Source organism: Hibiscus syriacus, unplaced genomic scaffold (assembly GCF_006381635.1).
Source record: "Hibiscus syriacus cultivar Baekdansim isolate YM2019G1 unplaced genomic scaffold, ASM638163v2 tig00009098_pilon, whole genome shotgun sequence".
NCBI lineage: Eukaryota > Viridiplantae > Streptophyta > Magnoliopsida > Malvales > Malvaceae > Hibiscus > Hibiscus syriacus.
Window position 1 is genome coordinate 1 of NW_024062188.1, and position 65,640 is coordinate 65,640.

Consider the following 65,640-nt stretch of genomic DNA (forward strand, 5'->3'; position numbering starts at 1 on the left):
ATCATGTCATCCACATACACTTCAATTTCTTTGTGCATCATGTCATGGAAAAGAGTCACCATAGCTCTTTGGTAAGTTGCCCCAGCATTTTTCAAACCAAATGGCATCACTTTATAGCAAAATATGCCCCACATAGTCACAAATGTGGTTTTTTCCATGTCTTCAATGTTCATTTTTATTTGGTTATACCCCGAGAAGCCATCCATAAAAGAAAACCACGAATGACCAGCAGTTATCCACTAAAGTATATATGAGCAATGGAAAATTGTCCTTCGGGCTTGCTTATTAAGATCTCTGTAATCCACACACATGCGAACTTTACCATTTTTCTTTGGCACAGGGACTATGTTGGCAACCCATTCTGGTACTTTGCCGCTTGAAGAAAACCCTGCATCAATCTGTTCATCACTTCCTCTTTAATTTTCAATAACATTTCTGGCTTCATTCTTCTGAGCTTTTGCTGAACTGGCTTACACTCAGGCTTTATCAAAGCTTGTGCACCACTATGTCTGTACTCAGTCCTGGCATATCTTGATAAGACCATGCAAAGATATCCTTGAATTCTCGGAGCAGATCTATCAATTCTTGCCTTATCTCGACAGAAAGTGTGCTGCCAATTTTAACTTCTCTCTTGTCATCATCAGTTCCCAAGTTTATACCTCAGTTTCTTCCTGGTGAGGTAAGATCTGTTTGTCCTCCTTTTCTACCAGTCTTAATAGTTCGTTAGGAACATCACATTCTACCTCATCTGACATTCATTGATTTCTTCCAAACATATGGGCTGCTCAAAGTTTATCTCAGTATTAAATTCAGAAACATTCATGCTATTGATATTGTGACACCTGCAAATGGAAAAATTGAATCGAATATATATTTGAAAGGAGACCAAAATTTATGAAATGATAAAGAATGAAAATGAAAATGTAAATAATGATAGTCATTTAAGAAACAAAAGACTGTCTTTTATTGAAAGCAAGTAGAGTTAATAGCTGCCCTTATGAAATTCCTTAATACTTGCGGGCACAAGTATAAGGATTAGTACTGGGTATTACTCTGAATTAATCTTAAAACTACAGGGAGATCCTCTGCAGTCCAATTTTTCAGTGTTTCCCCTGGGAAGCAACGGATTCCAGCCAAATATCTTCCCGCTTTATCATCCCCAGTTATCATGTTAATGACCAAACCCTCCATAGCTTCATTGAACAAGTCTCTGTCTTTCATCTGCTTTTCTTCATCATTGCTCTGGCTAACTGTTGCTCCATATCAAAACTCCCCCAAACTTGAAAGAGCTTTTCTAGGGGAGGGAAAAGCATACGCTCCCATGGAATATCCTCTCCTTTCAGTCTAGCTCTCTCACTTCACCTCTCTTTTTTATTTCTTTCTTTCTTTGCTGAAAATCAGGCTTAAATCCCAGCCCGAAGCGATCGTTCTTCATCATGACAATTTGGGATATAAACTCCCTTGCAGCATATACCGAGACCCTTTCCTGTCTTGGCTCCTTTTCCTAGAGTCTCTCGCATAGTCATCTTAGTACAATCAGATAAACGCGGGCGAGGAATCTTGTTTCCTTCAGCAATGAAAGTAGCGTTGACAAATTCTAAAGCTCTGAAGGAACACTCTAGGGCATTCTCATTCGTCTCAATATATGGGGCGTCAGTCGTCACAGAAGCAATAATCTCTTCCTCTGCCCCAATACTAATCAACTGGCCATTTGTCACGAATTTTAATTTTTGGTGCAAGGACGAAGGGACTTGCCCCTGCAGAATGAATCCATGGCCTCCCAAGCAAACAATTATGAGGGATTGATGTCCATTACCACAAAATCAATATTGTAGACAGTTGGTCCAATCAACAGTGGTATCTCTATCTTTCCAAGCACATCCCGCTGGGTTCCATCAAAAGCTCTAACAATGTTTTGGTAGGCCCTCATATGTGAGCTGTCCACCGTAACCTCCGTAATGCGGCCATAGGCATAACATTAAGTGCAGACCCATTATCAATCAAAATGCCTGACAAGACACCATGACAATGAGTTGTGATATTGAGGGCTTTTACTGATCCATTCCACATCAGGAATTTCATCATCAGTGAAAGTTATGTAGTTGTCAGCAGCTATGTGCCCTACAATTCGATCCAACTTGTTCACTGATATCCTCAGGCACAAATGTTTGATTGAGCACTTTTAACAAAGCATTCCGATGTACTTCTGAATTTATTAACAAATCCAGAATCGAAATCCGTGCTTGTTGCTTGTGTAGCTGTTCAACTACATTATACTCACTATGTTTTAAAACTTCAAGAATTCTTGAGCTTGCGTTTCTGTTACCGGCTCATTGATCATTGGTGGGAGTTCATCATCAATATCTTTTGCGGTACCACCACAGTTTTTTCCTTTTGCTTTCACTTTGTCCATTTCTTTTGACATCTCAGGAGAATAACACCTCCCACTTCTTGTGAAGTGCCCGACTTCATTCACTATTCCAGTCATCAAGTTGCCTACTGGTGCTTCACCTTCAACTACCTTTATTTTCTCTAGCGAACCAGATTCTCTTATTAATGAAACATTGGCAGTGTAATTCCAAGGCACCTTGCGGGTGTCTTTAAACGAAAATGGTGAAGGAGCTGTGATTACAACTTTTGGCGTTGACGACCCAGAATTCATTGCTGATGATTTCACAGTGATGACTACTGGCTTGTTTGTTTTGTGAACGGGCTCAGAATTTTCTGTCATGAAGACGTCTTTTTCTCTTTTTTCCTTATCTTCCTCAAAGAACTCTAACATCCTTATTATCCATCAATCTTTGTAGTAACCCCCTGAATTCAGGGCAAAGCTGAATTTCATGCCCTTCTTCTTGGTGATATTCACAATAGTGTTCACACTCATTGGTCTTTGGCTTAAGATCTTGTCGAATCATGCCAGCCTGATAGAGTTGTTGGAATACCCAACTGAAGGGAGATTTGATTTCATGAATGTTTGTCTTTGCCTTCCTCCTATTCTCCTCATGGATGGTATTTATCCCTTACCTCCATGATTCGGTAGTGGGTGTGTTGATGCATCTGGTGAATCAAATTGTAATCCTCCTGTGTTAATCAGATTCTGCACTATCTTTTTGAATGCATAACAATTCTCTATAGAATGGCCAGCAATTCCATCGTGGTAATCACAATGCGCATTTGCGTCATACCAATGAGGGTACGGTGGTTGAAGAGGGGTCAAACGGTAGGGGCGTACCACATCTGCCTTGAATAACGAGGCGTATATCTCTGAATAGGGTACGGGTAATGGTGTGAAGGACACCTTCTCTCTCTCCTTACGAGGTCCCAAATCATTTCTGGTGGTGTTCATGTCATTCCTCTCAGCCCTTGATTGGTTATTGTGACACTATTTGCAGTATTCTTGTGGTAGACATTTGCACTGTTAACTTCATTTCCTTTTTTCGGTATACAGGTTTTTTGGAGCTAGACCCTTCAACTACTTCAATCTTGCCACTTCTTATAGCATTTTCGATGAGCTCACCAGAGATGATCAAATCAGCAAAATTTTGGTGGCATTTCCAAGCAAATGCCCCAAATACGGAGCTCTCAAAGTATTGACAAAAATTACAGTAGCCTCTTTTCGAGTAAAGGGGGTTGGACCTGTGCAGCAACATCACGCCACCTTTGAGCATATTGTCGGAAAGTTTCATTGCTTCTTTTTTCCATATTTTGAAGAGTCCACCGATCAGGAATTATATCTGTAACATGGCGATACTGTTCTAGGAATGCTTTTGCCAAGTCCTTCCATGATTTGATATGAGCCCTAGTTAATTGGTTATACCACTTAGCGGCAGAACCTGTCAAACTGTCTTGAAAACAGTGAATCAACAGTTTTTCATCGTTCACATGGCCAGCCATCCTCCGGCAAAACATGGTTATATGAGATGAAGGACAAGTGGTTCCATTGTATTTTTCAAACTCGGGAACCTTGAACTTTATAGGGATAATCAGATCTGGGACCAAACTCAGCTCTCTGGCGTCAGACCCATAGAACGGTTCAATCATTTCTACTGATTTTACCATTTCTTCCAATTTCTTCAACTGTTGAGTTATTTGTTCATTGGCTTTTTCCTTTTCAACTAACTCATTTAGATCTGGAGTTAAGTGTTCAGTAACAGGCTGATAATTGTTTGGGAATGCAGATCCCATGTGGTGTTGCTGATTCTCATTGCTGACATATACATGAGGTCGTGCTTCTTGAGGTACCGAAGGGTGAGCAGAGATGTGTACAGGTGTGAAACTAGGAGGAGGACCAGATTCTGGTGTAAACCTTGGTAGGTGCTGGGGATCAGAAGTAAACCCGCAGGATGTGATGCCCCTGGTTCAAACCCTGGAGGATATGATAAATCTTGCTCGGATGACGTTATTTGGCCATCCGTGATCCTTCTACCTATAGCATGTTTCTTAAACATTTCTTCCATCCTTTGTAGTAGACCAGTTTGCGAATTTGTTATCTCTGCTTCCATCTTATTTAATCTCTCTCTCATTTCTTCTTGAGCTTGTTTTTGTTCTTGCTCAAGTTGAATCATTCTAGCTTCCATTTTCTTAGTTGTATTCCGAGTACCGTACGGGTGTGAGTTGAGTGCCAGAATAACTACAATGATTGAAAATTATATTTTACATTATTTTGGTGTTTTAATGAATGAATGCATGTATTAATGCAAAATATTTAAAATAAATGCAATGCAAATGAATGTATGTAAAAGGTATTGATCTCAAAAAGTTAATTATCATAGAACAACTTCCATTGGAACACAAAGTTTTTATTACACAATAGTTCACTTCTACAGATACGGCCTAGCCATCCGATTAAGTTCGACAACTTCTTTAATCAACCAAGACATCTTCTTCCCAAACTCAGAAACCGGATTGATGTGATGCTCGATGACCTTTGCTTCGACAGCTAATTCCCCAATGTATCTGGCAACTTCACTCATCTGTATATAGCCTCGACTACCATGTTGCTTCTATCTGCACTCTGTTCTTCATAAAAATCATTCGATGTTTGCCACTGTTCAATAGTTCCTTGGAGATTTCCTTCTAGCTCAGTGATTCGTACTTGACAACTTTGCAGTGTGCTTTCCAGGCTTCGAATTCGATTTCGCAGTAAGGCATTCTCTTCATAACTTTCCTGAAGGTTACTTGGTCCCATGATAATCCTTCCTCGGAACAAGGATTCTTCGAGTTGCAGGATATAATCACTGGATTTTGTGATTTTAGCCCGACATTGAGCCAGATCCTCTTCAAGTCTTGTTTTTGTTTCCTGCATCCTTCTATTAAGACTCTGTATTTGTACATTTTTATCTCCACACCTTTTATCCAGCTGTTGATTGTCTCTGTCTTGCTTCGAGCCTAGTATTGAAGTGTTTCTTTTGTAGTTCCCACCTATTTCTTTTAATATCAAATTCTTCGATTTTTTGTCCTCTAATATCAAGTTCGACAATCATATTATTTATTTCAGTTTCAAATCCCCTGATCGTGATGGTCTTCTCAGCTTCTAGCTCTTTGACTCGATCTTTCTCCTTTTTAGTTCTTCCATAGCTTTGCGACTCTCGGCCTTGTATCTTATGATCCGCTCCCTCTTATCAAGCTCAAGCTCTTCTATTTTTCTTTCCCTTTCTCCAAGCTCTTGAGTAGACGATCGTTTTTTTCCTTCAGATCTCTATTTCGATGTTTCTCTGCGTTTAACTTTTGGTTAACTGGGCTGATGCTCTACTTGACCCAATTGTTATCCTAGATTTTTGCAGCTTGTAGTAACCCTTCTTCAGATTTTTCAACTCTGAATCTACTTTTCTTTTCTCTTTCTTAGCATTGCAAATTGTGCGGCATGAAAGTCAACATCAATACTCAACATGAATTTGTCTTGTCGAATCTCTTCTAGTTCTTTCGACCACCTTCTTTCTCAGCTTCAATTCTGCTCTTAAGATCTCTATCTCCGATGGGACTATCTGAATTCGTTCCTCCATAGTTATATCCTTACTTTGGTCAGGTAGAGGAATATTTTCATTCTTTCTTATAGACCTCCATTCCTCATAATTTGGCGTCAACATTACCTTGGCTGCATCGGCTCTAGTACAGAAAGTCTTCTTCCATCCTCTAACTGCATTCGAGATGTTTTTCTTGTAATTGTTCCCGTAGAATACAAACTCAGATGAGTGCAATCCAGCAGTGACTGGGATAAATTGATGGCCACCATATTGCCTCATAACCAAAAGTGGTGCGTACCCAATTGCTCCCCATAAACCGAGCAACATCACCCAATTATAGTCACCGCACTTATATAGGAACTCACTTTGTATTTGCCAAGGGGCACGCCAAACGATATCCTTGTCTTGTATATTCTTAAGGGCATCTATCCACATGTCTTTAGTGACTCCTTTGGCCAATCTTTCTCTATAAATTCTCTCAAAGGCGAGTAACTTGTACTAAACCGATGATATGAAATTTTTTCAATTTTCCAGAAGTGGCTACGGATCCAGACATATAGTAATTGCGCGCATCCTGAAAATCGACCACCTCCAAGCCTTCGACAAGCATTCAAGGATCGAAAAGTCTCTGCTAAAATTACAGGAGCAGGGTTGACCTTTTTTTGTAATTGCTCGAATAAATCCACAACTGCAGCCTCAATAAATCCTAAGGCCTTCGGGAAAATGACTAAGCCATAAATACCCAGTGCAAAGAGGTCAAATCGCACCTTCTCGTCAGGATGACTTTGAATGATTCCTTTAATAGCAATCCAAGAAATGCCTTCACTTTCACCTTTTTGTTTGGTACGAGCAACCACCCATTCCTCACGCACTCCTGCGATTTTGGCTAATTTGATTCTGAAGGGTTGAGTTTTGATGGACTTGGAATAAATCCGATTCTCTTGAGCATCCTCTATGCGCAACAAGGCAATATATTCTTCGATGGTAGGAACCATGTCTTCTTTATTGAAAGTGAAACAGTTGTACCCTGGATTCCAAAATTGAATCAAGGCTCGGACCAACTCATCATCTATATCAATATATAACAGATAGGAAATATCCCCATAACACTGGTAAAACTGCCGCTTCTTACTCGACTCCCATTTTTCCCAAATGTCTCGTAAGTCCTGGATGTCATTTCTTTTAAGAGAAACGGAAGCATAACCCGCTAAATCTGACATGTGATCAGCTAGCAAACTGTCCCCTTCCAATCTTTGCAATGCTTCAGCCCACTGTCGTACCTCAGAGTTTGAACTACTTGATTTAAATACTTTTCGTCCATTATTGAAAGCTTTCCAATTTGACGATTAACTAAAGATCAACACCCTTAATCTTGAATGATGCAATGCAGATAACAAAAAAACACAAAAAAAATGAAAATGAATTAGTACAAGTAAGAAAATTGAATACAAATAAAAATGTCATTTAAAGATGAATATAACATCTACCCGTCATGATATATACCCAAACATGTTATATACCCACAATGATTTTTCAAGAAATTAATCCTAACCACATGGTATCTAGTTCGCATGCTGTTATTAAACAATATTTAAAGCAAAAAAGAAAAAGTTCAGAAACGCTCCTCCTTTGTGTACACCTATTTTGGGTACTTACTGACAGACATAGGTTCGATATCTATACCTCAGGTGATCGTTCTACGGTTCACTATATGCGTGGTTGCGTTTCTAACAGAAAAAGGTACTCGAATTGTCCTTGATGTTAGTGCCCCCTTGGGCTGCCAAACCCTCAATCCTCACCCATTATAGGCTTAAACGGATCGAGTTCAATTCGAGAGGATACATTCCCTTATGTCTATGCGGAGAATAAATTCTCACGAAAACATAAGGTATATGAATCCCGAAGGTTACTTGCTAGGCCTGCACGGAGAATAAATTCTCACGAAGGCGTCGCTTTTGCCCCCACTTAGAAAGGTTCGAAGATCGGGTATAGAGCTTATGTTATGCAAATGCTCGTGACGTGTGTGAGGAGGAACATTCAACCCTTTGACTCAAAGGAAAATGACACCATTCGACAAAACTTTGGACAAATCTGAAAACAAAGATAAAAATGTTAGTAAGACAATAATAAAATGAAGCAATTAAAAACTTCAATAAAAAGATCAAAAGTTAACTAAAGACTCGAACTCCTAATTTCTACCAAACGACAATGTGTAAGCGACTTACAGACTGACTCTCTAAAAAATTCTGGTCCCCAGCGGAGTCGCCAAGCTGTCGTAACCGTTTTCCGGGAGGAACAATCGTTTAATTGTTTTAAAAATAGTTACGACTTTTAATTTTGGAAAATGGGTGATTTTGGAGTAATTTGAAATAAATTAAAAGAATTAGAAAGAATCGCCATCAACCTTTGGGTTAGGTAGGTCGAATACCTAAACGTCTTTTAAAAACAATTTTAAGAAAAATCATTTTTTAAGACAAAAGCTGGCCTGCGTTTACCAAGATTCGTTTAAAACGAGTTCGGGAGTCGGTTACGCGTGGGGAAGGATTAGCACCCCCACAGCGCCCAAAATTGGTACTGTTTCGCTTACACGTTGTCGTAAATGGTGAAAATCATGAATTAAATATAAAATTAAATTATGATCCATTTATTGAATATTAATTAATTTGCTTTAATTAATAACTTAAAGAAAAAAATAAAATAAGTAGTTAAACTTATAAGAACTAAAATGCAACAAATCAAAACTTGAAGTCTAAATTGCAATTAAACGAAATTAAAACAATGACTAAAACATGTAATAATGTCGAGTTATGCACATAAAGATATCATACAAAAATTAATTAAATAAAACAAATGATTATTTAACTCATGAAAATTACCATGACATTCTAAAAATTATATACATTTATTTAGATATAAACTATATCTTATATATGATTACTATAAATAAGTTTTAAACGTTTGAACCATAACTAATACTCAATATTAAAATATAAAGATTTAATTCGATGTAGAATACACAAGTATATGTAAGTTACTATATAAATTTATATAACTATCTTACAAATATGTACGCATATTATGAATAAGTAATGGAACATTATACTTATTAAATAAATGATAACTATACTTATTAAATAAATGATATAAAGAATATAAAAGTAAATACAAGTATACATCTATAAAAATATATTAAAATTGATCATGCATGGGCTAATTAAATATATACTCTAATAATTTAAATATATATATATATATATATATATATCCAGCTAAGCTATACGTTAAACAAATAAAATATGCCTATTCTTCCTAAGACATGTTAAACAAATATATATATATATATGAACAAAAAAAATCAGTTTACAAGACACATTAAATAAATATATATATATATGAACAAAAAATCAGTTTCCAAGACACATTAAATAAAAATATATATACGTTTAACAAATAAACTAAGCTATATTAAACAAATAAATAATGGCTATTCTTCCTAAGACACATTAAAAAATATATGTATATGAACAAAGAATCAGTTTCCAAGACATGTTAAACAAATATATATATATATGAACAAAAAATCAGTTTCCAAGACATGTTAAACAAATATATATATATATATATGAACAAAAAATCAGTTTCCAAGACATGTTAAACAAATATATATATATATGAACAAAAAATCAGTTTCCAAGACACATTAAATAAATAAATATATATATATATATATATATATATATATATATATATATATATATATATATATACACGTTTAACAAATATCCAACTAAACTATATGTTAAACAAATAAATAATGGCTATTCTTCCTAAAACACATTAAACAAATATATATGTATATGAACAAAGAATCTAAACAAGCAAAACCAAACAAGCAAATACATCCAAAATGGAATGAATGCTTTCAAAATAATGGTGGACCTCGTATAGTGGTGAAATTAAATAATTGATTCTTGATATCAAGTATTTAAAAATGTGTGCCACTAAAACTAAAAAAATAGCCTAGGTGCTCATCTCAAGGTTTTAAAAATTAAATATGCACAACATAGATGAAATTTAAATATTGATGAAAAATATACCGATTATATTAAAAAAAATATGTATAATATAATATGGTCGAATTGAAACAAATAATATTTTAATAATAACATGACTAAAATAGGATATTTAAAAATTTAGTGTTAAATTGAACATAACCAAAAATATTATAACAATATAAATCAATGACTAAGATACAATAATTACGAACATTATAACTAAAGTCAAATAATATAACATATAATAGTGTGACTAAAATAAATATTAAAAATAAAATACTTAAAACAAAATAAACATAACTTTAATTTATGACTTGAAAATAAGGATACAAATGCATAAGGACTAAAAGAAACATGCAGAAAATTAAAAATCAAATGTATAAACAAACAGAAACTAATTACATTACCAGTTAGGACTGAAATTGAATTCAGATAAAGCATGGAGAAAAAATTAGAAATACAAAATATTGATCTAAGGACTATAATATATAAAACTGAAATGTTAAAACTCAAAATAATATAATAAGACTTCCTTTAATGACTATAAGGTATGGATACAAATCAACAGGGATTAAACGTGTGGTTATTCCATAAGCTAGATGTATGGAACCTTACTATCCAAAACAGTACAGTATCCTTGTGTATTTTCCCATTTGCTAAATCCCTAGGCCACATTCTTTTTCCTCTTTACTTCCCCTCTTGCGTTTTACACTCTAGCTCATCACTTTACCTTTCTTCTCTTTCTAGCAGACAAGGCACAAGATGGAATTCACCATGGCCTTTGTCATAGGATCCGTTGAGGAATTAAACGACACTCCCTACTCCCTACTCTTTCGGGGTTTTTCTTTTCTTTTCGATTTAAGGTAAGCTTTTCGAATGGATTTTTTTCAGTATTTTCTCACAGTTTTTTTCTTTTTTTTTTCCTTGTACTCTCCCCTCTCTAATTATTTTCATATTATTTTCTGTTATTTGTGGGCAACTAAGTTATATTCGAAAACAATAAAAATGTATATCTATGTTGGTTTTTTTAATATATATATATTTCCATACCCTAAGAGAATCGAAAAGAAATTTTACTCAACCTAATCGAACATGCAAGGATTTAAAGTTAACAAATCAAAGAAAAATGCATTAAAAATGATGAAAATAATAGGAAAAATAGTAAATAATTGATACCCTTGTTATTGCTTGAATATAGAGTTTACAGTGTGTCGTTTGCCAGGATTTTCCCCAATCCCTCTTTCAATTTTTTTTTTATTCGAATGCTCTCTGATATCTCCCCCTCTTCCTTCCTTTTTTTCTCTAATCCTCTGCCTATTTTATGGTTGATATCTCCACCTAATCTTAATGGATGCATCTGCATTTTCTTCGTTTATGGTAGGATATTGACAGGTTAGGTATGATTTAGATGATATGCTTTTGACTTTGCTGATATTATTTGTTTGTTTTTGCTGTTCAGTGGCCAACATGGTGATGATGATGTTTCAACTTGCTCAGAGGTGACTAGCCTTAGTGACTCGTCGGTGGAGAGGCTTGGTACTGTTATTGATCTGGGTCTGTTGGGTTGCTTATAATTGGACCACATTTGGCCTGCACAACAATATAAATACACTTAATAATACTAATAATAATAATAATAATAATAATTTAATAATATTTTTTAACTTTGATAAAAAAAAATGGGTGTCTACAATACTTCAAATGTTATCGGATAATCCATGCATCTTTTAAAAAATGTCGTGTCATTTCAACACCTTGATTGAAAAAATAATTTACGATAATTTTATTTACACGGCATAGAATTAATTTCTTTTCCAACACACTATTGGAGTAGATTTGCCAAAGATGATGTTGGTCTAATATTTAATAAATTAGTTAATCCCTATTCCCATATGTAATGGGGGTAGGGGGAGGTAGGATAGTAGGCTGCCCCCAACGTCAGGTTGAGAGCAATTTCCGTAGGAGACCTCCAAATTATGAAATATCCTCCGTGAGACTCGATCCCACGACCCCAAGGTTAAAAACATTGTGCTCTACCAACTGAGCTGGATGGTCATTTCTTGGTCTAATATTTAATAGTTTTAAGGAATTATGGGATTGGAGAATGGTGAGGCGATCATTGTCTTGTTTGTTACGTTACTGATTATGATGAAGAATTATAATGTTTGTAATCTACGAGTACCATTTGGTCCCTCACCAATGAGATCTCCAAAAGTGTGGAAATATTTAATAGTATTTATGTTCTCTTTTCAACCTTCGGTACCTGACTTGCGATCTTTGATTTGTCCTTTTCTTTTGGTAACTATTAGTTTCATTAATCCTTAATTCAATCTTTAAAAAGAATTACACGTATCTTTAGTGGTGATGATTCCTTATGATTTTAGTATGATATCTTAATTTAATAATTATGTCTAAAGTAAAAGAGGGCGATGAAATTATTATTAGCATGTTTTTATTATGATTTTCGACTTTTGAAATAGATTTAATACTTAAAATTACTTCTTTTTTTAAAATATTTTTAAAAAAATTATTTTTTTAAACTTCCATTTCATTTGTATTCTTATTTTTTTATATTTTCTCTTGAAAAAAAGAGAGTCTGACCTAACAAATTTTACCATGACTTTTTTTTAATATTATGGGATGATTACAATGTAGTATTTATTCAAACATTTTAATCTATAATAACGCGTGCACACCCTACAAATGCAACTACTAAAACTATTCTTTTTTTATCATAAATGTCAACCAATAAATTCTTCACCATGAAAATTTTAATTATTCTTAAGCATTATAAAAATCTTAAAATTATCTTAAAAACCTAAAAATTATAAAATGAACTTGAAAAGAAATTATTATTTTTTATATTTTTAAATGAACTCGACATTATTATATTTTAAAAAATAAAATTAAAAACATAAATTATACTTTTTTGGTAATTTATATGGTTTTTCTATTTTTATTTACATTTTAAAAATTAAAAAATTCAAATAAAAAAATCTTAAAAAAAATCCAACACTCGGTAAGAAAGACTCATAAAATTCTTTATGTGTTTAATTTTTTAGAAATAAAACGAGTGGATAATAACACACCAAAAAGAAAATAATTAATTACATTATATATCGTCAAATTGTGACTCTTTTTTAAATTAATCCCTAAACATTTAAATATTTTAATTTCATCCCTAAACTATGTATCATTTTAAATTAGTCCTCAAACTTTTGAACATTTAATTTCCATCCTCAAACTATGACCTTCATTCTAACTTGTTCCTCAAACATTTTGAACATTTCAATTTCATCCCAAACTATAATATATACTAATCACATCATTTGTTAGTAAGAATGTAAGATCGTCAGGTCAAGTTATATCATTATGTGCTTGAAAAAAATAAAACTCATGTTAAACTATTCTTGAAACTAATTATATATTTTGATGACTTTGGGGATGGAATTGAAAGATTCAAAAATTTTGGGACCAATTTAGAATGAGGGTCATAGTTTGGGGATGAAATTGGAATGTTAAAAAGTCTAAGGACTAATTTAAAATGAGTCATAGTTTGAAGATAAAATTAGAATATTTTAAAGCTTAAGAACCAATTTAAAATGATAATCATAGTTTAGGGACATATGATGCAATTAACTTAAAAGAAAATGCTGTCGGTGAGTTGGAGAAATCAATTCCAAAGGGAAAATGGAATCCGAAGATATTGGGAAGACATGGGCTAAAGCTGTAGAAATGTGCAATGCCATGAGTCCCCTTTCATTTCCCCCAAACGTACCTTTAACTTAAGGAGAGGGACCACGGTAAATTTAATGAATACTATTTTTGAAAATAAATATATAAATTAATTAAATTCAGAACTCATAAAATGTTTATTTTCAATCCTACAATAATATTCTCACATGTATAGAGTTGAAAAACTCCCGTAGAAGGATGGCAATCATTAGTATTTAGCATCCGCTATCCATTTTGCGTAGCCTAACATCACTATCCATTTATATCTCCCACTATTATCAAATCAAAGCATGGGAATGAGAGGTTCTAGGAGAAAGAAAGGGAGTGCTTCTAATATGTCTAGAACCTATGAACAAAGGGAATACGAGGGAACAAGGATGAACAGCTTGTCCAACCGATCAAATGTGCTTGTTCAGGAAAGGACTGGGTGCCTCTTGAAAATTTAAAATTACCATATATTATAGATTCTTTTATGTATTTTTCTATTAAATATCTATTTTTACCCCTGAAATTCTATAAAATTGACCACTTCTAAAATTTTAGAGATTTGTCCATCTTAGTATAAAATTATAAGTCCTTCCTTGTACTTATTCAGTTATAAATTTAAATTTAAAATTATTTAATATATCAAATCACATACAAATAAATATATTGATTTTCTACCAATGAAAAAATGACCCAAATTATGTTGTCAATCAATTCTTCAATATTTAGAAACAAAACTTATAATTACATTTTGTTTACATTTTTATTGCAATTTTAATATAAAAATTTAATATTCTAATCATAAACGTCTATAATATTGATCTACCCTCAAGTCAAAAGCAAAAGAAAACTTTCGAAGTCAACTTCAAAAAGAGAAAAAAGAAAAAGGAGACATGGGTGAATTTTGTCTACTAAGTTGATAATTTATCATTTTAATGGTTAAATGATATTAATATTTTTATTATTCGGAATTCAAATTATCTTTTCTCTCCAATTATCTATATACTATATATTGATATATATATGCCTAATAATAACAATTTAAATGATAAAAATAAAACAACAAGACTCTAATATAGCTATTGAAATTCAACAGAAAGAAAAAGTTGTGATGGATATATTAAAGTTTCACCAAAGTTGCCAACCCAACTTTTCTTTACAAATCACATGGGGAAAAGCAAAAATAAAATGAGAAAAATGAACCTCGGATGCCCTTTCTCTTTGCTCCACCACATTCTCTCAATTCTTTGGACTAAAAAGAATTAAATTAAATTTTCACATACTCAACTTTTATGATACATTTGATAGAGAAGTATTATTCCTTCCAAATTGTCATTAATAATAAATTAATTTTATATTATAATTTTTAACTATTAGTATGGCTTAATTTGAACAAAATAAAGAAAAAAATATTTTACTTATTTTAGAGATATAATATTTTTATTTTTATTTTTATTCATATTTTTAATTTCAGTTTGTACTAATTATTCTTTATGTTATGATAAAGTTGTTCAACATTTATGTAATAATTCAGTTTTTTTTTCTATTATTGATACTTTGTTTAAACTTAAATTTTATTTAAAAATTAATCTGATCAAAATAATAAATATAATGGCTACATTAATTTAAAATTAACGATTAGAGTTATAATCCAAAAGATTTTAAGACGAAAGTCCTCTACCCTTACTTGATGTCTCATGTCTCTTCCCCACCAATAAACAATTGTTCATCTAATGTTATGTAGAATATTAATGTTTTATTATCTAAAGAATAAGTGATAATTAAATTACACTTTATATTGGCATATTTTAACATTATTTGGGAATATAAAATTATTAGATAAGCAAAATATTTTTTTATTAGTCTAGGGTGATTACAAAGTAATATTTGTTCAAAATACTTAACCATTTGACAATGAATGCTCAAACACCCATATTGACGTTATGCTCGAATTTGAAATCTCTAAAAGTAACAATTATCCTTTTAATCATTTTAAGTCACTTGATTGATGCCGTATAAACAGAATATGTAACACAATCTTATTTCAAAATATAATGTTACTATAATGTAGGAATTAACCAACTAAGTATACTTGATAGATATCTGACTGAGGAGAAACAAAGGGTTTTCAAGGTAGGGGAAAGAACAAAATAAATGCTTGTACAAGTGGTAGAGATTCAAAAATTTAAGCTTGTAAGGTTAAGTTCGAATCTTACCAATGTTATTCTTGGCGGACAATCTATAAATTTCTATGTAAATCTCAATTACGTCTTAGGTATGCCTTGACTTTGGATTGAGAGAGTCATCCAAGACCTAAAACTTTGGATGTACCCAAAAAAGAAGGTAGAGGGAAATAAGCTTTTGGTTTCAGTTCGTTCTCTGTGTCGACGCTGTCTGTTTCTGTAAATGAGACCTAAGCAACTCGACTCATATGTAAATTTGTTGTTGTTTTTCCGGTGACATGTGCACCCAAAACTGTTTTCTTCCTCATTTCCCTCGTAGTCCCCACGTGATAACAACATGACACAAACGTGTGAAAAGTAGGGTTCACGTGTCCTTTTTAGACACATTTTTAGAATTTTGCTCATGAATTGTTTAAATTTCTTTATAGAGTGGAGGTGAGGGATGGACATTACCTATCTAATAAAATTATGAAATTTAATGGATAACGTTGAATAAAAAGATGAGACGATAAAATTTCAGAGTATGGAGATTTGAGTATAAGAAACCTTAAAAAAAAAAGTTGAGTATAAGAAAATTTAGGAGTTTATTTTTTTCCTCAAAGAAATTCAAGGAATTTTGACGGTTTTAAGCTTATTTGTGGATTATCTTAATATTTAAACTTAAAATTTATTTTTAATTTGATTATTATGATGATTTGATATTTCAAAAAGATACTAAGTGGAACGTTGGAGCAAGAAAGGTTATCATCGAGCTAGACAACATGGAAGTTTTCAAGCTCTTAACACAAAGACAACAAAGGCAGACAAACCCAATAATTCTGCAGCATATACAGGACTAGGTTAACAAAGAATGGGAGATTTCAAAGGATAATATTTTCTTTAACTATGAGACCATATGATGGATTTGTATGTTAAGAATTATTTTAAAAGGAATTATTGAGATTTTTTTCAAACATCTTAAATGTAACATATTTTTTTTGAACGGAAATGATGAATTTGTAGTCACTCATTTTCGTCAGGGGTTTTATTTAATATATATATACAATTTTTTTGAAATTATATATAATATATAGTTTTTGAAAACATTTTGAATATATATATATAATATATAATTTTTGAAGACATTTTGAAAAAATATATATAATATATAATTTTTGAAAACATTTTGAAAACATATATATAATATATAGTTTTGAAAACATTTTGAAAATTTATAAAATATATAATTTTAAAACGTTTTAGAAAATATATCATATGTATAGGTTTCGAAAACGTTTTTCGAAATATATTTTATATTATTTATTTATTTATTTATTTATTTATTTATATGTTTATTTTTATTTTTATTTATTTTTATTTAGGTCCAAGTCCAACAAGAGTGTGAGGAAGCCCAACCGGTAAGCTGGCCTTACCTGGCCCGAAAGAGATTAGGGTTTCCACATTTAGCTACAGCATTGCACGGACAGGAGCCGTACGATCAAAGCACGAATGAACAACCATGATTGAAGCAAATAAAAGGGTAATAAAACCCTAAAGAGATACATGTTTGTGCAGTCAGATCTGGACCATTGGATCTGACCCAATCCAACGGTCATGCAACCGAAGTCCCAATCAAAGAAAATCCAACTGACCGAGAAAACTGGGACTGCACCATCCCGGGATTCCCGACCACGTGAACGAAGGTAAGCCTGAAACGAGGGGAACAACCCCTTCAAGATCAACAACAGACCCCCAAAGGAGTTATATAAATACCTCCGATGAGGCACACCACACAACAACATCGATTGAGAGGCAACCAAGTAATCGAAAAACATCACTGAAAAATCAGAACACCAAACAAGCAAAAAGCACAATACACAACAAAGAAAACGAAGCATTCGAAACAGAAAAGCAACATAAACATCAAGCAAAACCGAGTGAAAAAGTTCGCGGGGTTCGTGGAAAATCACAAAGAACCCAAGAAAACAATTCCGATTGTGGTTCAGAAGAGGAGCGATCACCAGAAACCGAAGAGAGTCACCAGAAATATAGGAGTCAAATGTTATTTTTTTATATCTATGCTATTTGGGGTAAGTTTTGGGGATTTAGAGCTCGGGATAGGATTCAGGGCTTAGAGAGGAACACTTTGGGTATTTTTTAATTTTTCCGGCCATCGAAGGTGGTGGTCGGAGCTGTGGTCGACGACGGAGGGTTTCATCGGAGGTTGGTCAGTATTCGACCGGCTGAGGGAGTGTGTTGAGAGCTTTTTTGGGAGAGAAAAGATTTTTTTGGGGTTAAGGTTAAAATGATATTTTTTGGGTATTTATAACCGAGGGACTAAAGTGCAAATATCATATTTTTAAATTATTTTCGTAGTCCTTGTAAGTTTGAAGTGTAATTCGTTTTGGTCTCTTGTTGTAAATTTACCCTTGAATTTCAAATTTATTCAATCTAATCCTTGTTTACATTTCTTATATTTTGCAAATTGACCCCCTAACCTTTTATTTTTCTCTTGCAGTTCACTTTTAGCATCAATTTGACCATAGATTTCAATTTGTTCTAATTTGGTCCTTTTAATTTTTTTATCAGGTGTTATTATTATTATTAAACATTTTATTTTTTTTTATCTTTTTATTTTATCTTTTAACCTTTTTTTCTCATCATTTTATTTATCTATTTTTTAATTTTATTTCTCTTTTAAAACTTCATATTCTATTTTTATTTATATTTATTTATTGCTTTTAAAATTTAATTTTTATTTGGTTTTATTTTATTTTTTTCCTTTTAACATTTTTTTAATTTAACCTTTTTTCTTCCTTTTTTGACTTATTTAATATTTATTTTATTTTATAATCTAACACATTTGAACCCTTTTAGGGTTAATTTTAAATTCTTCAACGGTAAGTAATTCGGATCGAATTTTCTTAAATTTTAATTTGACTTTTTAATTTTCGTCATTAAGACAACCGAGAAATTAAATTGGTATCGAAAGGGCAGTTCAAGGGTGCTAATCCTTCATTGACTGTAACCGACTCCAGAATCCGACATATTTTTGGTAAAACGTAGATCATGTAAGATGATAAATTAAGGGGTTCTATCAACTCTTTTTAAAATTAAATGATCAGTGGCAGCTCTAACATTTTTATTCAAGTCGAAGCCCAATTTTAAGCTCACTCGAAAGACGGTTGTGACAGAATTAACCCTAAGGAGTATTATTCTGTATAATCTTGCATCCCAGCAGAGCTCGTCTCAGCCGAAATAACTTGGGCAATAGTTTTCTGGGGAGCAAAAAAGATACGTAAACTATCCGAGTATTGTCGGGTTATCTTTACCATAATATCAGCTGCATTATTACACTCGTGAGAGGTAAAAATAAATTGTACCGCAAACGAATTACTAAATCAATAATATGGGGAACCATTAATGAACTAAGATCCATTTATTGTTGACAAAAAGAAAATACGTGTTGATTTATGAACTGATTTTTTATTGCACTTTATCTCAAACCTTTACACCAGATTTAGTATTTGTTCTATTAAAAATGGTTTTTCTCAAAGAAAATGTTGCCTACAAAGATACAAAATGAAATTAAAAAACCGAGAAACAAGGGTGTAGATAGCATTTATGAACATGTAAGAATAAACTATAATATTGATATTAGGTTGAGTTCTCCTACTATTAAAGTTATCCAATTATTCATATGTATTAATCTTGTTTTCTTTTGTTAAAAGTTTGATGGTCGTCTGAACTATACGTTAAATTCTTGACTAAAATATAATAAAATCATATTGTTTTCAAACACTTGCTCAACGACATAATGTTTCAAACACTTACTCAACGATATAATATAAACATATAGCCAATAAAAAAATAACTCAGATATTTCTAGGATCATATTTTATCATATCTCAGTCAATAGAAAATGATGAGTTTGGAACTTATGAATAGTCAATTGATCATTTTGTAACTTTTAATAGTCGAAGAACTTAACAAAGTAGTGTCCTATAGTTAGATGACTATTTAATAACTTCTAATAATTGAAAATTTTAATAAAACAACATCTTATAGTGTGAGGATCATTTGTGTACTTTACCCAAAATACATTTGTAGACAGTAAACTAACGATAAAGTAAAATTGAAGCGTTTGTTCGTGAGAAAAAAAATTGTATTGTTAGTCTTTAACTGATATGAAGTACAAATATTAAAAAAGTAAAATAAAATTAAATATAGCAAGCCTTAACTTAAATTACACGTCTGAAAATGAAAGATATTCCGAAGACTGAAGTTCCAAAGAAAGAACGGTGAGGATGTGGAGACACATGGCGGCTGCATGCAGCCTTGGAGTATAATAACAGACGAGTTATTACAACATACTGAGCTGTAGTGAGAAGCGACGGTGGTCCAAAGCACAAACAGAACTTTCCAAATATCACATACAACTCAGCCGTTTGATCCTCCAAGTAAAAAACAGACAACAACAATAATATAATATATCTTTGGGTAAACTATGTATTTAGTATCTAAATTATCAATTTTATTTCGTTTTAATACATAAACTTTTAATTTTTCCAAATCCACTTAAAGTTTAATTTTTGTTTCATTTTAATATATTGTCGTTAAGTTTTGAAAAAAAATAAAAGTCTAGGTACCAAAACAAGTTTAGTACATAAATCATATTTAAGTTTTGAAAAAATTGAAAATTTAGGTACTAAAACATATCAAAACTGATAGTTTAAGTACTAAACGCGTTAAATTTTTAACAATATGTATTAAAATGAAACGAAAAGTAAAATTTAGGTATGATTTTAAAAAAAATTAAAAGTTTATGTATTAAAATAGAGAAATACTGATAGTTTATGTACTAAATACAAATTTACCCTATATATATTTTATTTCCTTTTAAGATAATCAAATATTCTCAAAAAAAAATTAGATAATTTTAAATTTTATTACCAATGTACAGAGTTTTTCTGCAGAAAAAATCTCAATAATGGGATAAAGGATACATGATTATCCCAATAATGGAATAAATGACTGCCTACTTACAACATAATTTGATGGTCAATACCCCAACGATTACAAAGATAAATATTAATATTATCTAATCTATTTATATCTCTTCCTCGTAATTAAATACATATAATCTCTTAATAGAGTTCAACATTTCTTTCACACTTCTTATGATTTCTTAATACAGTCTTTTATTTCTTTCCTTTCACAATAATTAAATGAGAACACACCAAACAAGGTTCTCAAACAAATTTTAAGATAATAATGAGGAGAGATTTCCCTTTCTAAGCACTACAAACTCAGTTCAACATGCTCGTCCATCGATTTGTTGTTGCCTTTATACTTTTTATTGTCTTTAAAAAGAATTGATAAAAAATTAATATAATTAAAAAAATTGTGAGCGATTTCGGAACTTTTGCATACACGTCTTGGCTTTTAAGCGAGGCCTTAAGTCCACAATATTTCCCACCACGACCACCACCACATCCGCAGCCCACCGTTTTCCTTCCCTCCTCCGCCGTTTCATCCACCGAATTGCCGCCATTTTTTTTCTCTTTCTCAGAACTTCAACATTAACAAAATAAGACAAATACTTCGAATTTAGATCTTAACATTAAAATCCGAAACGAGTCTTTCTTGATATTCAGACTCTCTGTAGAAGGCTACATTTCTGAAGGCAAGTTCACGTTTCTGTAATTGAAAAAATATATTATGTTTCTCCTTTTTCTGATAAATTTAGCTTTTGCTTAGCGGCAAATGTCGAGAGAGTACAGTCGAAAGTGATGAGTGAAATTGAAAACAGATACTGTTTTTGTTTTCATTTCCGAACTTAGCTTGTTTACGTTTTTTCTTTTCTGATTGCAAGACAGGTGTTCGGTTTTATGCTGAGTACAGTGTTCCCTTTCTCTCAAAGTTTTTTTTTTGAGATTGCTTTTTAATCACATTTTGTCGGTGAAGCTCACTGTTTTCGGATTTCTTCCACTTCCAGTCTTTTCTTATTCTGTTTCTCTACCGTTTTTTTAATTTGCTATAATTTAACCATAATCTCAGCTTTGCTTCATTGATTTTCATATCTCAGCTTTGCTTCATTGATTTTCATTGCTTAAGTAGAGTCCTTGTCGTTTTCTTCTTCTTTTCCGTTTGTTTTTACAGTTTCAAGGAAATCTATGTCACTTAATTCTGAGATCTTAGTTCTTTGATTCGATCTTTTTCCTTTGAAGTGAAACACCTGTTTGCTCGAAAATGTAAGCTCAACTGATTCAATTGCAACAGTATCGATCTTATTCACTTCAATCTTAAACTATTGGATTTATGATATTTGTATGTGTAAGGTAATGAATGTGACTTGATTCTTTTATTTTCCACTTTTCATTTCAATACTAAATTGACGGCTTGTCTTTATTTTATCATTTTTTTGGGTTCTGAATCACTGCCAATACTGACTCCTGCTTGTTCTTCGTTGTCCAAGCTTGCAAGTTTTTTTTTTAAAATCTTTTCTAGTTCACATTATGGTTCTGTTTGGTGGCTGAGAAAATATAAGATGAATGAGAAGAAATTTTCTGTTTCTGACAGCTTTGTTATTATTTGACTCGGTCGAAGTGAATTCTAGTTCATTGACAATCTAAACCAGAAAAAGGGAACAGGGAAAAAAAGGTGACTCTGTTCTTAGGATTCTCTGTGTCGATAACAGATAATTAATAGTTTGGTGTATGTGTGACAGTGTGAGTGTAACAAGACATTATTCCAACATGCAATGCTTTTTTTTAAATGTTACCAAATCCGATTATTAATCATCAATTTGCTGTTTCATAACTGTCTCTTATTGTTAATTAATGTTTCATTTCCCCCCCCCCCTTAATTCTTTCAGGATCCTTAAAACATTTAGTCATTGGAACTCTGTTTTCTGGACAGAATATGACGTAATTAGCTATTTTCGGACATTGTTTCTGTTTATGGTCTTATGATTTTTGCTTTTAAGAAATTCAATTTGGACTTGATCTTTAAAATATAGATTCAGTTTTCTTCTTTTCTTTGTATATCTTTCTTGACGAATTATATGGCTTTCCGGACCTAGGTGATAAACCGGATTTAAATGATGGATCGCCGTTGGTCTTGGAAGAAAAAGTCGTCTGATAAAGCTGCTGTTACTGCTGCTGCCGCAGCGGATGCTGCTGCTGCTACTTTGGCTTCAGTGGCATCTCAAGGTGATCAGGTAAACTTTTTGAACATGATTTTACTTAATTATAACGCATCAAACATGCTTGCTTGGAGAATTTCCGATTTGTTCAATATTCATCTCTGATTATCATCAGAATGATTGAACCATTTTATCTGATACTGATATTCTGGTAATTTTCTGTTATTACAGGATTCATACAAAAAAGCAAAGTATGTTCAAATTACTGTGGAATCATATTCACATCTCACTGGTTTGGAAACTCGAGTGAAAACATACGAGGAACAAGTTCAAACATTGGAGGATGAGATTAAGGACTTGAACAAAAAGCTGTCAGAGGCCAAATCGGAGATTTCTGCCAAGGAAGACCTGGTGAAACAGCACACTAAAGTTGCAGAAGAGGCTGTCTCGGGTTAGTCTATGCTCAAACATTCTAAATGTAATGTAAGAATAAATGTCCTCCCTATACTGTTAGCCTGAAAATTTTCTCAATCTTTGCTGTAGGTTGGGAAAAGGCTGAAGCTGAGGCCTTGGCATTGAAAAATAACCTGGAATCCATTATGCTTTCAAAGCTTGCTGCTGAAGACAAGGCATCACATTTGGACGATGCTCTTAAAGAGTGCATGCGACAAATCCGGAGTCTGAACGAAGAGCACAAACAGACATTGCAAGATGTTGTAATTAGCAAAGAAAAGAAGTGTGAAAAGATTAAGTTTGAGCTTGAAGCTAAGATAGCTAATTTAGACCAACAACTCCTCAAGTCTGAAGCCGAAAATGCTGCAATTTCAAGGTCTTCGCAAGAACATTCCAACATGCTGATCAAGATCGGTGAAGAAAAATCACAAGCTGAGGCTAACATAGAATCTTGTGAAAGGGAAATAAATTCACTGAAGTATGAACTCCATGTAGCTTCCAAAGAGCTAGAAATTCGTAACGAAGAAAAGAATATGAGCATGAGGTCTGCAGAAGTTGCCAACAAGCAGCATATGGAGGGTGTCAAAAAGATTGCAAAGCTAGAATCTGAGTGCCAAAGACTGCGTGGACTTGTGCGGAAGAAGTTGCCGGGGCCGGCTGCACTTGCCCAAATGAAGCTAGAGGTTGAGAGTTTAGGAAGGGATTATGGAGATTCTCGACTAAAGAGGTCTCCTGCTCGGCCTTCAACTCCTCACCTGTACACGGCGACTGATTTTTCCCTTGACAATACACAGAAGTTCCTTAAAGAGAACGAGTTGCTCGCAGAACGTTTGTTGGCAGCGGAAGAAGAGACAAAGATGCTGAAAGAAGCTTTGGCAAAATGTAACAGTGAACTAGTGGCTTCAAAGAATCTATGTGCTAAGACATTGAGCAAGCTTCAAGCTTTAGAAGCTCAACTTGCCATCATAAACCAGCACAGAAGTCCCTCAAAAACGATCGTTCAGATTCCTGCAGAAGTTCACTCAAATCAAAATGCTAGCAATCCACCAAGTTTGACTTCTTTGTCGGAAGATGGAAATGATGATGAAAAAAGCTGTGCTGAATCATGGGCAACAGCTTTGATCCCTGAGCTCTCTCAATTCAAGAAGGAAAACAACATTGAGAAGTCAAACAGAACCGAGAATGTGAAACAGTTAGACCTTATGGACGACTTTCTTGAGATGGAGAAGTTGGCTTGCTCTTCAAATGATTCAACTGAAAACGGTGCACTCATCATTTCAGATTGTACTCACAATAAGATATCTGAAACTGGTAATGACGACGCTTCAGGAGAAATTTCTTGCAAGGAACTCCATTCTGAAAAGAGACATGATTCATTCCCTCCAGAATCTGATGTCGACCAATCGCCTGTTCTGAAGCTTCGGACAAAGCTTTCCATCATGCTCGAATCTATTTCTAAGGATGCTGACATGCAGAAAATTCTGGAGGACATCAAACATGCTGTGGATCATGCTCAGGATAGCCTGAGACAGCACTCCATAAACGGTAGTGTAACTGCAGATAAGGAAATTGCTATGTCCCCAGGTGATAATGTTACTTCAGAACCCTTGCAAATTATAAGTGAAGAATTAGCTGCTGCAATTTCTCAAATTCATGATTTTATACTGTTCCTGGGAAGAGAAGCAAGTGCAGTTGATGACATTAGCTCTGTTGATAATGGATTAAGCCATAAAATTGAGGAGTTCTCAGTCACCTACGATAAGGTCTTATGCAGCATTGCCTCTCTGAATGATTTCGTTTTCGATCTTTCTACTGTTTTAGCTAAAGCCGGTGAACTAAGATTCAATGTGCTTGGCTACAAGGGTAATGAAGTGGAAATCAACAGTCCACATTGCATTGATAAGGTTGCTTTACCAGAGAATATGGTAACTCAAAGGGATTCTTCGGGAGGAAGATATCAAAATGGATGTGCCCACATTTCGAGTCCCACTTCCAATCCTGAGGTTCTGGATAACGGATATGAATCAAAACAATCAGGCAAATTCTCTTCAGAAGAGTTTCAAGAATTGAAGTTGGAGAAAGAAAAGATGGCAACTGATCTTGCTCGATCTACTCAAAACCTGGAGATGACTAAGTCTCAATTACATGAAACCGAGCAACTTTTAGCCGAGGCTAAATCTCAGTTAGCTTCTGCTCAAAATTCAAACAGCTTGGCTGAGACACAGCTCAAGTGCATGGCAGAGTCTTATAAATCACTCGAAAGACGTGCAGAGGAGTTAGAGACTGAGGTAAACTTTCTCCGTGGAAAAATAGGAACTCTGGATAATGAGCTTCAAGATGACAAGAGAAATCATCAAGATGCTTTAGCCAGATGTAAGGAACTCGAAGGGCTATTGCAAAGGTAAGCCTCAAACTCATTTCATATTGTTTGAAACTACGTTACTAACTTACTCAGACTTGGGCGTTAATGTTAGACACGGGTATGCATATGTTCGGAACAACTAATTGTATGGTTCTATTTTCTAAATGCCATGTTTTTACTTGTAATAATTTCTTAATTGTTGTCCATCACTTTTTAGGAACGAGAACTGTTCTGTTTGTTCTTCAGCAGCTGATAATGACCTCAAGAACAAGCAGGTGAGGACCATTGTTCCTTAAAATTAGTTTTTTAACACTTGCATTGAAATCTGATATTACTGTGTGCAAACACAAAACGTCCAACAAAGATATGATCAGTTGACAAAGTTGCTGATAATGAAACAGTACAATTTTTTACAGTTCCACGTTTAAAGTTCTAAATTAACCAAGTTAAGATAGTTTCATTCGATTTCAGGAGAAAGAATTAGCAGCTGCAGCGGAGAAAAGGGCGCAGTGTCAAGAAACTATATTCCTTCTTGGCAAGCAATTGAAATCTTTGCGTCCTACGACAGACACGATGGGGTCACCATACAAAGAGTGGAACCGAAATGGAGAAAGTTTGAGTGAGGGTGAATCAACGACCAGCGGAGTCAACTTGCAAGACTTGGATCAGGCAGAGACAGGCAATGGAAGGATAACAGGTGCAGAGTCTCCCATGCCTATGGAGTCATATAACACGCCGCATAGCACCTCTGATAATGAAGCAAACCTTTCGACATTGCCAATCAAGTCGAACCACACAAAACACAGGTCTAGCATGTCGAGCTCTTCGTTTTCTTATTCGGACCCAATGCCGGGGAAACAATCGCGAGGCTTTAGCAGATTCTTTTCCTCCAAAGGGAAGAATGGTCATTAAACCTGCAAAATGCGTAGAAGTTGATGATTGAGGAGATGGGTAATAATAGTTAGAATAATCCAAGTTTAGAGACCTCGTTTTCGACTTTTGTAGCTCAAGTATGCTATTGTGTTTCACATCGTGAACTAATGCTTTGGCGTAGATGTAATTTTATTAATTTCGACTGTTTATGTAGCCATATTTGTTACATAAATAATTATATCCTAGTTTTAATATACCAAGTATGTTTACATTAATAAATTTTAGTTAGAAGATATGTTTTAAATTTTAAAAAATATATACTTTTTCTATTTTGATGTATTTAAAATATTTTAATTTTTTACACATTAGGAGCAAAATTCTCATTCCGCTCCTCGTAAGTAGAAATTGTTAAAAAAATTAATTTAATGAAAGTTAGCAACCTGAATATAATAATATATTAAGCTAAAACTATCTAGGGGAAAAACCAAGTCCTTAATTGTAATGAATGTAAACATTTTACTCCTTCAAATGAAATTCATAAACAAATTTTCATAAATTTAAGTAAAGTATGCAATATTATTTTGTGCAATTGTATATATGAAGTTTTATGTCATTCAATTTTCACAATTTATTGAAGATGATATTATCATCATTTTACATTTAAATGTTATTTACACAAATAATTACATTTATCTAATATAAAAGTAAATGTATCTAAAATGTGCATAAACAATTTAAAATTAAAATTTCATGTATATAATAGATTAAATTAAAATTTATGTATTATATTATAAAATTGACTAAATTCTTTATATGATTTTATCAATATTTATCCCTAATTTTTTTAGGGTAAACTACACGTTTAGTACTTAAACTTTCAATTTTTTTAAAATCATAGTTAACGTTTAGTTTTTGTTCCATTTTAGTACCCCACCATTAAAAACTTAACATGTTTAGTACCTAAACTATAAACTTTGGTCCATTTTAGTACCTAAACTAACAAATTTGTTCAACACTTAACGTTAAGTTTTTAATAGGGGTACTAAAACGAAACAAAAACTAAACATTATGTATGATTTTGAAAAAAATGAAAGTTTATATACTAAAATGAATCAAAACTAATAATTTATGTATTAAACGTGTAGTTTACTCATTTTTTTAATGAATTCATTCCAATGAGTTGCGTGTGGGAAAGTAAATCTCATCTCCGTGGGTTGAATCTGATTTGATGGGGGAAAAGGAAAGTTGAGTCTTGAGCTTCGACCGTTGTCTGCTCAAAACAAATGAAGGTTTTGATATATTCTTTGTCAACTGATGTTATTGGCTATGGAGTTTGTTAATTATTTATATACTTCCACCTGTGCATTTAAAACTTTTGTTTGTTTTTTGTTTGATCGTCAATCACTGCATCTCTTGCACATTCCTATTTGCTTTTCATCGCTGATGATTGTTGATGATGATGAACGATGCTCGTAGATATTATCTATTGTTTATTGATTAAAGACATGACAAATATAATAAAGAATATTTTATATATAATATTGTCTTAATCACAGTGGGTGTCTCTCTTTGCTGTCGAGCAATTGGTTTTAAAAGCGTATAGCATCCACTAATCACGTACGTTTTGTCGTGGGAGTAAATGACAATCGCGCACTTGAGAGAATCAATTAAGATCCAACACTCAAATTATAGTACAAGATCTAGTGAAGCAATTTTCTTTTATATAAATGAACCCAACATTGACACATTACGTAAGAAAATTATCCTAAACAAGTTACGAGATAAATACGACAAACATTTTATTCTAAGATTAAAAAAAACTTACCTTTTTACCAAGGAACTAAATGGCCAAATATCATAATTAAATTAATTATGAATTTGATTGGTGGTGGTCCCTTGTTCTAACCAAAACATATGGATTAGATTAAATTAATTAATAACATCATAAAAGTATAAGAATTCAATTATATTAAAGTATGGGGATTAGATTTTAAAATTTAACATAGTACAAGGATCAAACGCAAAATTTGACCACCATAAGAAGCCGTTCAATTGTTGAAGATGATATTTGGGGTGTTTGATAAACAAATTTTTTGAAGAATTTTTAATTTATTTGAGTATAAATAATTGATGGGTAGTCAAACCTTTTATTTTTAGTGTTTGGTGAATATCTTTTTGAAAGAGTTGATTGTACAAAATAAGTAGAAAATGAAAATATTGAAAAATCCAACGGTGTGAAAGAGTTGATTGCAAAATAAGATGTTAAATGATATATTTGATCTTATTATTTTCGTAATTACATCCTTTCTATAAAACCTCATTATTTCCATCCTAATCCATACCATATTTCTGAAATATTCCTATTTGTTTGTACTTGTTTGGATATGTATCTCTTTCTCAAATATTTATGTAATCTAAATTCATTTTCAATAAACTTGTGTACAATGAATTTTATGCAACATCTAATGATGAATTAGTGAACTTTTATTTTATTATTCTATTTTTTATTTGTAGATTCTCAAATATATTTCAGTTAAGAAAATATATCAAAACATGAAAGTAAAAAATAAATGTAATGATATTTTATACAAGGTTAATAGTATGTATCAATCTCACAAAATTAATATTTGCAAATATTAAATTTTAAAAATATATTCAAAGTTTTCAAAAATATTCACCAATTTTCTTAAATAATTTTTAATTCTTTGTAAAAAACATTTTACTCAAATAGTTTCGCCTCAATAAAGACTAAAGTATTATAAAACATATACGTACTTAACAATTAAATGTATCATATCTTTATTTATCATTTTACTTATATCAACTATCAGTTATATTTTACCATACACTTGTGTATAAATAATTTCTCAAATCAATTAATCAGATTAGTTGGTCATACCAATACTAACTACCAGCTATAAGTTTTTTTTCCCAAACAACCCATTACATTGACGAGAGAGTGGAAATTAGAGTAAGTTGGTGTGCAATCTAAGCCGTTCAATTGTTGGGATCAATACTTGACTTGACTGTAGCCGGTGATGATAATCTTCCCTAACCTGTAGTACGTGATTTCTTCTTTGTGGGCCCTCATCACATGGCAATCCTACGTGGATGTTAATCCATCAATGTGGTCCGAACATTTTTGAGTTTATACGGAAAAGATATTAAATATAGTAACTGAATGATGGTCTGAAAGGTGAAAAAATGGAGGAAAATATAGGAAGTATTATAATTATGTTATTTAGATTCCGGTCTAAAAATTATATTATATGTTGATTTCAAAAAAGATATATTTATTTTGTTTTCAACTTCTTTCTTTCCTTTAAATTTATTTTTTAGGGTAAACTATTCCAATGGTCACTAATGTTTGGGTATATATTCATTTTTACCACTGATGTTTCAAAAGTTACAAATCGGTCACTAACATTATCGCTGTTACAAATTGGGCACTCGCCGTTAACAGGCGTGACGGAAAACACACGTGGCCTGTTAACATCAGTTAATAAGCTTACTTGGATGGTATAATTACACAAATAGTCTATGTTATTTATATATTCTTTCAATTTGATCCTAGTTTTAATAAATTAAAATATATTTATTTTTAATTCTTATAAATAATGATATATTTGTTAAAAAGGAAATCAAAAAATTAAAATTAATTATAAAAACAAAAAAAATTAACGGTTTTTAATAAAATTAACTTTTTTCTTCCCCAAACTTTTTTTTAAATAAATACTGTTAATATTAAAATCTTGTTTGTGAAGAAAAAAATTTCACTCGGTGCATATTAACGGTGAGTGACTAATTTGTAACAAACGATAATGTTAGTGACCAATTTATAACTTTTAAAACATCAGTGGTGAAATTAAAACATACCAAAACATTTGGTGTAGTTTACCCAATTTTTTATTTTGTTTGATGAGTTTTACCAAAACATTCCGTGGTTCCAATGAGTTGTCTGCTAGATATCGCATCTAACGGCTTGAACAGTTGAGTTAACCAGAAACAGGCAATGAGACAAAAAACCAGAAAAACCGGGGTGCGTGTGCTTAACCTGCGACTGGAGCTTGAGCGGGCAAGAGACAGATTATGCAGAGCAAAAGGAAAAAAAAAGGAGAGCCGATAGGCAGCCCCAAAATTCTTGACATTAGTTCTCTCACAGGGTACATCGGTAGTTGATTTACAACCCACACCTCGGTGAGGAAAATTTTGCAAACTGTTCTCAGATTTACAAATCTAAAACCCAGACATAAACTAAATAATATTTGTCGGGTCAGAGGGGAAAAAAATCAAAGAGAAGCAATGAAGCAGCTTCACCTTCTCCAAAAACAAGGATTAAGCAGAGTTATTTTCATCTGAGCAATGATGTTAGGGACTGGAAAACAACTTCTTCACAAGGAATGGTGAGGCCCATGTCTTGAGCGAAACCAAACTCTTCTTCAGCTTGATGAAGCAAGGTCTGGAACGCGGGTCGGGTCAAGAAAGAGATGGGTACAATGTATCTGCTTCTGTTTTCCCCAACATATACGACGAAGTGCCCTCTAGGGACATCCAGGGGGAGTCCTTGTTCATCGTAGCTTTGTTTCTTTCCCAAGCTGGAGCATCTTTTCAGGATTTGCTTTATCACTGCTGTTTGTGCCAATTTGTTTGGTTTCCTGATAGCCATTTTGGTTTTCCTGGAGGAGAAAATGAAGAAAGAGAGAATGGTTTAGAGACGAATGAAGGGTGAGGGGGTATATATTGTGTGAGGCTGATGGGTTCTTGAAAGAGAGAAAACAAAGGCATGTGAGGCTGTGGGGACAAAAAACAGACCATGGGTGTTTTTGGGGTTTGTGAGAGAGCTTATACTATAGGACATGCCTGGACGAAACCCCCTTGTTGCCCTCTCTAAGGACATCATGACCCCTCCCTTTTCTCAGATTTAAATTACTTAAACGCGTTTTTATATTAGTATCATGTTTGTATATTTGTCCAACAACAGATATTATCACAATCAATCCTAATATATGACTTGAGACCTGAAGGGTAGTGTTTATGAAAGCAATTGGCATTCCCTTCTTGAAAATTTAGGGCTTCGGGTTCTGAGAATCCATTGACAGATGACGTTCCAGCGATTCACATGCATGTACGTGCTTGTTATAGTTGTATATATATATGTGTGTGTGTTTCTATTAGTGTTATTTCTATTTGCAGGTTTTTGATGCCTCTGTCGATTTAGTTCAGAAGCCTTAATTGTAGGGATTTTGTCTCTGGTGCAAGATCCCTCTATATATTTTGCATCAACTTCTAAAATTTTAGGACTTTCCCCCCATATGGAGTACTCTCCATTGTAAATTAACCATGGATTTTTTCTTCTTGTGTTTAATTTTGGCAATAAATGTTTGGAGCTAATTTGTAGACATTAATTAATTGGGTGGCACATATTCAGCCCACCTACCTGCCGTACCCTACTGGTATATAAACACCTTACCAGAATTTTGAAGAGATATCATAAAAATTGTTAGAACTTATAGTTTTGAATAATTAGTCCTCCAAATTTAATATAACACTATAATCAAATCTAATTTGAATTTTAACACATGTTAATAATTCATCCAATTTGTTTACATTTTTAATTTTTTATTAATTTGAAGTAAGTACAATATAGTCTCTGTTCAAAGATAATTCTTAACTTTTTGATATTAAATACTCGTATCACTGATATTACTGATGCTCAAACCTGAGAACTCAATAAATAATAATAATTCATTTACTATCGAGATTACTCAAGTTCGCATGAGACATTAAAATTTAAATACAATAATTCAACTTTCTACAATAATTGATGAAATCCTGTATAACAAAAATTATGCAACTGGATAGCTGTGTGGAGAATAACACGTGGTTACTTCACTATAGCTCCACATGTGACTGATTGATTTTATTATATTCATCAACTATTTTTTTTCTCTCTTCATGAAGAGTTATGGTATGTGAATATTTTGACTTTGGTGAAGATATATAGTCAGAATTAGAAATAAATTTGAAAAATAAATGATGGCGGGGGACCACTTGGCTCACTTCTGGATACATCTAGGGCAATCCCCATGTTCTAAGGTCCAGAGAGAGCCATAGCCGGTCTTCATTAATTTCTACCAAATTTAAACACGCTCTTCTCAACGCTTTGTTACGGTCACGTACGTACGGTTTGGCCAATGCCCTACCCAACTCTTCAATCACATTCATTACATATATTTATTGATAAAATAAAGAGATTTTACGATTCAAATCTATAAAATATGAGATAATATGAACAATCCTAATATATATATATATATATATATTAGTACATTGACCGTCCGTGATTAATGTTATATGCACCTTTGTTGTAATGTTTAAAAGTAAGGAAGGGATGAAACAAAATAGATATGACTTGTTCGAAAATTAAGAATCTTTTTTACGATTCAAATCTATAAAATATGAGATAATATGAAATCCTAATATATATATATATATATATATTAGTACATTGACCGTCCGTGATTAATGTTATATGCACCTTTGTTGTAATGTTTAAAAGTAAGGAAGGGATGAAACAAAATAGATATGACTTGTTCGAAAATTAAGAATCTTTATTTAATCTGATTTTTTTTGAATGATTTTTTGAAATTATTTAAATTTTAGGGTAAAGTATACAAGTGGTCCCCGATTATAAGGTGATGCTTTATTGAGTTCCTTAATGGTAATTCGACTATAGGGTGTTGCTTTGTTGACTCTCCTGACTATTAAAAGTTATAAAATGGTTATCCGACTATTTAGGATGTTCCAAACTTGTCATTTTTCGTTAAAATTTGATCCATGAATCTAAAAAAACTATCATATCTCGGTTAACATGTTAACATCCAACTTAGATTGTTGTCAATTTTTAAACGGAAAAGGATGAGTTTGGAACATACTAAATAGTTAAGTGATCATTTTATAACTTTTAATAGTCGGGGACTCAACAAATCAACACTTTATAGTTGAAAGACCATTTTATAACTTTTAATAGTTGAGAAACTCAACAAAGCATCATCATATAGTCGAGGGACTATTTGTGTTCTTTACCCTATAGTTTAAGTAGAAGTTACAAATTACCGACATTGAACATCCGTTCAATGGCATTTAAACGAACATATCAGAGAGAGATGATACATAAATGGATAGTATAATAACTTATTTTAAGTCGGGTCAAGTCTAAATTTTTTTATCTTACATTTGATTTCGTCTTAATCTTAATTCTTTCTTCGCTAAAATTTGTTCCGACATAGGGTGATATGTTTTTTTTAAATTAAATTTGAAGGCATATAAATACCAACCTAAATTTCAACCACCACGTCGATATACATTAAACCCTAAAATTTTTAGATCATTATATTCTAATTTCCTTGACCCAAATTCGAATATGACATTTGAACCTGAACTTAAATTTTCTTCAAGTTTATTTTCTTCAAGTTTTTTTTTCATTTAGATTAATTTGAAAATCCCTTATATGTATATAATATAATGTGAAATATATATATGGATGTATATTCAATATTTGAGAGGTAAAATTAGAGTTCAAATTAATTTATAAGTGCATATTTATTTGATTAATAAAGTTTTGTTATACGAATTAACTTACCTCGATGGTTAAAAGAATTGTTGTTATTCCTATAGGTCATAGGTTTAAGCACCAACGACTGAAAGGGTGATTGAGCGTCCATTATCAAATGGTTGAGAGTATTTAGAACAAATACAATTTTGTAATCACCTTTAGCTTAATAAAAAAAATAAAAAATTAAAACTTTGTTATAACATATTTATCTAATCAACAACTCTGACGATCTAAATCTTCGTTTGAATATCTCAACAAGGATGAGACTTTTATTAGAGCAGAGAGACATATTTTTATTTGGGATTTATCCAAGGATGAATGAGAATGTCAAGAGAATAAAAAATCAAATCATGAAATTGTATAGTATTCATGGAGCTTGAGTTGTTCTATGATTAAACAAACATCATATTTGCATCCAGGATGACAAAACGAGCTTGGTAGAAAATTTTAGGATTCATTGAACGTTCGTTGTTGTTGACTGATCGAGAAGAACGGTGACCAAATTCTGAATTGATTAAAATAGATAGTGAGAGAAAGAGATAAAACAATTAAAAATAATATTTAAATAATAAAATGATTAAAAATAATATTTAAAATGGACTGTTTAAATTAGAAAAAAATAAAAACCCAATGATGAAAGCATGAGAGATAAGAAAATCGAGTGAGGACAATTGTACCTGACGTGCCACCAAGTTTTATTACAATATCCCTAATATACTTGCTGGTCCAAGACTTTGTAACATTAACAAAGTGATTGGTATAATTAACTTAGGAGACAAGCAAACGGTTTGAGGGTGACCATTTATTTGCAAAATATCCGTATATTTAGAAAGTGGGTTCATGCAAACAATTTACTTGTTATGCTCCTCCAAATTGCGATTGCTTCGGATCCAGCATATCTTTCTTTTACGATACACTATATACACGATGACATCGGCAGTAATCAGGATTTCCCGACTATGCAATGTTGAATGGTCATAATGTTCCATGGGTTAGATTATTTAATTTTTTTTATTAATTTAAGATAAATATAAAATAATATCTGATCAAAGATAACTCTTAACCTTTTTATATTAAACGCTTGTGTCTATGATATTTCTAATTTTGAAATAATAATAATTTTCTTACCACTAAATCACTTACGGTAAAAAGTACAAATTGCCCGTCAGCTCAGTTGGTAGAGCGCAAGGCTCTTAACATTGTGGTCGTGGGATCGAGTCCCACAGTGGGTAATTCATAATTCTGACTGCTGGAGGTCTCTCATGGAAACTGCTCTCAACCAGGCATTGGGGCAACCTACTATCGTACCTCCTCTTACCCCATTACATATAAGAATAGAATCAGCTAATTATTGGCAAAGCCAAATGGTCCATATAAGACCGAAAAAACTCAAAAGTCCCAGATGGGTTTCGCTTGTCTCTTGATTTTCTGGGAGAATAAAATTTTAAACAGAGATTTTAAATTTCCAGGGATAACAAGTTGTACCTTCCAATTGTTGCATGATGTAATACCCTAATTTTGTCTGGAAAATTTGAATCGAATTGAAGGGGATCGAAGATTAATTTGAAGATGTTCAAGTGTGGTGTTGAATTATTCAAGAGGCACTGACGGTGAAATTAGAAATTAGTTCATGGAATTTCTACATTCGATTGATGGGAGCTTCGGAAAATTTTAGCCATAAATGATGGATATTTGCTTGATTGGTTATATTTGGGTTTAGGTAGCCATGTGTTTATTTTGGGAATTTAAAAGCCCAAATTATTAAAACCTAAATTCCCAAAATCATTAGTCCAAAATTAAAATCAATCCATTGTTCAAGTACAACCCAAATTAAATTCTAAACCATCTATATTCAAATACCCATCTCAATTAACCCATCATCCTAAACCATTACCCACTCAAAAACATTACATTAGCCCAACAATTTAATAAACCCAACAAATCCAGCTATGACCCCATATTACAGCAACCCGTTAGCCCCATTCCACGCTAGCATCTCGCGACATCAGTCTCCAAGTCCTGCACAAGCTGATCTTCTGCTCTAACAGTTGCCACACACACCAGTAGCCCCCTTCCTCGTCAGCTTCAACCGTGGCCTCCATAGTGGCCCTCCAGCAGTCCTCATCAGCAAGGAGACATGCAAACAAAGCAAGATATATGAAAACATGTGTAAAGAAAAAAAAGGCATGCTTTTTACTTTTTGGTCTTGTAACAACAGGGGTATAAGAACACCCCCAAAAAAGCATTGTAAGGGTCGACTCCCCCTATTTTTTTCGGCTACTGTTCAAAAACAACAAAAAAGAAAATAAAAAAACACTTCCAACAAACACAACCGGGATCCAAAAATCAAATCTTGAAAGGTATTTTGAAATTTTGTTAGGCCCTTTCTTCCCCTTTTTTATATACATGAATATGTAAAGAAAAATTTGAGAGGGTATAAAGAGGCGGTCGATTACCTTGGGTAAGGGAGAACCCTCGCCAGGATGGTCGGTGTTGGGAGTGTCGGAATCGGTGACCTTTATTGCTTTTGGGGGCGAGGCTCTGTGTGGGTTTGTCTCGATTTAGAGTAAAAAGAAAAGGGGCTGTTTAAGTTTCTCTTTTAGGTTAGCTTGTTCTTTTTTTGGCCATCATCAGTGGTGGTCGTGGGGGTGAGTTGCCATCTATAACGGTGGTTTAAAAGGTCGGCCTTTTCGACCAAGAGAGAAAGAGTGGAGAAGAGGCTAGGGTGGCGATTGTTTGGCTCACCTTTGTGGCCTTTTCGACTCCTCGTTCATGTCGGTCGTTGTTGGGGGTGTAGGGTCGCCATGTTTTGGTCGTCGTTGCCCATGGAAACTAGGTGTCGTCATTTGGTATGGTTTGGGGAAGAAGAGAAGGAAAGAAAGTAAAATAAAAAAAGAGGCTGAGTGTTTAGGGTTTAGAATTATTTACTTGAAGTGGAAACAAATGGATTTTATATCATTTTTTAGGTTAGTCATGCATAGCTCTTCCCTCTTTCAGCGTGTTTTGCTTTCTGACCACTGATTTATGGGTTAATCACCTTAAGTCCCTTTAGGTTAACCATGTATTTGCAGTTTAGTCACTAGGATGCCTCATTTTGCTATTTTTTCTTCTAATTTTGACATTATGTTTCATTTTGCTATTTTTTCTTCTAAATTTGACATTATGTTTCATTTTGTTTCAATCTAGTCACTATACTGCCATGATATTTATTTGAAACCAATCATTGATTTTTACATTTATTCATTTTAGCCACTGTTTAGGTTATGCTTCTTTATTTTTATTATGATTTGGATATGATAATTGTAATGTATGTATTTTAGTTACTGATTAATTATGATTGTCTATTGTTTTTTTTATTTTTATTACATTTTGGTCCTAAATGTTAAATATGAATATTAAACGTTAATACGACCTCGCGATGACCCACCATGGGGTGTGATTCGCGTTATTCATGGTCCGGGTAAAATTCTAATTTTTAACAGCTAACCCGCTAATTTTCTAACATCTAACTTATACAATATATCCGAATCATTCTACGACCTCGCGATGACATGCCTTGGGGTATGATTCGATTTATTCATGTTCCGTGTAACGATTAAAAATATCAATCAATAACTCAAATTTTATTCGATTACTCTAATTTTTGTTATTAAAATTTTTGCCATTTAAATTTCCATATTTTAAATTTTTGCCTTAAATTATCATTGTTTATATTTTAGTCCTTTAATTTCCAACTTTAAATCTTTGTTATTTGGACTTTATGTTCTTTTTTATTTTAATTTAGTCACTTGGTTTGCTTATTGATTTTGACCATATGTTTTATAATTATTTTAATTTAGCCATTTTGTGTTTAATTCTTGCTTGCCAATTTTAATTTTATTTAATTCAACCCTTGATAGTTTATTTAGAATTGTAAAATGAACCCTTAGAGTTAGAACTTTAACATTTTGGTCCTAGTTTATGTTAACATATCTTTAATTTACTCTTTAAATTTAGATTCCTTTCAATTTAGTCCATAGAGCTTTTAATTTAGATGAATAATTTCATAATTGATTAAAATTAATTACTATTAATATTAGAGCCACTATTTTAGGCCTAATTTTGAATTTAGTCCTTAAATTAGTTGAATTCTTAATTTGGTCCTCGCTTTTGTTCGAGGTTCCACTTTAATTATTCGAATTGCATAATTTATTAAAATTAATTAAGATTAATATTAGATCATCCATCTTAGGCCTAATTTCACATTTAGTCCTTAAATTAGGAGAATTTCTAATTGGGTCATCGCTTTTTCTCGAGGTTCCAATTTAATTGTTCGAATCACATAATTGATTAAAATTAATTAGGATTAATATTAGAGCCTCCATCTTAGGTATAATTTCACATTTAGTCCTTGAATTAGGAGAATTCTTAATTTGGTCCCCATTTTTGCTCGAGGTTCCACTTTAATTATTCAAATTGCATAATTGATTAAAAGTTAATAGGGTAATGCTTAGAGCCTCTTTTTTAGGTTTAATTTCAAATTTAGTCCTTTAATTTAGGAGAATTTTTAACTTGGTCCTCGCTTATGCTCGTGGTTCCATTTTAACTATTCAACTCAATAATTCATTAAAAATGATTTAAGTTAATATTAGAGCCTACATTTTTAGGTTTAATCCTTAGGTTCTTTAAATTTCATAATTTAACACTTTAAGTTAGAGGGAATCCTTTTAGTATAATTAGGTTCCATAACCGATTGGTTGACTGCATTTTGATTGTTAAATAAGGTAATGTTCATTTATTAGGGGTTAGTAGTGTATCTCCCACTTTTGCCCCGTAGTGATTGTTATTGATTATCGAAATAAATCAACATCCTTTTTAAAACCCCACATCATGACTTCTAAATTATTAAGGCAATGTCCATTTATAGTGATTGATAACGAAGCTTTCGCTTTTGCTTAGGGGTGGTCGTTATTAGTCTTAGTAAATCGACATAATTTTAAAATATACATACATAGTGGATTTTAAATTAAATAAAATTTGAAACTTAAAATTTCCAATTTTAAAATATAGGGTAATCGACTAGGTACCAATTTTGGGTGCTAATCCTTCCCCACGCGTAATTGACTCCTGAACTCGATTTCTGATTTCACAGATTAAGACTTGATATTTTTGATAAAATAAAATGTTTTATTCAAAATTACATGATTTTAGGTGTTCCAATCGCACCTTAAAAATGATTGGTTGTGACTCCAATCTTTTCATAAAAACCATTTTTTTAAAAAGTCAGATCGATCTTCCCACCGAAAACGGTTACTACAACTTGGCGACTCCACTGGGGGCTTTTGTTGTCTAAAACAAAAAGAGAGTCAAGCCACGAATCGATTTCCCTATATTTTAAGAGTTTTAATTTTTGAGTTCGAGTTTATTTAAATCACGATTCACTATGCTTTTAAAGAAAGCCGAAAAAGATTTTCTTTCTGGTCAATGCTTTTACTTATTTGAGTATAAATATGATTGTTGCATATCATAACTTTACACCTGAGCTTCGTCCCATTTCGCCTAAGTAGTGGGAAATGTCACACCACCAAGGAATATTGTTTTTCCTTGTGTAGGTCTGATAGACTACCTTTGGAAAACATTCTTTATATTTGTTAGGATACTATTTTCCTTAATAGTCATCTATTGATATGATCCCCTGGACTAAATTCGACCCGAAATGCCTATAATGGGCCAGGATCAAAGTCCTTACTTACCTTAGCAGGTTATAAGGACAATTTGGGATCCCTTGTTAGAACCAAGCTTCATATAGAGAATTTAGTAAGCTCACCTCTCTAGAGCCATGTTGATACCCTAAGGGAACTAGAATACATGCAGTTAGGATTTTAATTTCCTCTTTGTGCTTTATTCACTGGTGGTTCATTTACCAATTGAATTTAATCATTTTAGAGTTCACTAACACATATTTCTTTCATTTGATTATCATTTTAGCTTTACTAACCCCTTTTTCTCTTGATTTGAATATTTTCTTGCTTTGTTTGTGTATAAACATGGTATTACTATCTAAGTTATTTATCAAAATGAGAAGGCTTTCAAAATGACAATGCCACAAGAAGGGGTGGATAAAATTAATTTATCTACTTTGACGTATTGAGACATTATGTGTTGTTTGAAAATTGTTCTAGATAATTACCTTAGGATTAAAACATGTTTCATACATGTCATGTCATATAAGGTATTGATTTTTGAGTTAGAAGGCTTTCAATATGACAATGTCACTCGAAGAGGTAGAGTAAAACTGTGAAAGCACACCATTGGTCCAAAAAGATACTCTAGAAAGTAACTGAAAGAGGTACATCAAGCTGGAATACATAATGATCAAACGATGCAATTGATCAAGTTGTTGATACAACTAGCTAAAAAGAAGTAATGTATTTGAAGTCGTTAAACAACAAAGAAAACTAACATGAGACAGTGGATGATGCTAGTCACATATGATTGCTCAACAAGTACATTTTTGGGGAAAAGAAGTCGAAATGTTGGAGTTATGCATCAAGCCATAGATAGAAGAATGATGTTTCCTTACACATTCGATCAAAAAAATTATGAAATCGAGCAATATGACATTATTTGTAGTTTTCATTTGCCTCGGTGTATTAGGACATTATGTGTTCTTTAGAAGTTGTTTTATGACAATTACTTTGGAATCAACACCTTCGTTGCATTTGCATTTTTCATTTTGCATTCGTACATTTGCATCTTACGTTTGCATTTTTTACATTACATTCATATTTTTTCTGTTTCTAATTTTTTACACATTTAAATCACGAAAATATGAGATTAAATTATGGATAATTTCATGAAAAAAATTCTAGAAGCTAATTGAGCCACCTCGATATTCTTAGAGAAGGATATGAGCCATGAATGAGATTTTAGCACTTGTTTGTAAAATTGAGAAACTCTAAGAACAACTTATCAAAAGTTAATAAGAAATGACTGATCAAGCAAGGAAATTTCGAGACGATTCAAGAAAACATATGTCTAAATTTATGCATATGATGATTTTTTGATTCATGGAGAGAAACCACTAGAGGATCATGCTGTAAAGAATGTGAATAAGATTCTGAATGATAGTGGTGGTGTCAAAATGATAGCGATAGATGATCAATACCCTCCTAAAGAGAAATGTAACTTGAGTCAGCTCTAGAAATTATACGTGGCACCAAAATGCATCTCTGAATTGATAATGAATGAAAAAAATAGTGAAATATGAAGGTTTTCTCATGAGAGATAGACCTCACTCAAAGAAGAAGGGCATAGAAGAAGCCAAAATGAAGATCAAGAAAGCTAAGAAAATTCAAACTCTTATGATTCAGTGCTTTAATCCCTCGCGACCATCAAGTTAAATCAATCAAACTCCCTCCCAAGACAACACAAACTAGTCTTCTATTAGAGAGTTAGAGGATAATAAAAGGATATCGTAGAGTGTCCAGTCCCTCTTTTCCACTATTTATATAAAAATTGCATTATGAAATGCTCAAAGTCGGGCCGATTGCACCATGTTATGTCAACCACAGTGGCCTCCTAATGAGAAATGGTCATATAAGGAGGTTCCTTGGATAAACCAGATTGAAACCTCATGATGTTCAACTAAGGTTTCTAGTAACCTTGAAGAAAAATGTAAAGATCCTCTTGAGCAATAAATTCAGAGCTGCAAGGTAGGAATATAAAAGGCTAAAAGTCGGTGCCCAAAAATCTCTTTCCCAAAAAAAAACTAACGCAGTCAAATCCTGTTAAGGTTACATGCGCAAGAGAAGGAGAAGGGAAATCCAAGAAATATGGTTTCAATGGATGTAATTCGAGACTAGCCCATAGGATTGATAATGAATTGGTCAGATACAAGCCTCAAAATATCTCAAACGCCTATATTAGATTTTTCTGATGGTAAGTGGGGCATTAGAAATTTCAAAAGTATGACAAATACTCCACTAATCGCTGCAGCAATAGATGTCAAATCCTAACCAAGATTGTTATCCTCAAAGAAAATCATTTTGGATCCAAATTTGGGCCTAATCTCCAACAAGGAAAAATTTACTTTTTGAAACATCCGAAACATACTTTTCAGTTTGGAAAGGTCAATGTTGAACCACAGTTGGTGGAAGTAACTGAAGAAGAAAAGAAAATGAAGGAACAAGAGTTGCATATCACCATGATGCCTGAAGATGGTGAGGTTGGAAAATTTGCACTGAAATATGATCTGTTTCCCTAAAGAGGAACTGGACAATTGGACTATAGAGGACATTCTTATAGTTTTTAGATAAAATTTACAGTAATACTTGGAATTAACCCTTATGCTTTTGCCCACAAGCATTAAGGAATCTTTTGTGAGGGCTTCTATGTTAATTCTACTTTTTTTTCTACAATTGAAGATGTTTTCTTTCATTTATCAAGTGAAATCATTTTATACATTTTCATATTCTTTATCATTCTTTACATATTTTTTTTTGACATTTTTTATTCTTTCATTCATTCCATACAAATGTCCATTACTCTTTTAAATGTATAGATTTGTTCCAAATTTTCTTTGCAGGTGTCTTAATCATTAATAGCATGAATGTCTCTAAATTGCAATCATGAAATAAATTTTGAGCGACTTGTGTTTAGTAGAAATCTATGAGTGTAAAAATGAGGTAGAATGTGACATTTCTAACAAATTATTAAGGCTGATGGGAAAGTAAGATAAACATATCTTATCTTATAAAGAATAAGTCATGATTCTGAATCTATGATGAATGAATAAAGAAGACAGATAGATATCAACATTACTTTGTCACATGAAATGATACGAGAGTTGATAGAGTTGCTTTAAGATTTCAAAGGCATCTTTTCTGATCTTATCAAAACATGCCAGGATTGAATACAACTTCCTGATAGACTATTAATCCTCTATCTGACAATCTTTGAAAATTTATTGAGTTGTGTGATGGGGCTTGATAACTCCGTAAAATGTCATATTTAGGGCATTTTCACTTAAGTTATTCTGTCTAAGAGCTCATATAAATCATATAGATGCATTTAGAGCATATAGTTGCATGTAATGGAAATATATTTTGTCGTGCCATTTTATTTTGTGAACGGTGCTACGTTATGGGTAAGGTGTTTTGTCCGATGATGTGCAGGATATGGAAGCAAGGATAAGTGAGAAGAATTATTGTGACATGCTGGGAATGCTGAGTAGAATGTAAATGCCAAATTATATGACATTTCGGAAGCTAAAAAGAAGAAAGAAGATATTTTCAAGAACCAGTTGTCACTGTCTTCACGTGCCTTCAGATGCTAGACACCTAGGAGGGATCATCTGCCACCTGGTTTGACCGATCCTTTCGGTACGTATATGCAACTGCAAGCCTTCAGAATGGACCATGCCCAGGAGGGGACCACTGCAGCTCTGCTGCACCCCTCACGTGAAGGAAACTATCTCGGGTATCTTAGGAATTTTAACGTAAATTCCTAGGTTTATTCCCCACTATAAATAGGAGTGGAAGCCACCAGACTTAGAGAATCCTCTTCACGTCATTTTGAGCTTAATTTAAAAAGAAAATGTCATTGATTTTTCTCATGAATTATTTTTGCTGTGGCATTATTCCATTAACAAGCTAAATGGAGTGGCGATCTAGGCGTCCAAGAGGACCTAGCGAGCTAGGACAGTTCGTGGTGGCCGAGGGGAGCTCAAGCAGTCACGTTGAAGGCTTTTCATTCATCCCTTTATTATTTCTTTCATTTATCTTAGTTGGGTTGTATGAAATGAATTAATTTCATGCCGTGTTGCTTGGAATATTTGAACCCAACCATGAACTAGTCTTAATTGGTGGGAGTTCATTATAGATACTTAAGTTTTATTTTAATGGATGATTTTTTTTGTATGTTTTATTTGTTTTCTTTGATACTTAATGCCTTAAGTGTTAGGAGCTATGAGAGTAGTCATTCCTTAAGAGAATGCTTAGTGTTTGAGAGAATGCTTATTGTTCGAGAGAAACTAAGATTGATCCACATAGCAAGGGGTTCTAGTTAGAAACTAGGCCTAATCCAACCTTAGACATAATACTAGGATTTTAATCGACTAAAAGGAGTAGTGCTCGGTCGAGAGGGTAGATACTAGTGTTAATGCTGAATGGTATTGTTGTGACATAATCTATTGATATGAACCAATAGGATTCTGCATTTGCTAACACCGAAAGATATTGCCAAGGCATCTTCAACCTGTCAAGTCTCTTAACTAGAGATAACATAGGGCACCTTTAGTAAACTCTGTCGGGAAAGTAATGCATAGAAGTAAGACCAACCTGAGAAATTAGACTTAAGTTTCCTAAGTGACTTCTGTCATTCATTCCTATAATAGCTTGTTGTGTGAGGAGTCTAGAGTCATTTTAATCAAATATTGTGTTTACATTTCGTTTTGCCTTTACATTTTCAATTGATTTCACTACACTCAATTTACTTTTGCCAAGACATTTTTATCCATTTGCCATAAATATCCATTTGCTGCCACATTACATTACACCATTATTCCATTCCCATCAACTTCCATTTTATTTTGCCACATCATTTCATTTGTACATACCATCACTAACTATACTTAGGTAAAATAGATAATTGCTGTGATTGAACTTATAAATTTCCTCCAATCCCTGTGGAGACGATACTCGCTCATCACTGTATTACTTGTTTGATTGTGTATACTTGTACATATTTCGACTATACTTAGTAGTCACAATTCACGGATAACTTTTTGGCACCGTTACCGGGGATTGGCAATTGGAAGTTAATTATTTTTTCATAGCATTTTTGTTTTACTTTTTTATTTTTTTAGTTTTACTTGTTATTTTCCTTGTTTTTAAAGGTTTTTCTTGGTGTATGACCAGACAACACTTTGAAAAGCCATTAGAATCAAGTGAACCTGAGATTAAGAGGTTGTTTAGGCAAATAAGACGTGCTCAACGTGCAAACATATATCAAATTAGAAATTAAGGTATTGATTATGAGGAAAATCAGAATGTCGAGACTATTCCAAATACTGGGAATGCAGCTAGACCTCGTGCCATTCGAGATCACTTAAATCCTATATTAAACGATTTAAATCCAGGAATTATGGTACCCGAGATTCAGGTAACCCATTTTGAGCTCAAACATATCATGTTCAATATGCTAAATTCCATAGGGCAATTTGGGGGCATGTCAAATAAAGATGTAAGGCAACATATTCGTAACTTCTTGGATGTGTGCGATTCTTTCCGACAACAAGGAGTGTACAAAGATGTATTAAAGTTAAAGCTATTTCCATATTCTTTGCATGACCGAGCAAAGGCTTGGTTGAGTGGTGTTCCAACTGGTTCGATGGAGTCTTGGACTGATTTGTGCAAAAGTTTTTTGCTGCATTATAATCCCGAACATTAGCACCCAACTGAGAACGACATTGCTTTTTTTGTCAAGCTGATAATGAATCAATGTTTGAATGCTTGGATCGGTATAAAAGATGTCTTTGCAAATGTTCAAATCATGGTTTTAAAGATTGGAATCAAGTAGTAATGTTCTATAATAAAGTAAATGTGCCAACAAGGATGATGCTAGATGCCTCGACAAATGGGACATTGCTCGATAAATCACCTGTAGAGGTATAAAACTTTCTGGATTGGATTGTTTCATTCACAGAGGAGAAGAGATAAGACTCGGAGAAAGAGAATTGGGGAAATCAAAGAAAGAGTTAGGGATTTGGAATTGGGGAAATAAAACCATGTACTAAGAAGAGGATTTTTATGAAAGTATTGAATGAACGTTTTTTTCTGAATTCTCTCTTATCTTCTCTATTTTCCCTCGATAATTTTTTATTTCTATTAAGATCATAACAAATTGCCAACAATGATTATCGATTTCCATATACAAGGCTTGGAATTGGGTGAAAATCACATGGGGCATTCGAGTTAGATACTAAGGATTTTGTGTCCGCCCAACTTATTGCTATCACTAATATGTTGAAGAATTAACAAATACCAAGTGAGGTGAAGAAAGTGAAGGCAACAATTCAGCATATTTATTATGCCATGGAAAGCACCATGAGAGCGAGTGTCTGACCAATCAACAATCCATCAATATGTAGGAAACTACAATCGAGGCAACAATAAACCCTATTCTAACACCTATAATCCAAGATGGTGTCAACATCCAAACTTCTTATGGGGAAATAAAGGAACCAAAAATACTAATCAACCCGCTAGGCATCAGAATTTAAATGACTCCCAAGGTTTTCAAACGAATATACCATGGCATAATTCTAACAAAGGAGTACCATCTTCATCCAACACAAGTTCTTTGGAGGCCACAAAGCAAGATTTTATTGCAACCACGAAGATCATGCTGCAAGACCACGTGACCTCCATAAAAATCCAATGAGCTTTACTTCAAAACCACAGCTCATCTCTGAGGGCGTTCGAGAGTCAGGTTGGTCAAATTATCGCGACATTACAAGAATGTCAACTAGGTCATTGTCGAGTGACACTGAAATCACTAAATCTCATGGTAAGGAGCAATACAGTGTACTCACTCTATGAAGTGACACCCGAATCAATGTGCAAGACAAGTTTGGGGGAAGAAAGGCAAATGATTTACCCCTATCATTGTGCCAGCTGAGAATTAAGTGTTGAAGTGATGCAAGTGGAAAAGGTAAGGATGAGGGTTTATCTAGTAAAGCAACTGAGGGGAAAAACAAAAATGCCACGACAAATGTTGTTTTTATCCCTTCATTAGAGAAAGTCAGACCCCACTTATTTCCCACAAAGATTGAAGAAGCATAATAATGACATTCAATTCAAGAAGTTTGTCTACATTCTGGACCAACTCCGCATCAATGTTCATTTTCTTGAAGCTATAGAACAAATGCCGACATATGCAAATTGCTCGAAGAGATTGTTACCAAGAATAGAAAAGTTGAGAAATACGAGACCATTGCCACGGCAAAAGCATACTGCTCTACCTTAAGCAAGTTGCCGCCAAAAGGACAAGATCCAAGCAGGTTTATCATTCCATGTTCGATAGGAGAAAATTATGTTATGAAGGCACTACGTGACCTTGGCTCAATTGTGAATTTAATGCCTAAGTCAATCCTCATGAAGCTTGGAATATAAAATGCAAGACCCACATCTGTTATCTTGCAACTAGCCGACTACTCCCATGTTCGTCCCGAGGGGCGATTCGAGGATGTCATTGTAAAGGTGGACAAATTTGTGTTTCCAGTAGACTTCCTTATATTAGATTGTGAGGTTGATGCCACATCACCAATTATTTTGGGGAGATCGTTCCTAGCTACTGGGCATATTCTTATTGACTGTGAAAAGGTTGAACTCACTATAAGAGTGGCCGACAATGTGTCACAATTAATGTTTTATGAACTCTCAAGTACATGGATGAATCTGAAGAATGTCAGAGTATTTTCGAAGTGGATTTACTGATAGCAGGAGACACTGATCAATTTTTCCATGACAATATCATTCAGCTGGAGAATTATTAGAGGCTTATTGAAGAAGAAAGTGTCGATGAGCCCCATGACTTTTCTTAGGAGGTGCATCAGGCTAGCTTTCTATAGCTAGCACAGGTACACGCTTTGAACCTCTTGATTTCGATGAGTTTGTTCTCCTAATCCCTCATTACAGCATGCAACTACCCTAGAGTTAAAGAATTTTCCACAACATCTTAAATATGCTTACCTGGGTAGTAATGAAACTTTACTTTTTATTATTTCCTCTGACTTTACTCATAGCCAAGAATGTAGCTTGTTAAGTGTTTTGTTACAACACAAGAAAGCGTTAGGATAGACTATGTCATATCTGAAGAGAATAAGTCCCACCATTTGCACACAAGATCTTGTTGGATGAATGCCGTGGCAAATATATAGAGCCACAAATAAGATTAAACCCAATCATGAAGAAAGTCATGATGAAAGTCATGATGAAGAAATTATCAAATGGTTTGATAATGGAGTTATTTACCCCATATCTAATAGTTCATGGGTGAGTCCCGTCTAATGTGTGCCAAAGAAGGGAGTCATAATCATCGTGACAAGTGAGGACAATGAGTTGTTACCAATACGCACTATCACCGGGTGGTGAATATGCATGGACTATCGCAAGCTAAAAAGGCCACCAAGAAGGACCACTTCCCTTTGCCCTTCATCAATCAAATACTGGATCGATTGGCTAGAAAGGCATTTTACTGCTTCTTGGACGGATACTTGGGGTATAATCAAATTATCATTGCACTAGATGACCATGAGAAGACTACTTTCACGTGTCCCTATGGAACTTATGCTTTTCGGAGGATGCCTTTTGGACTTTGTAATGACTCGATAACTTTTCAGTGCTGCTTGCAAGCTATCTTTTCTGGCATGGTTGAGGACTTCCTAGAAATCTTTATGGATGACTTCTCTGTTTCTGGAGATAACTTTGAGAAATACCTCAACAATATGGAAAATGTACTCAAACGATGTGAGGAGGCCGATCAGAAGACATTATGCTAGGCCATAAGATCTCTCATAAGGGTATTGAAGTGGATAAATCCAAAATCGAGGTGATCAATAAGCTACCCCCACCAACTTTTTTCAAGGGCATTAGGAGTTTCCTTGGACATGGTTGGTTCTATAGAAGATTCATCAAGGACTTCTCATGATATCCAAGCCCTTATGCACACTGCTTCAACAAAATCAACCTTTCGTGTTCGATAAAAATTGTCACGACGTATTCACTGAGCTAAAACAAAGACTTATCTATGCACCTATCGTGGTTCTCCCTGATTAGATGTCACCATTTGAGCTAATGTGTGATAGATGCCAGTGCACTGGGAACATTTCCAGGTGATATGAAATGCCATTGCAAAACATTATGGAGATCGAGCTCTTTGATGTTTGGGGCATTGACTTTGTGGGATCATTCCCATATTCTTTTGGAGACTTGTACATTTGCTAGCTGTAGACTATGTATCTAAGTGGGTTGAAGCAATTAAAACACCAAGGAATGACTCTAAAACCATGCTCAAGTTCCTTCACAAGAACATCTTCACGATTTGGAGCACCTAGAGCCATCATCATTGACGAAGGAACTTGTTTTGATAACAAGATAATTGCCAAGGAATGAGATATGGAGTACGTCACAAAATTTCCACGGGATATCACCCATAAACCAATGAGCAAGCTGAAGTGTCTAAACGGGAGATTAAGCAAATCCTGAGAAATTAGTGAATCCTAGAAGGAATGACTGGTCCCCGAAGCTTGACGAAGCATTCTAGGCTTATCGAACGACATTCGAAATGCCTTTAGAAATGCCACTGTTCTAGATGGTATATGGCAAAGCATGCCACCTACATGTGGAGTTAGAGCATAAGACATATTGGGTTGTCAAAAAGCTTAACTTTGATGCGCAACTGGTTGGGAGCAACCATTACTCGATCTGAACAAAATAGAAGAATTTAGAGAACAAGAATATGAAAACACCAAGCTTTACAAGGAAAAAACCAAGAGTGGCATGATAAAATTCTTCTGCCAAGGCATTTTCATATTGTCTAGTAGGTGCTCCTCTTCAACTTGAGGCTGAAGCAATTTCCGACAAACTAAAGTCACGAGGGTCCGGAGCCTTTGAAGTACATTCTGTTGATATCAAGAAGATAGATGATGAGACCATTTTCAAAGTTAACAGTTAGTGTCTGAAGGCTTATCAAGGAGCTCCGCCCTCACGTGATAAATCAACACTCATCTCGTAAGATGTCTGAATCTGCAGAGCATTTTGAAGATGCCATGCCATTTTAGATTTACTCATGTGCATAAATAAATGTTTAATTTTTTACTTTATATTCATTTATTTTTCGATAAATTAATATATTTTAAATTTTTTAGGGACCTACACAACAAGCATATGATGACCGTATGACATAAGAGTGGGTGGCACCATGGAAAAATAGGAGGGAAAATTTTACTTTTAACTTTTTGAATTTCTTAGGGTTTACTTTTTCATTTAATGCTTTTGTCTTTTCCCCAACCCACAACCTATCCATCTGTTACATAACCCCTACCTTTTATCTTATTTTTATCTTTTTACTCTTTCACTTCATCTTCATCTTATCTTATTCTTTTCTCATTCAAACTGCACGCCATAGTTGAAAAGGTTCAAGCTTTTTCATATTTTATTTGTTTTGTTAACCAAACCATGGTGCGCTCACGTCCTTCAAGTATGACTCCATAATCTCTACCGTGTTTCATCGATGAAATGGTGCAAGAACAATTTTAAGCGCTTAAAACCATCGGGTTTTCTTTGAGTTAGCTTTCATCTTTTTCGTCACTGAAGATACTGACTTTGGAGGCGATTTCATGGACGTTGTTCACCAACATAAGTGGTAAAACTTTGCTGGGCATCCGGAGAACGTGAATTCCTCCCCTGTGAATGAGTTTTATGCCAACTTATCCTACCCAAATCAACATGTCGTGGTGGTTTGTGGTATTTCTATTTCTTTACCCCTTTCGGCTATTAATTCTTTACTTTAACTTGCATAATATTGTTGATAGTCATACCACATTTGTAAGGGAGGCTATTAATCGTTACCATGGCATATTGGAGGACATCTATTTTTCAAACACAAAGTGGAATGGGCAACAAGCCGGTCAACGATCCATGGATCGCAAGAGGCTACAACCGAGGGCTAAGTTGTGGAATCAATTTATGAAGCACGAGCTTCTCCCCACTGCCTACAACACCACAATATCTCTATAGAGGATGCTTCTGCTGCACTCTATTTTGGTGGGGGTGCTCTATTGACATAAAGAAGATAATCGTGCAATAAGTTCATACTTGTTTGAAGAGGTCCTTCAGTGCCTTGGTATTTCTAAACTTCATTACGGTACTCTGTCGTAAGAAGAATGTGCCAGAGGAACAATTTAACGAAATATTGTATGGGTTTTCTGGGATTACAAAGGTCAAGCTACCTATGTTGCTTTGATTCAAGGAAACCAATGTCAATGAAAAGAGGAGAGCACCTCCCACACTGATGCAAACCACGATGCCATGGCAAACCTAGATGCTCTATAGGATGCCGCTAAGAACCCAAGATCACGTGGACCAGGTGACCAACAATCTGACGACCTTCTTTGCCTATGTCAATCACCGGGATGAGTTTGTGGTGAATACTTTCATGGACAACCTCCCAAATGTTAATCTTGATATCCCAGTCTTCAATGTTACACACTTGAGTCCTTCTACGGATGTCGCGACATCAAAAGATGGGCCTCAGCCTACTGATGATGAGGAGCCAACAGATACTGATCCACTCCACTCAGTGCCAACAATCGAACTTCAAGAGACAGAGCTCCAGCTCTCAACCTTACCAATACCTTTGTAACCCACCGAGCAATTGAGGCAGCACAATCAGAAATACCACAAGAAATCTGAAAAGTAGTAGACATCGTTTGAAGAAGACGTGTCAACGTGAAAAGCCTAAATTCACCATGATCCCTGAAAGCCTTAAGACCCCTTCTACACCACCATCAGATTCAAAACACTCCAACCCCACAATTGCGCAAGCACCCACATCGCACGACACCACCACCTTAGATAGTCAAGGTACCTTGCATTGCATTTAGTTTTTAATGAGCACTGAGGACAATGCTTCTCTCAAGTTTGGGGAAGGTAGGGTTCTTAATTTATTGCATGATAGTATTAGTAGAATGAATATGCCATGACATTAGTAAGTGTTCGAACTAATTATTTTGGAATAAATTAATGATGCCCGATGACGATGAACTCTTTATGGCTAGAATTGAATATATATGACTGTTGAGAATGATAGAACCAACTCTAGGACTTGCTCCTTTGAAACTTTTTGATACACGAGTGTATGTTTTCCATGATTAAGGAACTTATAAATTTTTTATAAAAGAACTCTTGCATGTCTTGGCATAAAATTTAGACAATGTCATTGAATGATGAAAACCCCACATGTTTAAAAAATGATGAAAATGAAAAAAACATTAGCGAATAAATGCTTTGGCGTAACTGTAGAGGGACACTCCGCTATGCCATGACATTGTCTAGACACTACATTTAAATAAATGGTAGCCACAACATATGAGTGAATGAAAGTAATCATGGGATGACTATGCCCAATAAGCTAGGGAATGAAGTGTTTGCTTCACCTTATTCTCAAGTTTAAACCGATAGGTGTGATGAGCTGAATCTCCTCGTAGCAGTGTTAAAAAGGAAGAAGAAAATAATGTGGGAGTAAACTTGTAAATGTCGTGGCAAAACAAGAGAGATTGCTTAGAAATTTTATAGATTTGTTAAGCATGAACTTGATACAAGTACACTCACACTCACACAAAGGATCTTGCCCTAGGGAACAATACTTGATTTTTTAAACTAGTGTAGCGTGTTGAACTCAAATGTTCTTAGGGATGAAATTCTATCTCATATGACTAGCTTGAACTTGAACTTGCCATGGTATTTTTATTTTCTTACTACTATCCATTGCTTGAAGAAAAGTAATAGCTTAAGTTTGGAGGTGTGATAACTCCGTAAAAAGACCATATTTAAGGCCTTTTCACTTAAGTTATTGACTGTCTAAGAGCTCATATAGGAACATATATTTTCATTTAGGAGCATATAGTTGCATGTGGTGGAAATATATTTCGTCATGGCATTTTATTTTGTGAACTGTGCTACGTTATGCGGAAGGTGTTCTATCTGATGATGTGTAGGATTTGGAAGCAAGGATAAGCAAAGACAATTGCTGTGACATGATGAGAATGCTGAGAAGAATAAAAATGCCAACTCAGACGACATTTTGGAAGCAAAGAAGATAAAAAAGATATTTTCTAGATCCATCTGTCACTGTCTTCATGTGCCTTCAGCCGCTAGACACCTAGGAGGGAACATTTGCCACCAAGGTCGACTAATCTTATCGGCGTGTACATAACTGCAAGCCTTCCAGAATGGATGACGCCCAACTGCCCAGGAGGGGACCACTGCAAGCTCTGCTACACCCCTTCACATGAAAGAAACCAGCTCGGGGTATCCTAGGAATTTTAACACAAATTCTTAGGTTTATTCCCCACTATAAATAGGAAATGAAACCACCAGACTTAGAGAATCCTTTTCATGCCGTTTTGACGTTAATTAAAAAGAAAAAGTCTCTCATTTTTCTCATCAATTATTTTTACCATGGCATTCTTCTATTAACAAGCTAGAGGGAGTGGTGAGCTAGGCGTCCGAGAGGAGCTAGCGAGCTAGGACAGTTCATGGTGGTCAAGGGGAGCTCAGACAGTACACGTCGAAGGCTTTTCCTCTATCCATTTGTTGTTTGCTTTCATTTATCTTAGTTGGGTTGTATGGAATGAATTAATTTCATGCCTTGTTGCTTGGAATATTCGAACCCCACCATGAACTAGTCTTCTTTTATGGGAGTTCATTATGGATGCTTGAGTTTTATTTTAATGGATGGTTATTTTTATATGTTGTTATTTGTTTTTCTTATGATGTTTAATGCCTTAAGGTTGTATGAGCTATGAGAGTAACCATTCCTTAGTAGAATGCTTAGTGTTCGAGAGAATGACTAATTAATATATCTTTAGTGTTCGAGAGTAAGTAGAGAGTATCCACATAAGCAAGAGGTTCTAGATAGTAACTAGTCCTAATTTAACCTTAGACATAAAGCTAGGATTTCAATCGACTAAAAGAAGTAGTGCTCGATCGAGAGGTTAGATGCTAGTGGTAACGCTGAATGGTATTGTCGTGACATAATCTGTTGATATGAAACAATAGGATTCTGCACATGCTAACGCCGAGAGATATTGCCAAGGCATCTTAACCTGTCGAGTCCTGTAACTAGAGATAGCATAGGGAACCTTTAGTAAACTCTGTCGGGCAAGTAAGGCATAAAAGTAAGACCAACCTGAGAAATTAGACTTAAGTTTCCTAAGTGAATCATATCATTCATTCCCATAGTAGCTTGTTGTGTAAGGAGTCTAGAGTTATTTTAATCAAATCATGTGTTTACATTTCGTTTTGCCTTTTTACATTTTCAATTGATTTCACTACACTCAATTTACTTTTGCCAAGACATTTCTATCTATTTTCCCACAACATCTCCATTTGCTGCCACATTACTTTACACCATCATTCCATTCCCACCAACACCCATTTTATTTTGCCACAATATTATCATTTGTACGTACCGTCACTAACTATACTTAGGTTAAATAGATAATTGCTTTGATTGAACTTATAAATTTCCTCCAATCCATGTGGAGACGACACTCACTCATTATTGTATTACTTGTTCGATTGTGTATACTTGCACATATTTCACGACCATATTTAGTTGTCACAATTCACAGACAGGGTTGTATGATGAGTCTAGAAGAAATGAAAGAGTCATCTATTATTTGAGCAAGAAGTTCACTGATTATGAAATATGATACTTGTAAATCCAAGAGACATGATGTGCTTTAGTATGGGCTACCTGAAGGATCATGCATTACATGTTATACCATACAGCTCGATTGATATCTAAACTTGATCCTCTAAAGTGCTTGTTGAAATCACTAGTTTTGATAGGCAGATTAGAAATGACAGATATTTTTATCCGAGTTTGACATCGTGTATGAAAGCAATAAAAGGGAGTGCCAGAGCATATTTTCTGGCAAGTAGTGAATCATATGATTATGTGTCCCTGAGTTTTGATTTTTCAGAATGATGATTTGTTGTATCTACTAAAAAAGAAAATGAATTAGAAGATGAATATTGGAAACTTTATTTTGATAGGGGCATCAATACTTTGGGACGAGGAATTGGGGCAATGTTAATTTCTTTAGAAAATGTCTATTATTCTTTTAAGTAGATTAGAGTTCTTTTGCACTAACAATATACTAAAATTTGAAGGTTGTGCCATGAGAATGAGAACAACCATGGAGAAACAAAAATAACTGTTGAGCATGTGGAAATTACTCACCAGTAGTTTGTTAATTACTAGGATAATATTGTCACAAGATTGTACTTCGTCATGTATGCATGACAAACTTTAGTATGTGCTCTGATAAGGTGCAACTTCTTTTTCATTTGGTTTTAGAATAAAAATAAGCTTATCATCATAGTCGAGATTTCATTGCTTCATGTTTTGGAAAAAGTAGAGATGAGAAGAAGCTAAAGGGGCTCAGGCTCAATATGATCAGATAAACCTCATTGAAGAAAAGAGATTAAAAGCTATATGCCATGAGCAGACGTGTCAGAAGAAAATGACATGAGCTTTGGAATTTCGAGAGGATGATCTAGTGATTCAAAAGTGTCCGCGTTTTGTGAGTACTAAATATGGACACGAAATATGTGCAAGTATACATAATCGAACAAGTAATACAGTGATGAGTGAGTATCGTACCCACAAGGATTTGATGAAATTTATAAATTCAATCAAAGTAATTAACTACTTTATCTAAATATAGTTAGTGTGATTGTATCCACCATTGATAATACTGTGGAAAATGAAATAGATGTTTGTGGGAATTGAATGATGGTGTGATGTATGAGCAAATATGGATATAGTGGAAAAATGGTTAGGAATGTCTTGGCAAAAATAAATTGAGTGTTGTATCTACCCAATATGAACAACCATATTAGGAATACCATAGCATTTTTTGCCAAGGTGTTGCAAAATCTATTCATGAGTGTTGGGACCGATACAAAAGTTTGCTTTGTAAGTGAACCAATCATGGATTCCACAACTGGACTCAAATTGTGATGTTCTACAATAGAGTCAATGCACCCCATGAGGATGATGTTAGATGCCTTAGAAAATGGGACATTGCTCGATAAATCACCTACAGAGGCATTTGACATCTTGGATATGATTGCCAATAATGATTATCAGTTTTCATCTTCAAGGCTTAGAGCCGGGTGAAAAACGCCTGAGATATTTGAGTTGGATACTATAGATTTTGTGTCCGCCCAACTTTCAGTCATCACCAATATGTTGAAGAATTTGCAATAATCAAGTAAGGTGAATGAAGTGATGGAAACCAACTCAGCGTGTCTATAATGCCATGGCAATCACCATGAAAGCGAGTAACAACCCATATTGTAACATCTGCAATCCTAGATGGTGTCAGCGTCCAAACTTCTCTTGGAAAAATCAAGGAACTAACAATGCTAGTCAGTTTGCTAGGAAACAGAACTTCAATGACTCCCAGGGTTTTCAAATGAATATGCCATAAGATAATTATAACAAGAGAGTACCATCTTCATCCAGCACAAGTTCTTTGGAGGCCACGATTCAAGATTTTATAGCAACCACGAAGGCCATACTGCAAGACCATGCTACAACCATAAAAACCAGCAAGCCTTATTACACAATCAAGGAGCTTTGCTTTAAATCCATAGCTCATCGTTGAGGGCCTTGGAGGGCCAGGTTGGCCAAATTACTACAAAATTACATTCTCACCTATAGGGCAGTCTACTCAAGACAGAGATCATTGTGGTATAGTCAACTTAATTTGTAAGGGCCAATGGGATAGAGAAGTTTACTTAAATGCATTACATTTAGATACATTTAATTGCATTCATATCTTTATAAATATATCCATAATTATTTAGAGATCTTCCAATTTGAGAAAAAGATTTAACATGTCAAGATCTTGAGAAGAGAAAGTTAAAATCCAAACCTCAAATGCATGAAATCATGTTTATAATGGCAGAACCCAAAGAATAGAGGAGTCAAATCCACAGAAGAATCATCGCTTTGAAGTGGGCCATGTTACCCGACCACTAAGTTGTTTTTACATATTTTTCATAAAATATGAGAAAATGATTTTCAAAATTTCTCATTTAAGATTTTCAAAAATTGGTAAGTCCTTCGACCAATCAGTAAGTCTTTCAAGCATGATGATTAAATCCTTCGAGTCATATGTCAGTCTTTCAAGCAAGATGATAAGTCCTTCTGGCCATCTATAAGAGCTTTGGGTAGGATATTTTCATATGATGGTTGTAAAAAATAAGAAAGCGATTTTTAGAGTTTTTCATTTAATCTTTCCAAAAATAAAATGTTTGAAAAGAAATAAAAAAGTTAGCAAATATTTCATTTAACAAGTCCATGTTGAAGAAGAAGATTTCAGCAAGGAATTAATACAATTCTTCATTTTTGAAACAAGTATATCTCAACAAAGATTCAAGAACCTTCAGTCAACACCTTCGGGTACTTCAAACAAAATTGACACTTACATATGATAATTTGTTTACAGATTAGATTCCATCACATAAGGAGGTGGATTAACATTCCCTTTTTGCTAGATTCCACCACATAAGGAGTTGGATTAACATTACCTTTTCGCTCGATTCAATCATATAAGAAGGTAGATTAACATCAATATTTTGTTCGATTCCATCACAGAAAGAGGTGGATCAACATTGTCATTTCGCTCAAATCCATCGCATAAGGAGTTGAATCATTATCACATTTTCGATCGATTCTATCACAAAATGAGGTAGATCAACATTGACATTATGTTCGATTCCATCATAGAAAGAGGTGGATCAAAATTGTTATTTTTGCTATATTTCATCACAGAAGAAGGTGGATCAGTACGATCGAAGAAAGAAGAAGTTCATACAAGAGAGCTTGTTCGACTTCAACATGACATTTTTATGGAAGAATTTGTAGTTCATAGAGGAGAACTCTCACAAACTTTCAAGAAAGGAGAAAAATCTTTTGATTCCCTCGAGTAGAGGAGTTAATTGTCGACGACTAATTTTTAGTTGATAAAAAAGGAAAAAATGATAAAAAAAAGAAAAATGAGGAAATTTTGAAAAAAAAGAGAAAGAAATGAAAAAAAGAGAAAAAATTGAATTTTTTTGAAAAAACGAGAAAAGAAAATTGAAAAGAAAGAGAACAAGAGAAATTTGAAAAAAATAGATTAAAAGAGAGAAATACTGAAAATAAAAATAAATAAATGACAAAAAACAAATCCTCAGTGGTGCTAATTAATGGTGATTGCCTTTTGTAAGTTCATCACTTGTGATATTGAGGCAAACCAAGTAAGAGGATTTTCATACATAGATGGGCCATTCATTCGATTGAAAGTGAATGAGCAAATAGAAGACCGAAGAAGGACAATGGTTTCAAAAGATGCAATATGATCAGAGAAAATTAGGCCATTATTTGTCTTTGCTTTGTTCCAGTTGCACAATAAGAAAAGAAGGACAACCGTAATACCCTAATTTTGTCTGGAAAATTCGAATCGAATTGAAGGGGATCAAAGATCAATTTGAAGATGTTCAGGTGTGTGCTGAATTAATTTAAGAGGCATTGACGGTGAAAGTAGAAGTTAGTTCATGGAATTTCTACATACGATTGATGGGAGCTTTGGAAAATTTTAGCCATAAATGATGGATTTTTGTTTGATTGGGTATATTTGGCTTTAGATAGCCATGTGTTTATTTTGGGAATTTAAAAGTCCAAATTATTAAAACCTAAATTCCAAAAATTATTAGTCCAAAATTCCATTGTTCAAGTATAACCCAAATTAAATTCCAAACCATCCATATTCAAATAGCCATCTCAATTAACCCATCATCCTAAACCATTACCCACTCGAAAACATTACATCAGCCCAACAGTTTAATAAACCCAACAAATACAACTATGGTCCCCATATTATAGCAACCTATTAGCCTTATTCCAAGCCAGCAGCACGCCACATCAATCTCCAAGTCCAGCACAAGCTGGTCTTCTGCTCTAACAGTGGCCACACACTTAAGTAGCCCTATCCTTGTCACGTCAACCGTGACCTCCATAGTTACCCTCCAGCAGTCCTCATCAACAATGAACATGAAAACTAAGCAAGATATATGAAAACATGTGTAGAACAAAAAAAGGAAAGTTTTTTTCTTTTGTTCTTGTATCAACAGAGGTATAAGAACACCCCCCAAAAAAGCATTGTAAGGGTCGGCTCCCCCCATTTTTTTCGACTACTATTAAAAAAAACACTTCCAACAAACACAATACCAGGATCCCAAAATCAAATCTTGAAAGGTATTTTAAAAATTTTTTAGGCCCTTTTCTTTCCCTTTTTTTATACATGAATATGTAAATAAAAATGAGAGGGAATAGAGAGGCGTTCGGTTACCTTGGGTAAGGAAGAACCCTCGCCGGTGGGTGGTCAATGTTGGGAGCGTCAGAACTAATGACCTTTCGGCTATTTAGGGGGCGAGGGTCGGGTGTGGCTGGTCTCGATTTAAAGTAAAAAAGAAAAAGGGTTGTTTGAGTTTCTCTTTTAGGTTAGTTTTTTCTTTTGTTGGCCACCATTGGTGGTGACCATGGGGTGAGCCGCAATCTATAGTGGCGGTTTAAAAGGTTGGCCTTTTTGGCCAAGAGAGAAAGAGGGGAGAAGAGGCTAGGGTTGTGGCTATTTGGCTTGCCTTTGTGGCCTTTTCGGCCTCTTCATTCGATCCGATCGTCGTTGGGGGTGTAGGGTAGCCAAGTTTCAATCGCCGTTGGCCATGAAAGCTAGGCGTCGCCGGTTGGTATGGGTTAGGGAAGAAGAGAAGGAAAAAAAGTAAAAAAAATGAGACTTTAGGGTTTAGAATTATTTACCTAAGTTGAAACAAATGAGTGTTTCATCTTTTTTTGGGTTAGTCGTGCAAAGGTTCTCCCTCATTCAGCGTGTTTTGCTTTATAGACATTGATTTGTGGATTAATCATCTTAAGTCTTTTTAGATTAGTCGTGTATTTTCATTTTAGTCACTAGGATGCCTCATTTTGGCGGTTTAAAAGGTTGGACTTTTTGGCCAAGAAAGAAAGAGGGGAGAAGAGGCTAGGGTTGTGGCTATTTGGCTTGCCTTTGTGGCATTTTCGGTCTCTTTATTCTATTCGATCGTCGTTGGGGGTGTAGGGTAGCCAAGTTTCAGTCGTCGTTGGCCATGAAAGTTAAGCGCCGCCGGTTGGTATGGGTTAGGGAAGAAGAGAAGGAAAAAAAGTTAAAAAAATAAGTCTTTAGGGTTTAGAATTATTTACCTGAAGTTGAAACAAATGGGTGTTACATTTTTTTTGGGTTAGTCATGCAAATGTTCTCCTCATTCAGCGTGTTTTGCTTTATAGACATTGATTTGTGGATTAATCATCTTAAGTCCTTCTAGATTAGTCGTGTATTTTCATTTTAGTCACTAGGATGCCTCATTTTGGTATTTTTTTCTGATATTGACATTATGTTTCAATCTAGCCACTATACTGCCATGATATTTATTTGTAATCAGTCACTGAATTTTATATTTATTCATTTTAGCCACTGTTTAGGTTCTCCTTCTTTATTTTATTATGATTTGGATATGATAATTGCAATGTATGCATTTTAGTCATTGATTAATTATGATTGTCTACTGTTTTTTTATTTTATTACATTTCGGTCTTTAATGTTAAAATACGAATATTAAACGTTAATACGACCTCGCGATGACCCCCCTAGGGTATGATTCACTTTATTCATGGTCTGGGTAAAATTCTAATTTTTAACTGCTAACATGCTAATTTTCAAACTTCTAACATCTAACTTATAAAATATATTCGAATCATTCTACGACCTCGCGATGATTCGCCATGGGTATGATTGCTTTATTCATGGTTCGAGTAACAATTAAAAATATCAATCACTAACTCAAATGTTATTCGATTGCTCTAATTTTTGCCATTTAAATTTCTGTATTTTTAATTTTTTTGCCTTAAATTATCAATGTTTATATTTTAGTCCTTTAATTTCCAGTTTTAAATCCTTGTTATTTGGACTTTATGTTCTTTTTTTATTTTAATTTAGTCACTAGGTTTGCTTATTGAATTTGACCATGTGTTTTATAATTATTTTAATGTAGCCATTTTGTGTTTATTAATTGCCTTTAATTCTAGCTTGCCAATTTTAATTTTATTTAATTAAGCTCTTGATAGTTTATTTAGATTTGTAAAATGAACCCTTAGAGTTGGAAACATTTTGGTCCTAATTTAGGTTACCATATCTTTAAATTTACTCTTTAAATTTAGATTCCTTTCGATTTAGTCCTAGAGCTTTTAATTTAGATGAACAATTGCATAATTAATTAAAATTAATTAGGATTAATATTAGAGCCACTATCTTAGGCCTAATTTCACATTTAGTCCTTAAAGTAGGAATTCTTAATTTGGTCCTCACTTTTGCTCGAGGTTCCATTTTAATTATTCGAATTGCATAAATGATTTAAATTAATTAGGATTAATATTAGAGCCTCCATCTTATGCCTAATTTCACATTTAGTCCTTAAATTAGGAAAATTCTTAATTGGGTCATCACTTTTGCTCGAGGTTTCAATTTAATTGCTTAAATCGCATAATTTATTAAAATTAATTAGGATCAATATTAGAGCCTCCATCTTAGGCCTAATTTCACATTTATTCCTTGAATTAGGAGGATTCTTAATTTGGTCCTCGTTTTTTCTCGAGGTTCCACTTTAATTATTCGAATTGCATAATTGATTAAAAGTGAATAGGGTAATGTTTAGAGTCTCAATTTTAGGTTTACTTTCAAACTTAGTCCTTTAATTTAGGAGAATTCTTAATTGGGTCCTCGCTTTTGGTCGAGGTTCCATTTTAACTATTCAACTCAATAATTCATTACAAATTATTAAGTTAATATTAGAGCCTACATTTTAGGTTTAATCCTTAGGTTCTTTAAATTTCATAATTTAACACTTTAAGTTAGAAGGAATCCTTAACTAATTCATTCAGTATAATTAGGTTCCATAACCGATTTGTTGACTGCATTTTGATTGTTAAATAAGGAAATGTTCATTTATTAGGGGTTAGTAGTGTATCTCTCGCTTTTTCCAGGGAGTGAGCACTATTTATTCTCGAAATAAATCAACATCCTTTTCAAAATCCCACATCATGATTTCTAAATTATTAAGGCAATGTCCATTTATAGTGATTGATAACAAAGCTTCCACTTTTACTTGGGGTTGGTCGTTATTAGTCTTGGTAAATCGTCATCCTTTTTAAAATATCCATACATAGTGGATTTTAAATTAAATAAAATTTCAAACTCAAAATTTCCAATTTTGAAATATAGGGTAATCGAATAGGTATCAATTTTGGGTGCTATGGGGGTGTTAATCATTCCCCACACGTAACTGGCTCTCGAACCAGATTTCTCATTTCATAGACTAAAACTTGGTATTTTTTATAAAATAAAATGTTTTATTAAAATTACATGATTTTAGGTGTTCTAATCGCACCTTAAAAATGCTTGGTGGGGACTCCCATCTTTTCATAAAAACCATTTATTTTTCAAAAAAAAAGCGTCGAATCGATCTTCCCGCTGAAAATCGGTTACTACACACCACATTTACCAAACTCTCCAAATGGTTTAGCAATGACAAAAGAGATGGTTTGACGATTATGGTTCTATGTTGCAGAAAACACAATTGTTTCTTTCCAGCTCCGAGACTCCCCTCCTTGTTAAACCATCGAAAATAGGAATTCTTTGTTTCACATCCCTCCACACAAAGAATTCAACCTTTTGCCAGGGCTAAATTCTCCCACACTAGCTTCCAAAAGCGATCCTCGGTAGAGTCCCCACATGAAGCAATGGTACAAAGTTTCTTGGAGAATACTCTCCATCAGACGAGCCAATCCAGACAAACTGCTACAAGGCCATTGCATACAACACTATTTATCTTCGCCATAAACTAATTTCCCATTCAAATAGATTTCTTCTGAGCTCAATTCTCCAAGCCCACACTCTATTAACCACACTGCCAAAATCTTTAACTTTTCCTTTTTTCCGAACAACAATATTGAATATCCTTGAGAACAAAATTTTTAGTAAAGGGATATCAATCCATAAATTTTCTCAAAACTTGATTTTGGAACCGTCGCCTACCGCACATCTTAAGTTATTTAAAAAATATTGCCAATAGATACCGACGAAGAAAGGATATTTCTCCATAACCAATACGGTTTCTTCCTTGATTCTGTTTTTGGCACCAACGCGGACTGGTCGTAATCATATTTAGCAGAAATTACCTTTTTCCATAAGCAGTTGTCTTCACTGCCATTTGTTTAGTAGGGAGTTGTTCTTAGTTCTTATGTTGCATATGCCAAGTCCACCATAAGACCTTGGTTTGCACAAGGATTCCCAATTAACCCAGTGTATGTCCCTTCCAGAATTTGCTCCCCAAATAAAATTGGCAATGCTTTTACTTAACTTCGAAGCGATTGCAGATGGAATTTGGAATAAAGATAAATAGAACACAGGAAAATCGGCTAAGACTAATCTTACCAATATGAGTTGACCCTCGTAAGAAAGTAGTTTTCTTTTCCAACTATCTAACCGTTTTTAGAATTTCTCCACCACCGATTTCTAAAGGTCCAAAGAATTTCTCAATTATGCACTTGTTCTAAAGGTAAATCGAGGTATTTAGTCGAAAAATGGTTCCAGTCACATTTTATAGATTCTGCCCACTCCCTTATGCACTTGTCCTCAACATTTACACGAAATAACTTAGTTTTTTCCAAACTAAGAGACAACCTCGTAGCAACCTCAAACACCCTTAACAGTATTTTGATGTTTTTAACATGCTCTTGCTTTGCCTTCGAGAACACTATAAGGTCAACAGCAAATTGAATATGCGTTAACCTCAAAGCACCATTCCCAATTGTGACCCCTTTTGATGTAAGCCTAACTACGCCCCTCAATGATTAAGTTTATAGATAACTTATTGTTGTCACAATCTAAGAAATGATAGCAAGTATTGCTCCTGACTTAATAAGTATGGCTGCAATGAATAAAGATAACAAATGGATTAGTATATGAATTATAAAATATGGAAATAAATATAAATGAAATTAATTAAAGATAAGGATGGTGGCCTCAATGGATATTGATGAAGATGGCCTTGATGTAATGGTATGCACGGCAATGTAGGATAATGATGATGGCTTTGATATTTAGGTGAAACGTAATGAAGATTGTGGATGGAAATGGAAATGAAAGGAGATAGTATCTTAGATAAATTAAAAAAGAAACTATATTATGAAGAGTATAGCCTCGGTCTTTGCAAACTTAACTAAGGGGTGGTGTTGAGGAATCAAACCTACTAGTTATGAAACTGGGAATTAGAAGTATCAAGGTGAAGAAGTAACGCCACAAGTATAAAGAATTACACTTGCTTAATTGATATAGTTCTTAAAAGAACTTGAAAAGAGATTTCTCACAAAATAAGTTTATATAATCAAAGGTGTGTTTACAAATGAACTAAGCCTCTCTATTTATAGGATTTGAGAGGGTTGGCCGAATGATTACATGCCATTTCGGCAAGGTACACATCTTAATGAAGATGCATGAATATTAGGATGGATAAAAAGTCCATCCGCCTTCATGTTGGTTCGACTATCTTTTCACAAAGGGACTTAATGATTAAGCTAACACATGCATAAAATCTTCCTTGGTCGAATGGTGAGATGCTGGTTCATATTGGCACCAAAGACTCCATGTGCATGGCATGTGAGGGCTGGCCGAATGGTCATGATGCTTGTCTCATACCACTTCGAGATTTAGGCCTCATTTTGATGAGAACTCTTCACCAACGTGCACCTGGATGTTATGGCTTCTTCATGGACAATAACATTCATGAAAGGTTATAATGGTTGAAAGGTAACCCTTCATGATTGAGCTAGTTCTAAGGTGAAAGAGATGAAGGCAAGTTGGTCATAGGTGAGTTGTATTATGGTGAGTTTTTTGGCAGCTCCTTATGAAAAGTCATCTCCTGGAAAGACACCTCTTCGTAAAAAAGCTATGATTTATGAAAAATTGACTTGACCCATATTTGAAGTATTATGAATGGTGATGTTAATGGTGTAGCTCCCCAGCTGAAATGAGGTCATCTTCTAGCTCAAATCTTTAGCTCAATTTGCAACATCCCAAATCAGGGTCAGTGACTAAATTGCAAACTTTGAAAGTTTTGTGTTCAATTTAGAAATGAAATTAAAAGTCTCGGGATTTAAGTAAAGAATTTTAATATTGGATTAAATAGAAAAGATAGATGAACTAAAGGGGCAAAATGGTCTTTTCATGGGAAAGATTTTTATCTTCCCTTTTTGAGTATTATATAAACGTGGGAAATATGAGAGAGTTCCAGACTTCTCTTCTTCATTCTCTTCTTTTCCACCGTGAAGCCATAAGCAAAGGTAAGATCTATTGTTAGTTGATATTTTGCTGAATTA

The 65,640-nt window shown here is 33.9% G+C and overlaps 2 protein-coding genes and 1 long non-coding RNA gene across 3 annotated transcripts; 1 reads left to right on the plus strand and 2 right to left on the minus strand.

Annotated features, from left to right (window-relative positions):
• The first annotated feature begins 22,067 nt into the window (after positions 1-22,067).
• Positions 22,068-26,923, plus strand: LOC120203161 (filament-like plant protein 4). Its single transcript, XM_039203506.1, has 6 exons — positions 22,068-22,181; positions 22,985-23,122; positions 23,279-23,498; positions 23,591-25,901; positions 26,080-26,137; positions 26,334-26,923. Exons 2-6 carry the CDS (start codon positions 23,003-23,005, stop codon positions 26,772-26,774), a joined length of 3,150 nt encoding a protein of 1,049 aa, XP_039059437.1. The 5' UTR covers positions 22,068-22,181; positions 22,985-23,002; the 3' UTR covers positions 26,775-26,923.
• A 3,915-nt stretch (positions 26,924-30,838) lies between these two features.
• On the minus strand, positions 30,839-46,682 carry LOC120203163. Its single transcript, XR_005523791.1, has 3 exons — positions 46,670-46,682; positions 43,282-43,284; positions 30,839-31,055 (listed from the first exon to the last, which is right to left on the minus strand). It is a non-coding gene; the product is annotated as an uncharacterized LOC120203163 (long non-coding RNA).
• On the minus strand, positions 31,084-31,416 carry LOC120203162 (auxin-responsive protein SAUR50-like). Its single transcript, XM_039203507.1, has one exon. The coding sequence runs from the start codon at positions 31,399-31,401 to the stop codon at positions 31,087-31,089; it is 315 nt and encodes a 104-aa protein (XP_039059438.1). The 5' UTR covers positions 31,402-31,416; the 3' UTR covers positions 31,084-31,086.
• Positions 46,683-65,640: the final 18,958 nt, after the last annotated feature.

What these genes read in the sequence shown, in the direction of transcription:
- LOC120203162 (XM_039203507.1), bottom strand. Translation starts at nt 31,401, where the DNA reads ATGGCTATCAGGAAACCAAACAAATTGGCACAAACAGCAGTGATAAAG.
- LOC120203161 (XM_039203506.1), top strand. Translation starts at nt 23,003, where the DNA reads ATGATGGATCGCCGTTGGTCTTGGAAGAAAAAGTCGTCTGATAAAGCT. An exon ending in TGGCATCTCAAGGTGATCAG is followed by an intron (nt 23,123 to 23,278) that starts GTAAACTTTTTG and finishes CTGTTATTACAG; the next exon opens with GATTCATACAAAAAAGCAAA. An exon ending in CTCGAAGGGCTATTGCAAAG is followed by an intron (nt 25,902 to 26,079) that starts GTAAGCCTCAAA and finishes ATCACTTTTTAG; the next exon opens with GAACGAGAACTGTTCTGTTT.